This window comes from Pelobates fuscus, chromosome 4 (genome assembly GCF_036172605.1).
Source record: "Pelobates fuscus isolate aPelFus1 chromosome 4, aPelFus1.pri, whole genome shotgun sequence".
Lineage (NCBI taxonomy): Eukaryota > Metazoa > Chordata > Amphibia > Anura > Pelobatidae > Pelobates > Pelobates fuscus.
This window is the reverse complement of record NC_086320.1, coordinates 352,336,438-352,408,526: the sequence shown is the minus strand read 5'-3', so window position 1 is coordinate 352,408,526 and position 72,089 is coordinate 352,336,438. Positions and strand designations below refer to the sequence as shown.

The 72,089-nt window shown below is 43.2% G+C and overlaps 1 pseudogene; it reads left to right on the top strand.

Moving 5' to 3' along the window:
• The first annotated feature begins 22,435 nt into the window (after positions 1-22,435).
• On the top strand, positions 22,436-50,986 carry LOC134609486 (patched domain-containing protein 3-like; annotated as a pseudogene).
• The last annotated feature ends 21,103 nt before the right edge of the window (positions 50,987-72,089 follow it).

Below are 72,089 nucleotides of genomic sequence, written 5' to 3'. Positions count from 1 at the left end.
CAGTGAAGGTGACTTTTTTTTGCATTTTTCACACACAAACAGCACTTTTACTGATGATATAATTGTTGTGATATGTTTTCCTGTTTTGAAACACTAATATTTGTGTTCAGGAAAGTCTCCCAAGTATAACAGTACCCCCATGTACAGATTTTATCGCGTTTTTGAAAGTTACAGGGTCAAATATATGGGTCAAATATTTTTACATTGAAAATGGCCAGGTTGGTTACGTTGCCTTTGAGAGCGTATGGTAGCCCAGGAATGAGAATTACCCCCATGATGGCATACCATTTGCAAAAGAAGACAACCCAAGGTATTGCAAATGGGGTATGTCCAGTCTTTTTAGTAGCCACTTAGTCACAAACACTGGCCAAAATTAGCGTTCAATTTAGTTTTTTACTTTTTTCACACAGAAAACAAATCAGCACGCTAATTTTGGCCAGTGTTTGCGACTAGGTGGCTACTAAAAAAAGACTGGACATACCCTATATTGAATACCCTGGGTTGTCTACTTTAAAAAAAATATGTACATGTGGGGTGTTATTCAGAGACTTTTGACAGATAATAGTGTTACAATGTCACTATTGATAAATTTGAAAAAATGTATGTTTTGAAACCGCAATATCCTACTTGTACCTATAACCCTATAACTTGCAAAAAAGCATGTAAACACTGGGTATTTTAAAACTCAGGACAAAATTTTGAATCTATTTAGCAATTTTTTTTATTCCCTTTTGTAGATGAGTAAAATATTTTTCAAGTAAAAGTAAAAAAAACATGTATTTTTTAAAAATTGTCATCATATTTGTTTGTTTTTTAAAATTAAATTACATGAGATTATATAAATAATGGTATGTAAAGAAAGCCCTTATTGTCCTGAAAAAAGCAATATATAATTTGTATAGGAACAGTAAATGAGAGAGCGGAAAATTACAGCTAAACACAAACATCACAAAAGTGTAAAAAGAGGCCTGGTCGCAAATGTACAACATCGCAAAAACAGTCCAGTCCTTAAGGGGTTAAGATATACACCCAATGAATACATGCATGACAAATTAATGCATGTAATTCATTGGTGGCATATCTACTAAACAGTGATTTTTATGGGGAGGGGTTTGCCCATTTGGGCAGAGTGTTTCTATAAATAATTATTGTTACTGAAGTGTTTCAGTATATTTGACTTTTTATTGGTGTGAAAGGAAACACATTTATTGAATTTAATTTTTAATACACATTGTTTTATTGGTAGGAAGGGAGTGGGATGGTGTAGGGGGGAGAGGGGATCTGTACAGGGGAGGGAGGGTGACTGTAAGGGTGCATGGGAGGCAGGGGGAGAAGGGATCTGTGCAGGGGAGAGGGGATATGTGCAGGGGAGGGAGGGGAAGAGGGGATCTGTACAGGGGAGGGAGGGTGACTGTAAGGGTGCATGGGAGGCAGGGGGAGAAGGGATCTGTGCAGAGGAGAGGGGATCTGTGCAGGGGAGGGAGGGGGAGATGGGATCTGTGCAGGGGAGAGAAGGGGACTGTCAGGGAGGCAGGGGGAGAGGGGATATGTACAGGGGAGTGAGGGGGACTGTCAGGGTACAGGGGAGGCAAGGAGAGTGTTGATCTGTGCAGGGGGAGAGGGGATCTGTACAGGGGTGGGAGGGTGACTGTCAGGGTGCAGGGGAGGCAGGGGGAGAGGGGATATGTGCAAGAGAGGGAGGGAGAGAAGGGATCTGCAGGGGAGAGGGGATATGTGCAGGGGAGGGAGGGGAAGAGGGGAGCTGTACAGGGGAGGGAGGGTGACTGTAAGGGTGCATGGGAGGCGGGGGAGAAGGGATCTGTGCAGGGGAGAGGGGATCTGTGCAGGGGAGGGAGGGGGAGATGGGATCTGTGCAGGGGAGAGAAGGGGACTGTCAGGGAGGCTGGGGGAGAGGGGATATGTACAGGGGAGTGAGGGGGACTGTCAGGGTACAGGGGAGGCAAGGAGAGTGTTGATCTGTGCAGGGGGATAGGGGATCTGTACAGGGGTGGGAGGGTGACTGTCAGGGTGCAGGGGAGGAAGGGGGAGAGGGGATCTGTGCAAGAGAGGAAGGGAGAGAAGGGATCTATGCAGGGGAGGGAGGGGGGAATCTGCGCTGGGGAGAGAAGAGTCTGTGCAGGGGAGAGATGGGATCGGTGCAGGGGAGGGAGGGAAAGAGGGGATCTATGCAGGGAAGGGTGAGAGGGGATCTATGCGGGGGAGGGGGAGAGGGTTCTGTGCAGGGGAGAGAGGTATGTGGGCAAAGGAGGCAGGGGGAGAGGGGATCTGTGCAGGGGAGGGAGGGGTGAGAAGGGTCTGTGCAGGGAAGGGGACTAGGGATATGTACAGGGGAGTGAGGGGGGCTGTCAGGGAGGCAGGGGGAGAGGTGATGTGTGCAGGAAGGGGGGCTGTCATGGAGAGGGGGGCTGTGAGTGTGCAGGGAGACAGGGGGCTGTGCAGGGAAGAACTTAACTGATGTCTCTGCCAGGCTGCTCTTTCTCTTCACTCCAGGACAGGAGAGCACAGGAAGTGACCTCCCTTCCCATCCTGCCCCGACTCTTCCCCTCTCTCTCTGCACCAGAGGGTGGGAGCAGGGACCGCCCCCCACCTACCCCCACTGCAGGTCGAGTCAATTGCCATCTTTGCACTATTTTGCTATAATGTGTGGATGTGTAATTATTTCTATATAAAACAAATATAAAAAATTCTATTCAATAAAAAAAAATAGTTGATTGCGCATATGGTTAGTTCTACATTCAAACTATGTAATGTTTACAGATTGACTAGTAATATTGTAGCAATGCTTAGCTTTATTAACTAGCAACAAAGGAGTTAATGTCACTCTTGTACCTTGGTTTGGAATGTGGAATGCGCGTGGGTAAGGAATGGGCTCCCGCTAGCGACCTCCAGCACCCGACGCTCAACATGAATGGCCTCCTTATTTTGGTTTAAGAGGCATCTCTTTTTTACCTTGTTTACAGCCATTTTTTGTTTGCGTTTGTGGCAAGTAGAACCTGGAAAATACATAAATAAGAGGTGGGTCATTACTCAGGGATTCGTTAGAGCCAAACTGTTAGCATGGTCCATGAAAAAGAATAGCGGCCTAATGGAGGCAAGCCATTTCCTCTATTAGGAATGTTGGGGTTCTATTATTATTATTATTATTATTATTATTATTGCCATTTATATAGCGCCAACAGATTCCGTAGCGCTTTACAATATTTTGAGAGGCGGGATGTAACAATAAATAAGACAATTACAAGAAAACTTACAGGAACAATAGGTTGAAGAGGACCCTGCTCGAATGAGCTTACAGTCTATAGGAGGTGGGGTATTAGAAACATTAGGATAGGAAATATCAAGTAGGAGTGAAGCAGAGCTGGAGGAGAGAGCAAAGCACTATCCCATAGGAGAGAGCAAGAGACAGGTATATAAGGGAGAGATTACTCTGGGAGGCCATACGCTTTCCTGAAGAGATGGGTTTTAAGGCCCTTCTTAAATGATTGAAGACTAGGGGAGAGTCTGATGGCAGTAGGCAAGTTATTCCAAAGGAGAGGAGCCACCCGTGAGAGGTCCTGCAAGCGCGAGTTGGCCGTACGGGTGCGAGCAGCGGTCAGGAGGTGGTCGCGGGCAGAGCGGAGGGTACGAGGAGGGGCATACCTCTGGATCAGTGAAGAGATATAAGAGGGGCTGGAATTGTTCAGTGCTTTAAATGTATGGGTTAGCACTTTGAATTGACTCCTATAGGATACAGGGAGCCAATGTAAGGACTGGCAGAGGGGCGAGGTGTGAGAGGACCGACTGGATAGGAAAATCAGTCTAGCTGCAGCATTCATTACAGACTGTAGCGGGGCAGTACGGCTTTTGGGGAGACCAATCAGGAGAGGGTTACAGTAATCCATGCGGGAAATTACTAGAGCATGGACAAGCTCCTTGGTAGCATCTTGCGTAAGAAAGGGGCGGATGCGGGCTATGTTTTTGAGTTGGAACCTACAGGACTTGGCAACAAACTGGAAGTGAGACCAGAGTTAAGTATGACGCCAAGACAGCGCGCTTGTAGGGATGGACTTATGTGGATATCACTGACTTGAAGGGAGAGTGAGAGAGGAGGATCAGTATTAGGAGGAGGAAAGACAAGGAGTTCAGTTTTAGAGAGATTGAGTTTGAGAAAGCGTGACGACATCCAGTCAGAGATGGAAGAGAGGCAAGCAGTGACACGTTGCCGGACGTCCGGGGAGAGGTCCAGTGAGGAGAGGTATATCTGAGTGTCATCAGCGTACAGGTGGTAGTTGAATCCAAAAGAGGCAATACGTTTTCCAAGAGAGGCAGTATAAAGAGAAAATAGAAGGGGACCAAGGACAGAGCCTTGGGGAACTCCAACCGAGACAGGGCGAGGGGAGGAGGTATCCTTGGAAAAGGAGACACTAAATGAGCGTTGGGAGAGATAGGAGGAAAACCAAGAGAGGACAGAGTCACAGAGACCGAGTGATTGAAGAGTTTGAAGGAGGAGAGCATGATCAACTGTGTCAAAGGCAGCAGAGAGGTCAAGGAGAATGAATATGGAGTAGTGACCTTTGGATTTACTGGAGATTAGGTCATTAGTCACTTTGATAAGAGCGGTCTCAGTAGAGTGGAGAGGGCGGAAGCCAGACTGAAGAGGGTCAAGGAGAGAGTTGGAATTAAGGAAGCGAGACACACGGGTAAAGACAAGTCTTTCCAAAAGCTTTGATGAGTAAGGGAGCAGGGATAAGGGACAATAGTTAGAGGGGGAGGACGGGTCAAGAGATGTTTTTTTCAGGATAGGTATTACAGTGGCATGTTTAAGGTCAGTAGGAACAGTGCCAGAAGAGAGAGAGCAGTTAAAGATGTGTGTTAGGATAGGCACAAGACAAGGGGAGAGAGATCTGATGAGGTGAGATGGGACAGGATCAAGTGGGCAAGTGGTGGGGCGAGAGGAATGGAGAAGTGCAGCCACCTCTTGTTCAGTAGCTGGGGAGAAAGTCTGAAGGGTAGGGAAAGCATGATTTATGTGTGGTTGAGAAAGAGAACGGCAAGGAGGGGAGAATTGTTTCCTTAGCTATTCAATCTTGTCAGTAAAGTAATATGCAAAGCTATCAGCTGTAAAGTTAGTTTGGGGGGTGGCCACAGCAGGGCGGAGAAGGGAATTAAAAGTGTCAAAGAGACGTCTGGGATTGCGGGAGCATGAACTAATGAGAGAGGAAAAGTAGATTTATTATGCCAAGGATCTATGTGGATCTGTATGTAAAAAATGGAAAGAAAAAAAATCAAGTAACAAGGGGCCTACAGCTTTCAAATCATTTTTAGTAGCCACTTAGTCACAAACACTGGCCAAATCTTTGTTTTTTGCTTTTTTCACACAAAAACAAATATGAATGCTAAATTTGGCCAGTGTTTGTGACTAAGTGGCTACTACAAAAGACTGGACATACCCCACTTGCAATACCTTGGGTAGTCTACTTTTGCAAATGGTATGCCATCATGGGGGTAAATCTTATTCCTGGGCTACCACACGGTCTCAAAGGTAACATTACTAATCTGGCAAATTTTCTTTTTTTTTTTAAATTCTTTTATTTTTGTCGTGCTGGTGGTTACAAAGCATAAACATACGCCACAACAGCGTGCTTGAGTAGTGAAACATAGGATTAACAGTGGCATGAGAAGTTTGCACATTTTTGTTTTGTTTTAACATGAAAATAACTGACTTTTTAACATTAGCAGGTTAAACACGCTAGGCTAGACAAGCTTATGAATGGTTTAGTCGCATTTCAGATTATGTTAAATGTTATGTCGCATCTATGGTATGGTATTTCTTTTTTTTTATTTCTTTTTTAAATTCTTTATCTATTCCAGTACAAGACATCACAAGCAATGCATGTGTAATAAGACAGGGTGCGCATTCAACAAATGGATATGGTAAACAGATTATATGCGATGACAGCGCAAGGATTGATCTGGGGAGTGCTCCCATAGCTTGCGATCAGGCACTATCATTGACATTTTAATCCTCAGTTTTCCCCGTACATCATCTCCCTGAGCGCCTTGACGTCTTAATCTGGCAAATTTTAATGTGAAAAAAATGAAAAATTGAATGCGCTATATTTGACCCTTTAACTTTCCTAAACACCGTAACAACTGTTAATGGGGGCTACTGTTGTACTCGTGAGACTTTGCTGAACCCTAAATATGTGCTTTTTTTGCAGTAAAAGCTAACAGTATTATGACATTTACAGCTAAAATGTGAGGCAGAACTACAATTTTCTTTTACAAATTACGTTTCTCACAGTTTTTTTTATTTTATTCATAATAAATTATGTTTCATATATAAATATTTGATATGAAATTAAATCCCTGTTTCTCATGAACAAACTGATATATAATAAGTGTGGGTGCATATGATATGAAAGAGGTTGAACAGACCTATAGCGCAAATTCCAGTTTTTGTTTACATTTTGTTTTGATCAGAACGTGTACTATTGACTCCGTCCTGAAGGGGTTAACCCCTTCCTGACCGGTGACGGAAATTTTCCGTCAACCTTGTCCTTCACTTAAGGACCGTTGACGGAAAATTTCCGCCATTTACTAAAGTTAACCCCAGAGCGCCGCAGTCGCGCCGATCGCGGGGTTAACGGTGCTCCGGTCTGTCTCTGCATTAGAGGCAGACCGGGAGCACCGGATCGGGCTGTCCCAGCTCATGTGCCCGCTCTGACAGCATGTCAGAGCGGGCACATGTGCTGTGTATACTCACCTTCCGCCTCCCTGCACTTCCGGGTTCACTGTGAAGTGCAGGGAGACGGATCTTCACTGATCCTGTCCCCTGTGTAAAGAAAATAAAGTTAAATCCCACCCCCCCTTTACCCGCTTAAATAAAATTAACCCCTTCCCTGCCAATTGATCACCGACTATAGTGATCAATTGGCAGGGAATACATTTTAATGTAATCTGATTTTTTTTTTAACCCCTGAGGGATCATTAGTTTTTTTTTAACCCTCAGGGGTTAAATTTATTTTATTGTTTAATTTAAATATTTAAAAATTATATATTTAGCTAGCTGGGATGGGTGGAATTTAGTGGGGAATTGGGGGATTTGGTGTTAGGCTAACTAGGGGTTAACGTTAAAAAAACTTTTAAAATAAGCTTTAAAAAGGTTAAAAAAAATTTTAAAAATGTTTTAGTAACATTTAAGTAAAAAAAAAAATACCACCCCACCTTTACCCAGTCTAAATAAAAATTAACCCCTTCCCTGCCAGTCGATCACTGCCTACAGTGATCAAAATACAGATTCCAGTATTATAATGTGATCTAATTTTTTTTAACCCCTGAGGATTAACTTTTATTTATTTTTTTAACCCTCAGGGGTTCAATTTATTTAATTAATTAATTTAAATATTTTATAATTATATATTTTGCTAGCTGGGGTGGGTGGGAGTTATGGGAAAATGGGAATTTATGGTTAGTGCTGCTTACTGCTAGTTAGGGGTTAACGGTAAAAGAAAAGCTTAGAAAAAAATTTAAAAGTGTAAAAAAAGTTAAGATCGTGTAAAATATTTAATAAGAAAAAAAAAGTTTAAAAACGGGTTTTACAAAGTAAAAAAAGTTTTACAAAGTAAAAAAAATACATTTAAAAATGCTCATTACCACTACACTTGGAACAAGCTAGCGGAAAAATGATCCCACGCTAAGGTTCAAAATATGCCTTTTGAATTACCCTGGGATGTCTTCTTTAAGAAATGGTATGCCTTTATGGTGTAATTGGATTATATAGCCTTGTAAAATACTCTAAAATGGGACATGAACACAGCGTAAAAATTCTAAGTAAAAAAAAAAAGAAAAAAATGGAATGGCTGTGTCTCAAATGTGCCCCTTCAATGTCCACATATACCTGGCAAAGGTACATACGGGGGTATTGCTGTACTCAGCCGACATAGCTGAGCAACATATGAAGTAGTATACAGTAGTAGTACACATAAGGTTTGCAAAATATACTGCGCAAACTCCTTTTGTGTGTCAAAAAGGCAGAAAAAATGCTTATTACCACTACACTTGGTACAAGCTAGCGGAAAAATGATCCCACGCTAAGGTTCAAAATATGCCTTTTGAAATACCCTGGGATGTGTTCTTTAGGAAATGGTATGCCTTTATGGTGTAGTTGTAATATGTAGCCTGCTCAAGTGCTCCAAAGTGGGACACGGACGCATCAAAACCCTCCATGAAAATTCACACTTAAAAACCTTAACTTGTTACGTCTCTTTTACAGCAGTGTAACTTCACAAAATAGTGTCTAGGTCATACATTGGGCATATTGTTTTACTCAGAAGATTTAGCTGAGCATAATTTGGGGGGTTTGAACTTAGTGGCACATATGAAATGTACAAAATGCCCAGCAAAAATGTAATCCGTATGTAAAAAATGCCCCAAATTATTTTTTTACCACATACTTTGGCATATATTGGTAAAAAAAAAAGGGGGGGGAATGTTAAGGCACAATATGCACCATATGAGACACCCTGGAGTGTCTACTTTTACAAATGGTAGGCCTTTGTGGGGTTTTTATGAACAGTCAAACTGCTATAATACCCCAAATTGAAGCATAGGCCCATTAAATCCGCCTATCAAAATTCGACTGTAAATGTTGAAACGGACAGGTCTCCAATATGGCACTGTAGCTTCACGAAATAGTGCCAAAGAAATACAATAAGGGTATCGTTGTACTCAGCAGAAGTAACTGAACACAAAATAAAACTTTGTACAGGAATAACACACATCAACTTTACAAAATACACATGAGAAGTTCTTTGTTATAAGTTTGTGTGCCAAAAACCCCAAAAAACGAAATTTTACTCCAATATTTAGCACAGATTGGCAGTGAAATGGCTACTTAGAAAGTGTCAAGACAACGTTAGGACAATAGCCTGTGATGTCTACTTTATATAAATATATACTTTTGTGTGGCAATGTTATTTTCTTTTATGGCTATTAAGCTTACAAGACAAACATACCAAATTCTAAAATCGCCCCACATTAAAAGTTTATTTTACTCCTTGTGCTTTGTGACCTGTAACTACCAAAATAAACTTAAAATCCCAGACACATTATATATTCTGTAAATCAGAACAACTAAATAAATTTATTTTAAATTACTTTCTTTAACCTGCACTAACTAGGCACACATTATTTTTGCAAAAACTGTACAAAAAAACACATTTCTCTTTTTTTTTGCATTTTTCTGTATTTTTTTTTAATAATAAATAAGCATTTTTATATATATATATATATATATATATATATATATATATATATATATGTTACATCAAATTAAAGCCCTTTATGTCCTTTAAAAAACAGTATATAATATGTGTCGGTGCAATAAACGAGAGAGATGCAAATTGCAGTTGAACGCATACAGCAAGAAAATGCAAAAATTGCTTGTGTCATTAAGCGTAAGACAAGCTTCTGAAGCGGTGTCCTTAAGGGGTTAACAGAGTGCATGGGCGTCCGCAGGAGGGGGGGGCAAGAGGGGGCACTTCCCCCCCCCCTGGATTTTTCAGCTTGTGCTGCTATTTTTGGTTTGTGTGAGAATACACTGCAATACCGGCGCCGGCCAGTAGGTGGCGCTGTGAATGTTGAAAGGAAGGAAGCTACAGCTTATCCCTGCCTCTCCCCCATGACTGAAAACGCAGGGGAGCAGCACAGAGGCAGCCTACAGAGCAGGTAAGTGAGGGATGGGGGCACTATTACCCCCCTCACCATTACCCCCCCTCACCACCCTCAGCATTACCCCCTCACTATTACCCCCCTTCACTATCACCCCCCCTCACACCCTCAGCATTACCCCCTCACTATTACCCCCTCACACCCTCACTATTACCCCCTCACTATTACCCCCCGCACACCCTAAGCATTACCCCCTCATTATTACCCCCTCACACCCTCAGCATTACCCCCTCACTATCACCCGCCCTCACACCCTCAGCATTACCCCCTCACTGTTACCCCCTCACCATCATCCCCCCTCACCACCCTCAGCATTACCCCCTCACTATCACCCCCCTCACACCCTCAGCATTACCCCCTCACTATTACCCCCTTCACTATAACCCCCTCACACCCTCAGTATTACCCCCTCACTATTACCCCCCGCACACCCTCAGCATTACCCCCTCACTATTACCCCCTTCACTATTACCCCCTCACACCCTCAGCATTACCCCCTCACTATCACCCCCCCTCACACCCTCAGCATTACCCCCTCACTATTACCCCCTCACACCCTCAGCATTACCCCCTCACTATTACCCCCCCTCACACCCTCAGCATTACCCCTTCACTATTACCCCCCTCACACCCTCAGCATTACCCCCTCACTATTACCCCCCCACACACAGCTATCAGGAACGATGCACTCTCTCTTTCTTTTACATGGAGATTTTCTAGGGGTAGGAGTGGTGAGTGGCAAAGACGTCTGAAAAGAAAAGTCACTGAGAAGCCACTGGTCTCCAGAAAGCATGGGTTGTGATGCAGAGTCTCCCGGTGATTTTATATGTTCACTGAATTTCTTTGCGCCGTTCGTCTGAAGATCCAAGCAAAACTGAAAACCAAAAAATGTAAAAAACAAGTTTAGAAGGTACTGTACAAAACAATACGCACATAGACAAGGGTGGATTCTATAGGTGCAGCTCTGTTTCACTATGTGAATACCTGATTTTATGCAATTAGACACATGGGAGCGATCGGATGCTGATCATTCCTGCTCTTACTTCACCAACGTATGTCTGTGTTTCTTGGAACGTGTGCCTGTATGGGATGTGTGTGTTTATGTGTGAGGTCGTATATATGTCAACTTGCATGGTTATTCAATACAGCTAGAATTCAAAGTACATTTCACATTTAAGGACAAAGTAGCTGAATTGGAATCACAGCTGACTTTTGACCTGAAATTTGAACTTCACTATGAATTCACTTTAAATTCTCTCTTTAGTGACCTGTAAGACTTACGGGGTTATTCTCTGACGTGAGAATTTAAGGTGGATTGAACTACAAAGTTAAAGTCAAAGTAGCCGGACTGGAAATAATTTTCTAAATCAGCAATGGGTTCCATTCAGTTACTCTGGCCTAAATGTTATACTCACTTTAAATTCACCTTACGTTCTCACTTTAGTAAATATCCCTGATAGTCTATTAAACGATCCTGTCCCACGTTATGCTGTTTAGGAAGGTATCCTGAATTTGTTGGCCCTTTCTACCATTCTGATATATCGTAGCTATGTATATACTCACGTCTTGTAGTTCAGGTGGGGGGGTGGCTCTCCGGGCCTGAACTTCATTCCAGTCAATTGAGCTTAAGAAAGGATGTGACTCAATTTTAGAGGCCACTCCAAGTCTGAAATACGGATCTTTACACAAGAGCTAAAAAAAAGAAATAATAGCAAGTGTTTAGTAAATATAAGATTTATATTTTTGGGGGAAATAAACTGAAAAATATAATTTGCTAAAAATACAGTTGAAAACAGAAGGCAGCAAGGTGCGATATTCATCACTGAAATAATTCATAATGATTTCACGTTTCTGTGGATTAGCTATAATGTATTTTACTCCACTGTGTTTGTGTGTCCCTGCAGAGCCTAGGGTTACTTGGAGTTCTAATATGAGCTCCACACTTTTTACTCTATATACCCTCCAACAGATATATAAATTGCTTATTTTTATCATTTTATAGTTCATATGACATTAATATAGATACAAATTATAAATATATATAAATTGTAAAGAATAAAGCCTATTAATTCGTACCAGATATATTTTTTAATACTTTATACATGGATTCCTTGAAGTATGTGTCTGCTGTATACAACAGCTTCGAAACACAACTCAGGAAGAGGAGCAAAGCCAGTGAACCACTCATGGACAGCTGTTTCATTGTTAATGCAACTCATCAGCACGAGGTTGGTTACCGGCTTGCTATGGAGGCTTGGCATTACTAGTGAAGTACATCCACACTTTTTTCCCCACCACAACTCTTTTGGTATGTACATATACATACAAACAAAGTTATATATTGAACAACTAAAAAGTAACGGTTAAGAAAGCTTTATATTTTTTAAAAAGTTCAATGCTCATATATATGAATCCGGTTATAATTTGTATATAGTGATGTTTGGTTGGATGTGGTGTAGATGATACTTATAAGCCAAAACAGCCTTAGCCTATGGGTATTTGGTGTTCTAAAATGAGCTCCACACAATGTACTCTATACCCTCCAACAGATATATAAAGTACTGGTCTGTTTATTTATCAGGCTGCATACTATCATGCTAAACCACAGTTGAGCGTATGATATCAGACACCGGGCTGCAGTAGTGTCTTGTTGTGCAACACTGACATTAATAAAACAAAGTTCAAATGTTGTTCTAATAGAGTAATAAGAGAACATGTACTAACAGCATGACTGGTGTACATAACAAGAGTTGGGTCATAGTATTCTAGATTGTAAGTGCATTTGAGTAGGGCACTCTTCAGTTTTTGTTTCAGATGACATTATGGTTTTTATTATTTACTTGCTGCCCCTGTCCTTGGACATTCTACGGTGGTGCCCAATATGGTGTTAGTTTGCCAACAACCTCTGTACTTCCAGAAATTGCATATTTTTATCATATTTTTATATAGTACATATGTCCTTGATATAGATACAAATAATTTCTTACATGGAATTTGTAAAGAATAAATCCTGTTTATTTACCACTTCTGTACCAGATATATTTTCTAATATATCTTCATGTACAAAGGGCAAAGGCTCTAGTAATCTTACCTGGAAAGGCCCTCAGATAACATCAACTCCTATACCTTCTATTGTTTCTTTCTCTTTGTTACTATATTTTGTTCATCTTATGATATCACCTTGAAGCCTGTATGTGCAGTGTTTCAGTTTGAAATGCTGCACATACAGAGTTAAAGTCCTTTGCTACCAGACTTGTAACTCCACCATTGGCAGCATCATTTACCAGCCCAGAATAATAGTCAATCAATAAAGCATGACCCCCGCTCCAGACCACCCATGTTCTCCCCTCCCCAAGTTCTCCCTTTGCCTGTCCTCATGGATATCCCTCCCCATGCAGGTAGTAGGATTGGGCTGCAGGTAGAAATCGAACTCAGTGCCGGATCACAGGTAAGTTTATTTTGCTTCCCTTTTTCTTTTCCTTTTCTTATCGTTTTTTTTTTTTTTTTTTTGAGGGGGGGAACATGCCACAAAAAGTTACTTTTTCATTAAAAAAACAACTTTTATGAAAACACTGTTAATTGGATGAATAAACATTTAACTGTATAATGCCCGCTCATACCCACCTTTTGTAAGATATCCTTTTCTTCTGCAGTAAGCCATTCTGGATATTTTGGCGTGCCATATACCACTGATCTTACAATTTTACGTTCATCTGTGACTCCATCATCAAATGGTGAATTGCCTGTTAACATTTCATACAGAACCACACCAAAAGCAAACCAGTCAACAGAGGCGCTAAGATTCCTGCCTAAGAATGCCTGCCAAGAAAACAGTAGGAGAAATTAAAGTGTCATACTGTCCATAAAGAAACATGATAGTATCAGAGACTACGAGAGTAATGACAAATAGACATTAACTCTACTGTTTGTATCTCACCTCTGGCGCAACATATCCCATGGTTCCACCTACGCTACTCTTTGTGCTCTCACCAAACACATTTGTCCATGCTAACCCAAAGTCAGCAATTTTTACATGGCCCTCTCCGTCTAACATAATGTTTTCCGGCTTGATATCCCTGCAAAGAGAATCATATGATGTTCATTATAGTTTGATTTCAATACAGAAGACTTAACATCAGTGTAGACAGTTTTTAATAATATTAATAATATAAATTAAAAATAGAGAAATTAAATGAAAGCTATGTCTTTCCCCATTCTACCCAACATATCCCGTAGATGTACCACAGCAAGATGTTAAAAACGAGGACTGAAAATGCTCATTCAAACGAAAACCATAGGCATGCAGGGCTTTGTCTGACAGAGGAGCAGGGATATGTGGTGAAAATTGTGACAGACCTCCCATAGTCCAACCGAGTGCCTCAGCCAAGTCCACTTCCTCACTGCCATAGGGGACTCTGGAACACTTCAGACCCAGCCGCCAAAGCTTGACTGGGCTCTCTCAGGAACTCTTTCACCCGATCAGGCTGCAGCTTTTTCCTTCCAGGCAGATATCATCGTCTCTGCCTTTGCCATTCGTCTCTTTTCCTCGGCAGGTATCTACAACTCTGCTTGTACTATGACCAGCTACTGCCATTGCAAAGGCACTTGTGGCTCTTTGGCCTAGTTCTTTTTAACTTGTCCAGGGATTCAGGGACCAAGCACCCAGCCAACAGGTCCGAAAACTCTGTTACTGAGATCCCTGAGTAAACCAACCAGGTCACACAGTTCTAAAAGGAACTAACTCACAGCTTAATTTTTACTCTGGGCTAGCCCATATGTGCATAACATTATATTTGCTGTGACAAACTCAATGTAATACAAATAACAAATCACATGGAAAAAACATACAGGAACTCACAACACATAAACATATTTTTAAGAGGCTATGGAAGGCAATAACTAACAAGAAATATCTCCTCTGCCTACAGAATTCATAATATACAAATCTACCAGAATATGCAAATGAACAAGCCTTGCTATTCAGCATATCGCAGTTTTAGGATACTTACAACCAACAGATGGCGATGTACAGGCTTCCCAGCCAAATCCACCTAACTGGTTGAGAGAATCAGCAGAACAGGAGAGCGCTCAAAAAATTCAATAATTAACAATTTACATCGTGCACACCCTGCACCTATAATGGGCACATGATAAACATAAGAGTAATCTGGGGATCTACATAAAGTGTCCATCTTCGTCCACTAGTGATGGTGACTACTGTCACAGTGATATTCCTATTTCTCTAATTCACGGTAATGCATGCTGAAACAGTAATGATGAGGCCCCTGCCAATAGGTACCTATCCTGGCATCTGTTGTAGTGTTCCCCAAATGCTGTTCTACAACAGAGTGAATAGAGAGATACAATGCATATTGCTTATATTCATCTCCTGAGGGCCTCTGGACATACCAGCGGTGCAGGCCATGCAGACAAGCCGTATATATGGGGTTCCAGCTATACCACTCTAATGGCGCACTGATTACTAATATAGATATGCTAAAAATGGAGACAGATTGTGAGAAACTGAGTGCTGGACATCTACGTTGTATGAGAACTCCACTTTTAATAAGAGGTCCATCTTTGTCCATGGAGAGGATAAAGTTGGATTTATAGGTCATAAATAAACAATAGGGACAGAAAACAAGCATCAGCAATAAGAGTGTTCAGAAAACGTGAATTAAGGAAAGGAATTTAAGTGTTTACCGGTGGAGGATGCCTTTGCTGTGGAGAAACTTCAGCCCACAAACTATTTCTGCAGCTATGAACCTAAAGAATGAGAAATTGGGAGAAAATGGTGACAAATAAATATATTTTTGAACATGAGGTCTTGATCTCTCATTCTACCTCTCATACCAATTATATATTCCAGTTTTAACATCTTACCTTGTGGCGCTCCTTATAAGTGGACTATATTCAGATATTAAATTCCATAGATTTCCTCCACTTAAATACTCCAAGACGTATATAAGATAGTCCTGTTTGAGGAAAAAAGTACAGTTTACAATATGGGCACAGTTGATTTTTACTGTCATGTTATTTTCCTAGGTGATTGGGTTAGAAATGTGATTAGGAATACTTAGTAAAAAGCTGTGATCAATGGGGCAGTATCGAAGCCCTTTAATGCACATATTCCTTGTGTCAATTAATGCAGCCCTTTCAGGTAGCAAGGAGAGATAATTGTGAAATGATAACAGGCAAGGATTGGTAAGGATTAGATTAGACAGTTTAGCACACTGATGGAGATAGGATATTCTTCTAGCTATGTGTGGAGATTGAAAGAGTGATTATTTACTTTCATTGTAAAATGTATTTAATGCAGAATGATATGTTAAACTTAATAAAGCCTCAGTCGGTTACAAAATAATAATCGGCAATGCTGCTTAGCTATTGTATTAAAGAATACACGTATGTGATAGAGTTATAATCCAAATATGAATAGACTCATCAATATATATTTTTTTGATTTTTTGTATTATTAAGTTATCATATTTAAATGTGCTGGGAAGTTTGATTTTAATAGTCTTCATTGATATCATTAAGATAGGGACTTCTCTCTAAGGATGTGCAAGTCTAATCTGGTCAGGTTAGTACTTTATATGACATGTAAAATAAAGTCAGGTTGAGCCAAGTGTCATTTTTGCACTATTGTGCTATTGTGCTATTGTGTGTGCAGATGCTGTTCTGTTTGTACAAAATACATATAAAAATATATAAAATATTAAAAAAGAAATAGTTGATTGCACATGTGGTTAGTTCTACATTCAAATTATGTAATGTTTACAGATTGACTAGTAATATTATAGCATGCCTAGCTTTATTAACTAGCAACAAAGAGGATAATTTGGATGATAAGTCACTCTAGTACCTTGGTTTGGAATGTGGAAAACGCATGGGTAAGGAATGGACTCCCACTAGCGACCTCCAGCACCCGACGCTCAACATGAATAGCCTCCTTATCTTGTTTTAAGAGGCATCTCTTTTTTACCATTTTTACAGCCATCTTTTGTTTGCTGATGACATCTGTGGCCAGTAGGACCTGGAAAAGACATAAATAAGAGGTGAGTCATGGCAAGCAGAGTGTTAGCAGTATACTAGATTAAGCCTGCTTTATAAGGGTGTTTTTATAAAATAAACATGTTTGAATGAGCTACATAGAATAGTAAATGCAAATACATATCTGGAAACCACTATAAATCTTACATACGCAACTATCCATGAAACCCCTATTTGTATTTCCCATTTCTATAATAAATAATTATGCTTGATAATAGAACCTAATTCAGGAATGCCATATATACCTGTCCAAAGCTTCCTCTTCCAAGTTCACAATGAAAGGAAAACCTGTCCAGAGATGTCGGGGCTGTCACCCTCGAGTGTTTGGAGCAGTTAACTTTGGTCATTTTTCTCTTTGAACATGGATGAGCGTTCTCGGTGCTGTCGACCTCATCGAAAGATCTCTTCGCTTTTTTGGGGAGCATTCCCCTTTGTTGCTCTTTAGATGGAGAGCTCCTTTTTATTCTTTTTTTAGGACATTCATAACGTTCAGAGATAGGTCTCTTCTTGCCCCTTCTTCCTATTTCACCAATATAGTTAAATCCTGTTTTTATTCTTCCAACAACAGTTTGACAGAACAATTGCAGTCTGCATAGGAAGTCAATGGGTGGCATCAGTGGACTTTTTTTGTCTGCTACCTGATGTTGTCTTGATGTCTCCATTGGATTCTCCCGCGAAGTTGCTGAACTGCTAATTATTTGTCTTTTCCTTAAACATTCATTATTTTCAGGCATAGATCTCTTTTTGCCTTTTCTTCCATTCTTTTTGTAGACTTTACGTCCCATTTTAGATGCTATATGACAAAGCAATGTATCTCAAACTACTCAAAGCTTTCTCCTTGCTTGGCAGCTGAGAAGAAATGAGCCCAGGTGTCTCTAACATTCATTAATGCATCATTAACCCTGCTGTGATGTCATTGACCCTGCTGTGATGTCATTAACTCTGCTATGTATGCCACATTCATCATGACATCATTAACCCTGCTATGTATGCCACATTCATCATGACATCATTGACGCTTCTATGTCATAGTCAGCTACTTAGGGCCTTATATATAGGCTACATATTTAACACTGTTGATTTAGTTTAATGCTTTACTAACTAGCAGTATTTTGTAATTAATCTGATATCTATGTTACTTTATGTTAGATTTGGTGTTACTCCCTCAATTAAACATTGTCTGCACAATACAAGCACACGAGACAACAGCATCTGAGAAACCAGTCAATGGTGTCTCCATGTCTTTATTTTCCAATAAACCAATTTTATTTTTATTAATTGTTCAACTTTTACTCTTAATCATCAAATGTATTGAATTCTTTTGGAATCTGTGAATAATTCACATTTTTATTCAAAATATTTTTCTATATTTAACAACAAATTCAATCACTATAGCAAAAGGTGATGTGAAAAGAAAAATAAAAGTTTTAAGGAAAGGGGAGCTAGTGTAAGAAATGAGGATGAGGTTGTGTCGTGTTGAAAAGGAGAGATGGTAATATTTATTATTTCTCTTCTCTCCCCGTCTTTCTCAGTTGTTTGTTTTTCTATATATAGGCCAATAGTATATTTATGGAAAGAAACGCAACTTATCATCATATCTGAATTTTTTATAGTAATGTATATTTCCTTTGCCCTTTATTTATTTTCTGTGGGGGCTAAAATTAACCAAATTAAAATTGGGTAATTTAAAGCAAAGTTTAAGGCGTGTGAAATATCAGATTTAGCCAAATCCATCATTATTATTGTTATTGGTATTTATATAGCACCAACTAATTCTGCAGCTCTATATAATATTATGAAAGGCAGGAAATGTAACAATAAATGTGACATAGTTACATAATTACATAGATGAAAAGAGACTTGTGCCTATCAAGTTCGGCCTTCCTCACATTTTTTTTGCTTTTGATTCAAAAGAAGGCAAAAATCCCAGTCTGAAGTGCTTTCAATTTTGCAACAAAGAGGAAAAACTTCCTTCTTGACCCCAAAATGGCAGTCAGATATCTCCTTGGGTCAAGCAGCTATTACCCCACTAATTAGAAATGATATCCCTGTATGTTTTGTTTTTGGACGTATTCATCCAATTGCTGTTTAAACATCTGTATGCACTCTGCTAAAACCACTTCTTCATGCAGAGAATTATAGTTCTTACTGTAAAAAAAAACACTTTTCTTTGCCTTAGATGAAATCTCCTTTCTTCCAGCCTTAATGCGTGACATTGTGTCCTATGTATAGTCCTGTTTGTGAAGAGATTTTCAGATAATGGTTTGTACTGGCCCCGAATATATTTGTATGATGCTACAAACAAGGTTGGAGGCGCATCTTCCTTGAGGTGCATCTTTGGAGCGGGGCTGCAGCATCCAGGGCGGAGGTAAGGGTAGCATTATATGAGGAGATAGCCAAAGAGGGACAGGATGAAAGTGGGGATAAAGGAGAGTTTGGAATGGAGATCAGTTGAGAGTTGCTGGAGGTCAAGAGAATGCAGGTCCCTTTTTCAGGCCAAGGGAGGAGGTAATAAAAGGAGTTTGGAAGCTAGGTTGATGGGAATGTTGAAACCCCCAAGACTTAGGGAGGGATATTACTTAAGAGAAAGTAGGGAAGCCAAACAGAGAAATGGTCAAGGAACAGACTAGGGGAACCAGGGGGGCAATAGGTAACAGCTATGTTAGCAGACATGGGTTTGAACAGACGAATTGAGTGAATTTCAAAGCTTGTGAAAGAAAGGGAAGGGGGGTGGGCAGGGTATTAAAGGCGCAGTGGGGTGAAAGCAGAAATCCTACACCACCACCTTTACTCTCAGCTTCTCTTGGGTTGTAGGTAAAGTGAAGCCATACCATACCATATATTATTCTTTTTGTGATTTGCACTGTTATTTATCTGATTTGTGTGGGTTTTGATCATACATTTGTTTTATATCCACTTATAAAAGTTCTGTTATTCACACTTCTACCAGCAAGATGCAACCTGTTTTCTTTGTCTATACCAGCACAAACACCTCATACCAACTGTCAAGTTTTGATGGTTTGGGTTTGTTTTGCAGCCACATGACTTGGGAAAATTTCAATTATTGAGTAGACCATGAACTCCTTTGTATACCAAAGTATTCTAGAGTCAAATGTAAGGCCATCTCTTGCGCAACAAAAAGAAAGATGTTATCTTTTTTCCTGCACAATTTTTGTAAAGGCAGTTTAGATCATTTATACAATGTTGGTGGGTTTTATTACTTTATTTCATTATACTCATTAACATGGTGACATGGTTAAAGCCTCAATGGATGCGCGAACAGAGTGCAACGAACCCTGCCTATCGAGCCATACCATATTCGGGTTTGTCCTGCCTGACCCCTCAAGCTCCATCACCGACCGTATCCTCGGATACATGCCATTTAATTATTCTTGTCAAGTGAGCAGCTTGGTAGTAACTAAGTAGGCTAGGTAATCCTAGCTCCACACACTTTAGGAAAAAACAGCTAAGACATTTTAACCCAAGGTTTCTAGGCTTTCCAGAGAAATGCAATTATAGCAGGTGTCAGTGCAGCAAAGCAGGCCCTCAGAATCTTTATAGGTATTGTTTGAAACAAGTATAATGCACGTGGTAGAGTCATCTAAACTGCACTGCACCTCCCAAAGACAATATATGTAGTATAGACCGTGCATTAAGATCCACCTGCAGCCGATTCAATAAGGGGGCAAAGTTCAATTGGTACAACAAAGTAAGGTCAGCAGGTACCCGAATGCCTAAGTATTTAATCTGTTTAGAATACCAATGAAACAAATAATTCCCTCGCAACTGGGAAGCTATAGTTTCTTCCTCTAAGCTTTTGTCCATTCTCATAGTTCTCATATTCTTTGTTTTTGTTGCACGAACTTGGATCTCACATAGTTAAAAGGGTAATCCAGACATGGTTCCCGTGCTCACTTCCTACAGGCTATACATGGCTGACGAGGTCCAAAGAATGCAGAATCTATTGTCCAGGGTTTCTGTATCTCTCACGCAGAGAGATTTTGCTGGCATTTTCATTCTGGACTGCCCTATGGGTGGGTTCAGTCTAATATGCTGTGAAACTGGTTAATAACAATAATAACAATTGCCTTACAAAAATATCTAAATCTCAAGAATCTGAATACATGTGGCCAAAGCAATGGGTTAAAAGCCTTGTGTGCTTCAAGGCTTACCAGCAATGATGGTCTCTGCTTGGATGAGTCCTGAGATGATACAAATGTCGATATGCCATTCTGATCCCACGAGTTGAGTATATAATGAATGATGTTAGAGTTTGCAATCTGTTTGCTATGATATTTGTTGGTATTTTAATATCTAGATTCATTAGAGTTATTGTCCTCTACAATTCTATTAGGTCGGTATAATTGCCAGGTTAGGGATCAGGATGGTTCTAGACTCCCCAATCTATTTTAACCCCTTAAGGACACATGACATGTGTGACATGTCATGATTCCCTTTTATTCCAGAAGTTTGGTCTTTAAGGGGTTAATGGGTGAATGTTAAGATACATTTCATTTAACAGGGAGGTTAACAGATGAAGTATGTGTTAAACTAATTTGAACCTGATTAGGTGGGAAAAGTAAACTCTATTTTTTTTGTCTTATAGTACATTAATTAAACATGTTAAGCCTACTCTTTTTAGAAGGTCAGTTTTCAGTATATCTTCATCTGGGATGGCAGAGTACAATGATAATGCATTGTGGATGAAATTTGAAAGATTATTTTATGTGAGATATCCTATATTTCTTATTGGACATTTTGGCTATTTTTGCAAGTACTCAGTCTGAATCTAAAGGGAGATTTAGCCTTTCTGCTAAAACAGAGTCTAAAAGGCTTTTTGTTTCCACATAAGTTTGTTATAATGTCTCTGGTGGAAACAACATAGCCCTGATAAGCTAAGGTCAAGGGAAGGTTCTGGAAAACAAATTCTGGATTTCCAGTCTTTAGCAACAAAAGATATGTTTGGGCCAGTGGCGGATCCAGAGCTTGATCTCGGGAGGGGCACTTGTAGATTATTTAAAGAAATAATCCAGGCACAATAACCACTACAGCTTAGTGTAGTAGTTATGGCGCCCGTAGTGCCAGGATCCCATCCCAGAGTAAGTAGTCAAACCATTTAAGAACAGTTTGACAACTTACCTGGGATCTGCAAGAGGCACCACCTAACTCCCCTTTCTTTTACTTCTTTCTAAATTTTTACATAATTAACCTTACCATTAAGCATAAAACGCCAAAAAAGAGCACAACACTTAATTATCATGTGTTTTTCCATATGCAACCTTTTTGTAAGAGTGGGGTACTTTTCTACTAATTGACTTGTGTTCTCTACAGTATTATTTAATACTTGGGGTAGCAACAACAAATATTTCTGACGTAAATGGCTTCATATTTTTATTTAGTCATCTCAGCTAATAGTAAAGGTTAATCAAAGTTTTTCTGGCCACTGCCATGATGACATATTATTTATTTTGGTTAGTTTCTTTGACGATAAACTACTTTATAAGTCTGTTTATCTTTATTTCATGTCATAAATTCATATGCCGCCAATCAGTCAACTTTATGTCGCTTGAGTTGCTTGTTTAATTCAAGACACATAATCTAAAATAAAACAGTCTACTTGTATAACGAAGCTGGTAATGTGGAATGGAGAATGGCTGGCTGTCACACAGACTGTATTGAGAGACCACTCTCTCATGGGTTCTACCAACTTGGGAAGCTCATTGCTAGATACCCCTGGTGGTTTCTGTTGATTCCTTTTGTTATGTCTGCTGGGCTAGGAGCTTTTTTTTTTATTCTTTATTTTGGTTGTGCACAGAATGAACAAAGCAGCCGGCGTGTGCCACAACAGCGACGTCCGGTAGAATAGGTGAACATTGGTATAGCATGTTATGGCATTTGATATACAGGCACATTTTTATAATAGTTATATGATCTCTAGAACAGTAGTTTAGGTTCACGTTTGGGTTTGAGTACAGTAGCATTCGTGGTTGGTGTGGAATACATAGACATGAATGAGTATGTGAGTGCTTGACATAAAACATGCTGGTGTAACTTGTGCGTGTACATTTAACAATTAACAAACAAGTAGGTTGAGCGACTATTTAGTAGCAATCTAACTGAGTTGCTGCCTAGTGGGTGCTGTACATGCTAGTTACTAAGATACAAGAAGAAACTGTATAGACATGCTAGCACATTTTGCTTAGTAATAAAGAGTGAACTGGTACATCTAACAATAGGAAAAGACAATGCACATTTGTATGTCGTAACGTTATGTGTAAGCTTACACATGAGAGCAATGCAAAGGGGATACTTTTCTATGTTCCTCTCTTTAGTGCCAGGGGAATCAGCAGTAGCCGGTGTAATCTGCAAAGAAAATGACTAGGAGAAGCACAGAGTCCTTTTAGTGAGAGTCTGCGTGAGGTAATGATCTCTGCGTCTCGAACAGGGTCGTAGGCCGTGGGCCTCTGTGTGGATCAGTCCGTTGATTTTCACCCGATGCCTTGTCTAGTGGCTTTGCTCGCGTAGTGGGGTATGTGCCCCATCGAGGTTCTCTTACCTGTAGGGCTGTAGCGGGTTCTCTTTTGCAAGCTTGTCCCGTGCCGGGGGGTCGGCCGCCTTCCCCAGGCCTCAGGCTTCGCTCTGATTTAGGCCGCATGACCGGTAGAGGTTTCTCAGCGTCGCACTGGTGCCGGACAGGTACCGGTTTGTTTAGCTTGGTGCTCCTTGTTTGTTCCCGGTCACCCTGTGCTGCTAACATGTTCCTGTCTCTCGGTTTCGATTCACTTATGCTAGTTATAGCAGGAGCTCTTAGGATGTGCGACTGGCCATATTGGCTGTCAGGCCCCGCCCCCGTTTTTTTATTTTTTACCACAAAGAGAAACTAGCAATATAGAAGATCAGTTTACACCCATCAGGGCTCCTGCTAAATCAGAGCAAGATTTTATAAAAAGGCATTTTCCAGTCAATGACACTGGCCAATTTTCAGCTCAGCGGCTTTATACAGAGGGATCTTTTGTCTCCTTGATTGCAGTCACCTTATCTAATAATATCATGAATGCAAACACATTTGTGGAGCTCCTGATGTTGGATGAGAAGGTGAGAACTTTGGCTATTACAATGCCAGAGGCAGGACATGATATTAACTTCAAATTTCACCAGCTGTGTGCAGAGGTCTGGCGATCAATGTCTCCCATCTAACCCGCTGTTAGCTGCAGTACAAGGTAACCCCAACAAGATAGAGACCATCAACGTGACCTATCCAATGTTCCAGAATACGACATTTCTGGGGACGTATCTTGGAGGAGTAACACTGAGCCCAGAACACATTGTACAGAGAGCCATTGCAATGAGATTAGTTTATTAGCTGAGAGAGGACAGTGATCAAGACAGAGATAACAGCTTGCTATGGATTGACCACTTCATCACATCCATTCCTAATGAACTAAAAGCATTAAATCTAAAAGATGTGCAGGTAAGGTTATTTTTGGAAATAAGAATTTAGAAACACCATTATCTTAAGGAACAACTGTCACATAAATACTGTTTTTCATAAAATAATCCTTGAGGTTTTTAAAGGAAATAGATTTATTTTTTTCAATGAAGTATATGTAAAAAAAATTATAAAAAATGTATTCTTATCTTTGGTATATCACAGGATCATTTAGCCATATACATGAACCTTGGGTGAGACTGTATTTGAAAACCGACAGTCTCTATAGTCTTCCCTGCTTCACCTTCTGCACAGATATATGCTAGACAGAGGTAGGAATTAGGTTTTTTTTTTTTGTTCTACATATACTTCTTTTAGAAAAAATCTATTTCTTTTCAGAAGTTGGTGGAATGATTTTTATATTAAAACATAGTTTTGAGGTAACAGTTGTCCTTAAAAAAAATAAATAAATATGGTACACACATGCACGGAATATTTTTTTTATTATCTGTATATTTGTGATGCATACAATTATATTATCTGAAATTTATATTACATATTTGCACAACTTTGCTAGAGTAAATATTTAAAATTTTACAATGATCATTGATGATGTACTTCTGTAATGTCAAATTAACAAATAGTAATGTCAAATTAATAGAGGCGCATAATGAATTGTAAATGTTTGTTGACAATTTTTTTTAAAATGACATTTAAGTAGAAGTAACCGACAAAAATCACCATCGCCGAAAAATATGCAACAAAAGTGATCAAATACAAACTGATTTAGTAAGCTGTCTTCTAGTGAGAAGATAGTTTGCTTACTATTAAATTAGTATGGATTTATAAAACTAAATTAATAGTGTTTTATGCTGTGTTCCTGGTTACCTCATTCTTTTAGTTTGCCTAAAAATGCATTTAGTTCCAAAAAAAGGATTAGATTTTTTTGAGGACTTCATACATTTTTGTATCACTTTAGAAACATTTGTTGCATTTTTTATTTTACATTTTATGTTCATATTTCCGGCTAATCCGTGGCAGCATAACATTAGGGTTAGCTCCCCCAACTTGACTATTTAGGACAGGAAATAAATTATAAATAGGACATACCCTCTCTAAGTCTCTAGTCTTTTTTCCTGTCCTCTTGGTTGTGGAGAAGGCATCAGTTCAAAACATTACCTATATACATTTTTATTTTAGTTTAACTCGGCTAATTTTTATTTAGCAAAACCCAGGAGAGTTAAGCTTTTCTCTCTTGTAAGCCCCCAGTATGTAGCCCGTTTAAGAAACAGCTCCTGAGGGAAAGAATATCCTTAGTTACAGAAACCCCGTAAAATCCAGTGCATTAAGTAGTACACATTCAGCATTGGAAATTAAATATTTGCTGTGATCTTATGGGTAGCATTGTTTTAAGTGATACCTAAGCAATTTGGGAACATAATTCTGCTATGATCCTTTGGGTAGCGATATAAAATGTGGAGCATTTTGGAGTGTATTTATAAGATATTTAGAAGAATATTTTTTTTTCTTAAATTTAGCTTGGTTCATGTTAAAAACGATGTAGAAATGTACTCTTTTTAATTCTAGATACATTCCAATATTTAATTTATATGGGGGACCTTATTTTATCATTATTACATTCTAGTTAATTACCTCTTTCCTGCTTCCAGCTTTATGTTCTGCCGCATTTCACACCAATTCGCCATCCTGTTTGGCGAACTTTTATGATTTCTACTTCCGTTTGGCAGAATTCACCTTGCTCCTTTGTGCATTCGGTTTCCAAAGGCAAATTCGATTCTCTGAATTCAAAGATGCAAATGTAATAGGCATGAATAATTCAAATACAGTGAATATTGGGGTCCGAATGAATGTGCATTCGATAGCTATTCGTGTTTCCTAAAGCTCAAATTTTAATGCAATTATTTAATTTAGATTCTGGTGTCCTTTATTCCCTCCTGAGCATGTGCATTAGCACAAATCTGTTGTGTAAGTTTCTAGAGGGCCTAAATTTGCAGATAAGCCTATTTATACAAAGTGGGCAGAGCCTACAGTGGAATACACTATGAAAATGGAAACAAAAAGCCTCCCACCTTCCGGACAACCTTTTGGAACTACGCGCAGTTACTTTTCAAAAAGTTCTGAGGGGGAAACGGGTGAAGATTAGAATAGACAAACGGACTGCCTGTAACATATTCTTCCTCACCTTGCGATCAGCGGCCGTGCGTCTGCATGACTAACACTTGCGACATGTTAATGGACGTCGGCCGTTGCGGATCCACGGCCAATTATACCCCCACGTCCGCTCACGTGAATGACAACGTTGGCGGGCACATGACGTCACACACGCACCGCGCGCGCACGTTTTGGGGTCAAAGAGCGATCCCGGCCAATCGGAAAGATAAAGCAGGTATAAAAACCTAGAATTACCTTTCCTCATTGCCCTGTCGTGGTTTCCCTAGTGGTTATCCGAGAGCGCATTCCTGATTCAAGTTTCTTCTGTTTTTTTTTACTTTGATTTTGACTTCCCTGTATTTCTGGTATCCCTGACCTCTGGCTTTCCTTTATTGATGTGTCCCTATCTGTGTCCCCTAACCTCAGCTAGCACCCTGACTATTCTTTGGTACATTAGTCCGGCCATTCTAAGGCCCGGTAATATGTTACCTATTAGTCATCTGTGTAACACAATTCTACGTGCTGGGTCATATAGTAATCATGACTGCCCTATATAAACAAACAAAGAGGTATCTGAAGCAAAGCCATCCTTCTGGAGCTAGAACCCATTATGTTATGGGCCCAGAAGATGATATTGGGGCTGGTAGCTGTGTATGTTCCAACCGAAGAAAATTTGAGGGCAGTTTCCTCAGTCGTCATTATGTAGATCCCAACGAAATGGCAATTGAATCCTCAGATCTTCCTCCAAACGATATATAATGTTAGAGCACTCCAGAGGTGGATCCAATGATAACTACATCAAATTCTCAACTTCCAACTTTCTTCTCCTGAACCTTCCATTCCAAGTCTTTGGTCACAGATGCCCTGTCCAACAGGTGGTCTTTCAGTCTAGCTTATGTCTTTCCTCCATTTCCTCTCATCTGGAAAACCTCAAAGAAAATCAAGCTGAAACGTCTTCAGGTTATAGCGATAATCCCATTCTGGCCTCACAGACCTTGGTTTCCACTACTCAAGTCCCTGGCAATCGCTCCACCCATAGAAACTTCCAAAGATCCAGAACCTTCTAATTCAATGGCCAACAGTACGCATATCTCCAAACAACCTTCATTTGACGGAGTGGAAACTAAATGGAGGAGCCTGGCTATTAAGGATTTCTTCCTGTCAGTAATTAACACCTTGTTGAAAATCTACCTCTTCTACATATTTTCACATCTGGACTGTATTTTTGGAATGGCTAAATAGTACAAGATTCTTGTTTTTCTCCTATAGTCTCCAATATTCTGAACTTCTTTAAAACAGATTTGGATAAATGTCTCATCTAAGTTCCTTACATTTACAGATTTCAGCCTTATCTGCCCTTACTGGAACTAGGTGGGCATTGCATAGCATGGTAACCCGTTTTCTTACAGCCATCAAGAAAGTGAAGCCTCCTATTAGATTCATTTCTCCACCTTGGGATCTACCTTTGGTTTTAAAGACTTTGACTCTTCCACCATTTGAAATTTTACAAGAAACTACGAATCAACCGCTTACCCTTAAATGCCTCATTATTTTTGCAGTCCCTTTAGGCAGAAGGGTTTCTGAAATTCAAGCCTTTTCTCCGGAAGAGCACTATACTGTGTCTTATCTGGATAGAGTGGTCCTGCATACAGTCCCAGATTTTCTGCTACAGGCGATGTCAAACTTCCAAAGTGATAGAACAATAGTATACACACTAAGAACAAAATAATTAATCTGCTAAATTGAAGGGGTCCCAGGTGTACCTCACTAACACCCAAAATAGTAAACAGTGAAACAGAAAAGTGGGAACCACATCCAATAAGCATACAAAATTGAGCTACAACCTGGAGAATAAAAAAACAGAGCTGAAGTATTCTATATAAGAATAATAGTGAATCTAGAATAATAAAAATACAAATCATAGCGTAACACAGTATAATAATAGTGAGAAATGTGGTGCTAGTTGCAAACTCACAAACAAAAACAGAAATCAGGCCTCTCACCCCCCTGGGGTATATGTGATAATGTAAACTTGATAGTAGATTCAAGTAATATGGATGTCTTCAAAGGAATGGATAAAAAGAACCATACATGGTGAAGTATGTAAGAAAAATACAAAATATATTTGTTTGATTGCACTTACAAACAGAAGGATGTAAACAGGCATATCTCCACTCCAAGTGGAACTAAACCGCAGCGTGGTGGAAACTGGCACCTGGGAAAAATTCCAACTTTGGCCGCAGGAAAAAAGAAGTACATAAAAAATAAATATAACAAAGAGGCCAATATCCAATGCGTTTCGTCCAAATAATATCGGGGACTTCTTCAGGGATATATGTTGTATCTTTTGATAGAAGAGCTTCTTATACCCGTAATAATTCCTCTTAAAGTCGTTCACCGGCGGCGTGCGTTCCAGGCTGGTGTGCGGCCCCCAAAAGAAATGCCACCCTTACTGACGCACTGCCAAAGCGGTCATGCTGGAGAATGTTGCAGGCAGCAGAACGTTCTCAACGGTGTCTCCATACTCTGTCACATCTGTCACATGTGCTCAGTGTGAACCTGCTTTCATCTGTGAAGAGCACAGGGCGCCAGTGGCGAATTTGCCAATCTTGGTGTTCTCTGGCAAATGCCAAACGTCCTGCACGGTGTTGGGCTGTAAGCACAAGCCCCACCTGTGGACATCAGGCCCTCATACCACCCTCATGGAGTCTGTTTCTGACCGTTTGAGCAGACACATGCACATTTGTGGCCTGCTGGAGGTCATTTTGCATGGCTCTGGCAGTGCTACTCCTATTCCTCCTTGCACAAAGGCGGAGGTAGCGGTCCTGCTGCTGGGTTATTGCCCTCCTATGGCCTCCTCCACATCTCCTGATGTACTGGCCGGTCTCCTGGTAGCGCCTCCATGCTCTGGACACTACGCTGACAGACACAGCAAACCTTCTTGCCACAACTCGCATTGATGTGCCATCCTGGATGAGCTGCACTACCTGAGCCACTTGTGTGGGTTGTAGACTCCGTCTCATGCTACCACTAGAATGAAAGCACCGCCAGCATTCAAAAGTGACCAAAACATCGGCCAGGAACCTAGGAACTGAGAAGTGGTCTGTGGTCACCACCTGCAGAATCACTCCTCTATTGGGGGTGTCTTGCTAATTGCCTATAATTTCCACCTGTTGTCTATCCCATTTGCACAACAGCATGTGAAATTGATTGTCACTCAGTGTTGCTTCCTAAGTGGACAGTTTGATTTCACAGAAGTGTGATTGACTTGGAGTTACATTGTGTTGTTTAAGTGAGCAGTGTATATAAGTGAGCAGTGTATATACATATAATTTACTTGTATGATTATTGTTGATACTATGTAAATGAATGCATTACATCTATATTGATTTTTTTTTCATTTATGGATTATACTATTACTGGTGTATATAGATTGACATAATTTTTTAGATACATTGATCATGTAAAGATAATTTTTTATATATATTGATAACAGGAGTGCGGGTATTCAGCATATAACTGTGACGAATACCACTTATAGTGGGTTAGATACCTTTAGCACCCTTTCTTTATATACATGCTGTACAAAAATTCGTTACCCCTACATGCATGGACTGTAAAATAAAGACTCGTCAGAGCCGATCCTGGGTGGATGCGGACTGTCCAGGTGCCCTATAGATAGGCTCCACCCACCCAGGTATAGCCAACTGATCTCATTTGGCCATGCCCCCAACCCCACTGGGGGGTGGGGTCTAACAAGAGAGGTGGGATCTACCTGAGGGGTTGGAGCTGAGCCCTGCACGCCCTGCCTATCTGCAGAGCACCTGTTCCACAACCTCCCCAGGAACAGCTCTTGGACAAGTAAAATTTCTGTATAATCTATGCCTTTGCTATCAATTTCATATTTTGGATAAGATTTTCAAATCATTTAATATTCTTTGGATAAACTATCAAAATTATTTTTTCAAAATATTAAAATATAAAAAAATATATATAAATAAAATGTCAAAATATTATAAAAATAATTTTTCAAAATATAAAATCATTTTTAAAAGTGAAATTGTGAGCTGAAAAATTAAATCAAAGGCTATATAAATATTTGAACGTATATGCTGCAGTGTATAATGGAAAAATAGGCAAATAACCCTTTATATATATTTGTTTATTTTTTTTAAACCAGGTTTCCTATTTCACCTTAGTGTCCAGGCAGCAAGAATTTGAAGGCTCCACAACATCCGTGATCTCTTTATATTCCATCACATATTTTGTCACTATAACGTTTTCGATTATATCATGCCTCAGGTAACTATAGTTTTCTGAAAGCATATTCCATTAATAAGCTTTAGAGAGTGCAAATTGTTGTCTTGTGAGACTGTGTTTTTTGTTATTTTTTATTTCACTGATTATGTGTAACTACAGAAGAAACAAATGAGTTTAGTTATTTCTCCAGCTTGCAGTTTCTTGGGTTTTAAAAATTACTATATGGCCAAAATAGGAACATGCAAAATTCAATGTATCAAACTGAAATTTTAACAGATTTTTTTTTTTTATTGGGTCTCTGGGGCCTTGCTCCCTTTTGCAGATCACTAGTCACATGAGACAAGTATTTTGTGACTTTTAACTTTTTGTTTTATATGTAGGGGGCACAGCAAAAAAGTTAAAACAAAAAGGGATAAATATAACCTTAACGGAAAACTAAAGAGTATTCAGGTCTCCCCCTACTCCTCCCCCCGATAGACAGTAAAAGTGTTTTTTTTTTTTTTTTTTTTTAAAGAAAGCTTTACTTACTTTTCTCTAGTTCTAGGGCTCTCTCTTTGCTGCTTACCTCTCCTCCTCCCATGGTGTGGTCCAATACAATGCTCTTTATAGAAGAGCACTGGGTACCTCATATACATCCTAACATCTGTGCACCATACCAAAAAATACAATTTTTTTTACTTGTCCTCCAGCCCAAATTTACTAGCCCTCTCATGCTGAATGACCCCCCATACCCGTACTTACTATTTTATATTGAGACTTACCTACAATGTCAATTAAGAAATGGGTAAATCCTCTTGCCAGCCTTGGGAGCAACAAAGACCAGAGTCGTACCAAGGTTATTTGACACCCGAGAAGGGATTTTTGTGTGTATCAGTCTACTCCTGTTGTGTTTCTCTGCACCATCCATATCATCTTGTGTGTATCTCCTGACTCCTCTTGTGTGTGTCTTCTATCCCCCTCTTAACACTTTGTACATCTCTTAACCCACTCTTATACATAGTGTGTCTTAACTCCCCCATATCCTTTGTTACTCCTAATTCCCTTCTTACCCCCTGCATGTTTTTAACCCTCTTTTCCCTTGATTGTCTCTCAACCACCTCCTTAATTATTTTATGTGTCACTGACATGGAAAGCAGTTTAGGAGCTAGAACCCAAAAGCAGCAAACAATACACCCTTACAAGCACTACTTTAGGGAAAGCTGGAAGTAAGGGTAGGATCCTAGGAGATCTGTGGTGGCATTGCGGCTTTATCAAGTAAACAAAATCTAAGAGAGGTGTTCAAGAGGAGCAGAAAAAAATTGTGATATGGTCCAATGTCAGGGTAGGCAGAAAAAAAGTAAATAATGGGTAAACCAAGCCAAGTTCAAGTAGCCAGAAGATCCATTAATGCTGGGAGCAGGGTAGGACCAGGTATGCATTGCAGGAACAAGTGCACGATCTGGTTCTGGGTCAGGAACAGGAGCTGTGGACCAGTTAACCTTAGTCAAAGGCTCAGAAAAACCAGACAGTGGACTGAGCCTGCTCAGAGGGTCTTCCTGTTCATGAGGACAGCATATTCCTGGAGGTGGAGTTCCTGATCGGACAGGGAGTTCTGAGTAGCACACAGAAAGTGGCCAGAGTGGCTGTATATAAGGCTCAGTTCCCACCTCCTCCACTCCAGTTCCCTGTCTGATCAAACAGAGGAATATAAAGATCTTCAAGCAGTGAACTTCAGGGCATTGAGAAAATTAGATTTCATTAATAGCCTGCCTTAAGTGAGTTCATCTAAGAGACTGTCTGTCAGCCTTGCATGCATGCTCACCAGGCCGGCATAACTCCCCTATCCTTATAGGCCTGTCCCATTTCAGGGCAGCTGAGCGCTTCATCAACATCCCTCTTGTGGCACCGCCACCACCAGTTCTGCATCCACACTTACCAATGTTGGGATGTATGAAGAAGGTAAACAGACTCCTTGCCCTCCGTTTGTATTTTCTTGTAAGAAATGTATGCCTTTTGTCCTCAACTGAATGGTTTAAAAACACCTTTAACACACTGTATATTGTTTGATGTCTCCTTTTTATAGACTTGACTGTGTAAGAAGCAAAGTATGTGTTGCTGCATTTGGAGTAATTTCATCAGGGTTAGCCGTTCTGAGCAGTTTTGGCTTGCTCTTACTGTGTGGTGTCCCCAATGCCCCATTCCTTATTCTAGGTAAGTGCATGACATCATGATTAAGAAATGTATAGAGAGCACCATTAAGGAGATGCTGCCCCTTTAAATCTGTTTATTCTTAATATTTGTGACTGTGAAAGCCAAAATGCATCTCAGATTGCATGTGCCATTATACAAAAGAAACATGTTTATACAATTATAATTATTCCTAATCACAATAATACCATATTGCTTTAGGTATGGGAGATGGAAGTTGAGTCAGCTCATATTACCAGCCAATAAGAAAAATTCACAGGCACTCTAAATGTGAAAGCCGCAGGCAGATTTATTGCAACAAAATACACAGCAACATGTCGACCTAACAAGAGGTCTTTGTCAAGCTTGTTAGGTCGAAACGTTGCTGTGCATTTTGTTGCAAAAAATCTGCCTACGGCTTTCACATTTGGAGTGCCTGTGAATTTTTCTTATTGCCTTATCGTGTTGGGATTGCTGGTCCTGTTCCAGAGCACCCGTGGCCGTTGGGAGTGAGTGCGGTTCCTGCAACCAACCTTTGCCATATTACCAGCCAGGCATAAGTTCTTCGTCTTCTTGGGGGTTCATTTGCCCTAATATGCCTCATAAATCTGCAACTGAAGTGTAAAGTTATACCTTTACCATATGTATCATATTTTTAAAAATGTATTTTTTTTTGTCTAGGGGTTGGAGTGGATGATATGTTCATAATGATTTCCAGTTGGATTCAAACAAACGTTAAGAGTACACTTGAAGAAAGAATGGGCAACACATATGCAGAAGCAGCAGTCTCCATAACTATAACTACTTTAACTGATGTTCTTGCTTTCTACATAGGAATTATGACAACCTTTGGATCGGTCCAGTCTTTTTGTATTTATACTGGAACTGCCATATTATTTTGCTTCATCTATAATATCACATGTTTTGGGGCATTTTTGGCTCTCAATGGCAGGCGAGAAGAGAGCAATAGACATTGGTTAGCTTGCACAAAGGTAGAAAAAAGTGTGAACAATGAAAGTTCTGTTCTATACAGAGCATGCTGTGTTGGGGGAGCATATGACCAAACCACGGGTAAAGAGAGAGAACACCCTGCTACCAGCTTCTTTTATAGATATTATGGACCATTCCTTACAAACATTTGGACCAAAGGTATTGTGGTGATACTCTATGGTGGATATCTAGCCATTAGCAATTATAGATGTTTTCAAGTAAAGGAAGGAATTAACCTGAGTAATTTAGCCCCTGACAATTCTTATGTAGCTCCATTTTATGAAAAAGAGAGAATACTTTTCAGAATATGGTCCGAGAGTTATGGTTGCGGTCACTGAAGACAAACAATTCCTATGTTAGCAAAACATTTTCTGAGTCATGGCTTAATGTATACGTTACTATTGCAGATCAATTAAGATTTAACATTGATCATCGTGTTTCTTTTATGAGTAATCTGCACATATTATTTCGATCTTCCCCAGATTTTTAACAAGATATTCAGATTCAGTCAGATGTCGTTCAGGCATCACGTTTTTTCATCCAAACTGTTAATGTAACCACTGCAGTTGATGAAAAAAATATGTTAAACCAGCTCCGAGACATTGCGAAGGACTGCAATATTCCATTATTGGTATATCACTCAGCATTTATATACTTTGACCAGTACACTGTCATTATGCAAAACACTATTCAAAATATCCTTGTGGCTGCCGCCGTTATGTTTGTTATATTGTTACTTTTAATTCCAAATCCACTCTGTGCACTGTGGGTGACTTTTGCAATTGCTTCTTTCATAGTTGGTGTCACTGGTTTTATGACTTTCTGGGGAATAAATTTAGATTGCATATCAATGATCAACCTTGTTATTTGTATCGGGTTCTCAGTTGACTTCTCAGCTCATATTTCATACGCTTATGTTTCCAACAAGAAACCAAATGCAAATGACCGAATTATCGATGCTTTGCAGTCCCTTGGTTATCCCATTTTGCAGGGAGGTCTATCTTGGGAGTGATTGTACTTTCAACATCTGAGAGTTACATCTTTAGAACATTTTTTTTTTTTTCATATAACTTTTTATTGTTTTGCAAGTTACGGGGTACAGAAAAGAGAGGGGGGGTACGAGGTTACATATCTCAGCAAGTTATACAATATGCGAACGTGTTATACAAAAATAAGATACAAATTATGCATTGCTATACAATTTGGGATGACACAGTGGGGTGGTAGTAGGGAAGCGAAGGCCTACAAGGCAAAGAGGGGTAGAGGGATAGGTAGGGTTAAACAGTGGTGGGTCGGTGTCTATACATCTCATGGTATGGCCATGTACATTGGTATTAACCTGATAAGTTATCTGTCGGATTTGTCACCCCCAACCACCTGGGTAGCCCTCTGTTCAAACGTGTGTTGGGGACATCCCAGACGACCGTTGGGGTCCGTCGGTATTGTTATCAATCGTACCTCTGAGCATTCGTTATGGGTTTGGTTTGTTCAATACTCTAGCATACATTGTCCGCCATGGTTGCCATGCGGTTTCGAACCGTTGTGTGTCTGCACTTTGGTGCGCTGTTATGCTCTCATAGATCTGATACTGTTGGATCTTGTCCCATAACTGAGACTTGGATGGGCAGGCTTGTGATTTCCAGTTAGTTGCTATAAGATTCCTAGCAGCCAATAGTATGAGAGCACTTATTTGCTTGTGTTCCCTAGGAATCCTGGTCGGGAATATAAGCAGGAGGTACATTTGGGGATTCGGAGTTAGGCTCCCTACGCCCAGCGACTCCAGCAAACTCCGGACTTCTGTCCAGAGGGGCTGAATCACTGGGCACGACCACCATATATGGAAAAATGTTCCAATCTCCTTGGAGCACCTCCAACACGTTGGCAGCACAGTAGGGTAAATTTTGTGTAGTCTCAGTGGCGTCATATACCATCTGTAGAGCAGTTTTCTTTTTTTTTTTTTTTTGTAAATATGTTTTTATTGAAAGCATATCATCATTTTAGGTATTTTCCACAATGAACAATGTGAGACTCGCAGGTCTCTCGAATCACCTGAAATTGCATGGACGCGCAGGTCCAGCTGTCGGTTTACATATAAGCAGATAAACAATTGAAACCAGCCGTATGGCTTTGAACAAAAGTCTAATTCGGCATATTTATATCCCCATCGTAATTACTAAGAGAGAGTGAATGAATCGAGGGTTAAACATACAGGTTCTAGGTCTACGCAGTGCGCTCTGGATTGTAGGCCTAGTGCCGTTCCGTTTGTATATGGAACGAAGGCTTAAATACCTGGGAGGCAGGATCACGGATACTATTGTTTAATACTAGACTAAAGTATTTGTATTTGTATGAATGGATTTTCGGGGGAAGGGGCAGCATAATCATCCATTAGTCTGGATACCGAGTGGGGAGCCGAATGAGTGGATAAACAAACCCCCAATACAACGAAACAAGAACCGTTCAGAACTTCTACTGGCCTGTACCCTGTCTGAGTCACAGGCACTTGTTTTCGGCCACAGTACCTAAATATGGTGCATTCTATATATGTTCTGATAGAGCAAACAAGTTGCAGAAAGTACGAGCAACTAGCATTTAGCATTCTAAGATATCATTTATAGCTAGTTCAAAAGTACACGGATACTGGCGCACTTCCACCCCCTACCCCCGTGAGGCCGTAGGCTGTTTTGGGTACCGCATAAAGCCGCACCCCATCGGGCGTCGTAGCCCCACTTACGCCCCCGTGGGGCTGGTCCCCGCCCAGCTCCCCGGGCCCCCGATCCCTCGCTCCGCCTGGACCGGACATGGGGTGGGGTGGGTGGGATAGGGTGTGGGAAGGAAGTACTGAGTTTTGAGCCGAGTGTGGATTATCCCGTTAGTCTCCTAGTGTCTCCTCCTGGGGATCGTCAGTTCCTCCCCCCATTTGTAAATGCACAGTCCGAAATGCCTCTGTACCCACCCGTGTCAACCAGGGTGCCCATGTGTCTAAGTATGTCTGCATTCGGTCTTGGGCTGAATACCAGCTTTCCTCTGTCACTCGTAACTCCTCCATTCTAGTAAACCACAGGGAGAGCGGTGGGGTTGTGTCTTTTTTCCAGTGTAAAGGAATTAGGTGCTTTGCGACATTAAGAATTCGGATGGTCAGGGAGCGTTTGTATCGTGGCGTGGGGGTTGTCGTGTGGTGTAGGAGATACGGGGCGGGCTGGAAGGGTGGGGCGTTGTCCGTGAACAGGGCCACTATGGCAGCTATTTTCTCCCAGAACGGTACTATGAGTGAGCATTCCCACCATATGTGGAGGAAGGATCCAACCCCTCTCCTGCACCTCCAACATAGGCCGTCCGTGTCTAAGTGCATTCTCTGTAAACGTTCTGGTGTCAGGTACCATTGTGTGAGGACCTTGTAGGCCGTTTCCTGTGTTTTGCTAGCTATTGCGCAGTGGTGTACTAGGTCACAGATCTTGTGCCACTGGGTCTCGGTGAGTATTTCTGCTATGGCGGTCTCCCATTTGGACATGAAAGGGGGTGGGGGGTGTCCCTGTTGTCGTTGTAGCATAGAGTAAAGGAAGGATACGCTATGGGGCAAGGGCTCCGGGTCCTGGCACAACTGTTCGAATGGTGTAAGGTCCCTGTATACGTCGGGGTGTTGTGGTATGGCGGTGATGTAGTTCTTAATTTGGGTGTATCTGAATGTCGTCATGAAGGGGTGGGTAGGTGTGCCCGTTAGCGTCTGTAGGGGCAAGATTTTCCCATTGGCCGTCATGTCTCGGAGTCTGGGTAAGTTTTGTGGGAGGACGCAGCGGAGGTTTCCTGGTCTTGCCCCCGGTTCAAAGTCCGGGTTGTATACCAAAGGTAGCAGTGGGGATGGGAAGGAGGAGAGGCGTATTTTCCTCGCTTGTGAGTGCCATAAGGTTAGAGTGGCGGCGATGAAGGGTTGTTGGTGCACTGACCGCCTACCAATCGAGGGGTCCAACCACAGAAGGGCCGCGAGGGGCCTGCCTGCGTGATGTGTTTCGATGGCCTTCCAGGGTTTGCTGATTCCCTCCTTTGCCCATTCCAGGGCCCGTTGCATGTGGCATGCTTGGTAATACAGTTTGAGGTCAGGAACTGCCAGGCCACCTGCCGTTTTGGGGAGTGTGAGTTGTGTGTACTTGAGTCTGGGTTTAGTGCCTTTCCAGATAAATTTAATGAGGAGGGTTCGGAGTGCTGAGAAGAAGGTGGTAGGAAGTGAGATTGGTATTGTCTGAAATAGGTACAGTACCCGTGGGAGAATGTTCATTTTGGCGATGGCAACCCTGCCAAGCCAGGAAAAGTGAGGTGTGGCCCATTCTGTCAGATTCTTCCGTATGGTTCCCAGCAGTGGGGTGAAGTTAGTATGGTAAAGTTTGGAGAGGTCGGCCGTGAGCCTCACGCCCAGGTATTTAATCGCGGTGTCTTGCCATTGGAAGGGGAAGTTTCGTCGGATTTGGTCTGCCCTCCCCCTGGGGGAGCCAATGTTGAGGATAGAGGATTTAGCATAATTAATCTTGAGGTTGGCGATTTGGCCGTATGTCTTAAACTCAGCCATGAGGTTTGGGAGGGAGATTTCTGGGTTAGTGATGAAGAAAAGCATATCATCCGCGTATGCTGCGATTTTGTGGTGGTCTGCCCCCACCGTCACCCCCGAGATATCTGGGTTGTCCCTTACTGCTTGTAGGAACGGCTCCAGGGCCAGGATGCATAAGAGTGGCGATAGGGGGCAGCCCTGCCTAGTTCCGTTCCTAACCGGGAATGCATCTGTATAGACCCCGTTTATGCACACCCTGGCCGTGGGGGAAGAGTAAAGAGATTCTATCCACTGGCGCATATGGGTCCCCAGGCCGACGTGTTTCAGTACCGAGAATAGGTAGTCCCACGCCACCCTGTCGAAGGCCTTCTCCGCATCCGTAGAGAGGAGGAGAAGGCTCTCCGGAGTGCGCTGCGCGTGGTGGATCAGAGAAAGGGCCCGGACCGTATTATCCCTGGCTTCCCTGTGGGGGACGAATCCTACTTGGTCGGGAGAGATTAAGTCTGGTATGTGTGGGGTCAACCTCCTAGCTAGTATTTTAGCGAACAGGCGTAGGTCGCAGTTAAGTAGCGATATCGGTCGGTAGCCCGTACACCGTTCGGAATCCCCCCCCTCCTTTGGCAATAGGACAATGTTGGCCGCCAGTGTTTGCTGGGGGATGGCATTTCCCTCTGTTATGGAGTTGAAGGCCGAGACATATTGGGGGGACAGTGTGTCCAGGAAGGTTTTATAGTATTTGAGGGGGAGGCCATCTGGGCCCGGGCTTTTTCCTATCTTTGAGGTTTTGATGGCCATGGCCAGTTCCCCCTCCGTCAGGGGCGCCTCCAGGGCCTCCGCTGCGTCTGGGGAGAGTTTTGTCTTAGTGTATTTAGTGAGGTATGCGTTCATGCGGGTCTTTCCCAGTTTCGGGTCTGCTCGAGGGGCGTGGGGAGGGATCGCGTAAAGGTCCGTGTAGAAACGGGTTACAGCTGTCGCGATTTGGTCTGGCATGTGGTGCAATTGGCCTGTGGCGTCGCGCATTCGTGCAATATATGTCATGGACCGTTTTTTATTCATCATTCTGGCTAGCAACCTGCCGCACTTGTCTCCTTCCATGTGGAAAAGAGATTTAGTGCGTTGGAGGGCCCTAGTGTACGATTGCCGCAGGACCCGTGCTAGTTCTTCACGGGCTGTTGTGAGTTCCTGGAGAAGCGTGTTGTCTAGTGTCCGTTTATGGGCTTGTGTTAGGGTCCCTATCTTGGCGGTTAGTTCTCGGATCGTATGTTCCCGTGCCTTTTTCAGGGCAGAGGAGTGTGAGATAAGGATCCCTCTAATCACACACTTGTGGGCCTCCCATGTCAAGAGGGGGGACGTGTCTTGTGGTAGGTTCTCGGCGAAGTAATTCGTCAGGGCTTGTTGTACGTCTTGGGCCACCTGCGGGTTGGATAGAAGATTTTCGTGGAGCCGCCATGTCGTGGTTTTGGGTTTGTGTAGTGGCGATGTGAGTTGAATCGTGAGTGGTGCGTGGTCGGACCACATTGTCCCCCCTATGGCGGAGTCCCGCAATCTGGGTAGATAGTAATATGGAAGGAAGAAGTAGTCGATGCGTGTGTAACAGTCATTCGGGGTCGAGTAGAAAGTGTAGTCCCTAGCCGTCGGGTGGGTCGCCCTCCAGCAATCTGTAAGTCTGTAATGGTGGAGAAGTGTACGAATTTTGAGCAGTGTGTGGGGGGGTGTCGATGAGTGGCCCCTGGATGCGTCCATCGTCGGGTGTAAGGCGATGTTGAAGTCCCCTCCCAGGACCAGACAGCCTGTCGCGAAGTCGTGGAGGGCCCGGAGTGTGACCCGAAGGAATTTGTCCTGTCGCGTGTTTGGGGCATAGATGTTGGCAAACGTATAGGTTTCGTCCAGGATTTTACCCCTAACAAATACGTATCTGCCCGAGTTATCCGTCATGGTCGCGTCGGTTATGAAGGGTATGGATTTGTGTAGGAGTATTGCTGTGCCCTTAGATTTCCCGTCTGGGTTATTGCTGTAGAAGCCTTGGGTGTATATGTGGTTACAGAGTTTCGGAGCAGAGTCAGTTTTAAAGTGGGTTTCTTGGAAATAGACCACATGGGCTCTGGTTTTTTGGCAGAGGCGTAGTGCGTGTGACCTTTTTTCGGGGGAGTTTAGGCCCTTTGCATTCAGGGATAGGAAGTTAAGTGGGGCCGGTGCGTATTTGGGTGCGGGTGTAGCCATATTGTCAAGTCCCACGAGTGTCTGATACGCCCCGGTCTGTGGGGGCAGGTGAGGGCCCAGGTAGGTAGAGCTCGGTCTGGGGCAGGCAGAGCGGAGCAGGGTGGTGGGTACCCCTGTATGGTGGGGCACAGAGGGGGCCGCCCTAATAATGGAGCAGAGGCACCGGTGTCAGGGGGGTAGAAATCCCTGGCCCGGGGACCGGAGCGGGGGACAGCCTCCCTATACAGATGACACCGACCTCACGGGGCGTGGAAGGCGCCTTATCGACCAGCCAACAGAGGTGGCTGCGGATCGCAGCAAACACTAACAACTGTAACCCAAACCTGGGAACACTTCTGTCGTGTCCCCGGTGTGAGTCCCCCAGAGTATGGTCAGGTTCCAGCCGGAACTGTGACCTCTCGTTGGTACTTTTGTGTGTCTGCGGGAACTCACCCCCGGGTCCCGACCTTGTCTAGGCTGAAGGGAAGGTGTACGAGCCGACCCAGGGCCGGACCCCCCTTCGACAGCTCATACGCCTAGGATGTTGACAACCCCCCCCCCCTCCCCCCAACCCGCCCCCCCATGTGCACCAGTGTAGCCCCGTGGCACCATCCCTCCATCCCCAGAAGCGGTATGGAAAGCCAGTGTCCCCCCTGAGGGTAGCCCGGTCACTGTGTCCCCTTCTGGGTTCCCCCATCTTTTTGGAAGTGGGTTGTATCGTCCTGGGGTCAGCGTGTGCAGGTGTTAATACAATGGTAAATATACAGCTGTACCCTAGAGTAGTATATTCTGACACCTGTGTTGCAAACTAGCCAATAGACATTTTGGACTTGCGTACGTGCCTAATCTGTGGTGTAGATAGTGGACAAGTTTAGTATGTGCAGGGGCATAGACCATGTTATACACAGTACCGTGGACAATTGTAACATGCACAGAAGTGTATGTAGGGTGATTTACGGACCAGGGGGTACTGGTAGCATGTGTAGGCACATATACCCAGTGGTCCGTGCAACGTAGTAAGCCATTCTAGCATAAGCAGGCGTATGCACCGAATGATATAGAAGTAAAGCAATTAGAGATAGTACAGAAGCGAGTCAAAAGAAACCCTATAAATAGGGGGACCAGCTCTTAGCTCCTAAACAAGATATACCATGCAATTGACAATGTTAGCGTGCGCGGGCGTGTGTGCAGGGTTATACACCCACCTAGGAGCGTCTGGAGCGTGCGCAGGCGTGTATATAGCGGCCGGTACAATGCAGTAGACAGTTTTGGTATGTGTGGGCGCCTATGCCATGTTACGTGCCCTGCAGTGGGCGGTTGTAGTGTGTGCGGGCGTATGTGCAGTGGTTTGCAGCGTAGAGGGTGATTGTAACCTGTGCGTGCGGGTATATGTGGGATGTACCATGCCGCCAATAACTATAGCATGCGCTAGCACATGTGGGGGTAAATACAATGCAGCGGACAGTTTCAGCATGTACATGCGTGGGTGCCATACGAGACACAGCGCAGTAGGCGCTCCCAGTGGGCCAGTGCCAGCCTTTGTGAGCACTTCCAGGTACCACAGTCCCTTGGGTCACGTCCCCCAACCCACCCCTTCCCAACGGGGTAGCCGGGGCCCTCATGTCCATGGTGACACTTTTGTAAGTGAGGGCTGTAGGTGGAATGTGGCCCAGCCTCTGTTCATGCAGCCCGGCAGGGGGTGCTGCGCTGAGGGGTGTAGGGGCAGAGTGCCATTATGGAGTGTCCAATCCGTGGGTTGGCCAAGTTTGTAATTGGGGATAGTGTCCAAGTCCTGTAGCGGGGCTATTTGTGCCTTATAGAGGGCCAAACCGGTGCAAGGCGGCCTGGCGGGTGCAGCGTGGGGGGAAAGGGGGAAAAGTCATGCCCTCTAACGGGCGGTACCTGTAGGCCTAGTGGCCTCCTGGCGTCCCCCTCGAGTGCGTTGCGGCAGCGCCGGTCTCGGATAGGGGTTTCTTGCTGTGGTATAGATGTCCAATGGGTCAGGCCATCTCATGTTGATGGCGGGCAGTTGGAGCTCCGTGCCCAGTGCTATGTAGTCGCTGTGTGTGCGGACCAGGAATGGGCCTCTTGGCGTGTGGACAAGTAGTCCTGTGGGCATCTGCCATCTGTACCGGATCTGTTGTGCCACCAATACTCTCGTGAGTGGTTTCAGAGCGCGTCGGTAGGTCAGAGTAGCCGGCGATAAATCTGGAAAGAGTTGCAGGTCTTGATTCCGGTAGGTGAGCGTTTGCTGGCCTCGTGCGTGTTTAAGGATAGTCTCCTTTAAGGCAAAATTCGCCAGGCAGCAAATTACATCCCTGGGTGGGCTATCCGGCGGGCCCTTAGGGCGGAGGGCTCTATGAGCTCTTACAAATTCTATAGGTGCCTGGTGGTCACGGCCTAGGATCTCATTAAATATTTCCAGGAGCCAGTCCTGCAACTGCTGGGGGGAGTCCTCAGTCTCAGGGAGGCCGCGCAGCCTTAGGTTATTGCGGCGCCCCCTGTTGTCCAAGTCCTCAATATGCAGGGCCATGCCACGTACCTGTTCAGATGAGGTTTCTGCAGCCTCAGCTAGTGTGGTCTGAGCCTCTCTCAGGCTGTCACAGGCTGCCTCCACGTGGCTCACACGGTCTTGCAGGCCTTGTATGTCAGCCCTCAGTGCCTGGATGTCTTGCCTTATGTTAGTTCCCAGCTCCGAGGTGGCCAAGCGGAGGTCTTCTTTGGTGGGCAGAGCTCTTAGGAGGTCCAACCATGGGGGTTTTTCCTGACCTCCCGTGTGCAGGTCGGATGCCGGCGATGAGGGCGCGGAATCTTCCGACGCCATTGAGCTGTCGGCGCCATGCGGCTGCGTCGCGAGGTCCGCGGGGGTCACCAGGAACTGGCGCAGGGACGAGGTGAGCTGCCCCTTCTTCGGCTCTGGGGTCTTCCCGGTCTGTGGGGCCCTGTTAGATCTCCCCATGTCGGCAGCGTAGCGGGTAATCGTGCTGGTAAGTCGGGACCCGGGCGGAGAGAGAAAGTTTAAGCGGCCATGTTCGTCGGCTGCCAAGCCACGCCCCAAAATAACACTCCGTAGAGCAGTTTTCTATGTGCTTCAATGTGTGTGTAGCATTTAGTGAGTTTAGAGAGACCATTGAGGGCCTGAACCCAATCCTCAGTGGATAAATTGAGGGAGCAATCTTCCTCCCATTGCTTTTTACACTGGGGAGTTTGACGGGGGACCACTTCTTCCCACATTTTATAGCAGAGGGAGATAGACTTGGGTTTGCCTGGTACGGCCCAGCATCTTTCTATAATTCCCTCTGTTGAAGGGATTTTCTCACGGGTATCGTCGTGTTTTTGTACATGAGTCAGTATGGTACCTTTAAGTCTGAGGAATGTGAATAGTTCCTCCGGTGGTAGGTGCCATTTCGCTTGTATGTCAGCGAACTGTATAACCTCCCTGTCCTCCAGCAAGTGTTGTATGTTGGTGATACCAGCTTTAACCCACCTAGTTAGAGGTAGGTGCGGTGAAGTGGCTTTTAAAGCCGATAGTGGTGCCCTGACGTGATACAAGGTTTTACATCCTAGCGAGGACATGAACGTGTCCCAGATGCTGAGTGTGAGAGTGGTGGTTGGGTACAGGGCTAGTCCGGGGGTTCTCAGGTGTTTGGGTGTCCACAGGGTGTCAACCATGTTCCCTCCCTGAACCTGTTTGTTCTCCATATCTACCCAGCTCAACTCTCCTTTAGGGGAGTGTAGTAGGATCCCGGCTGTTAGCGCCGACGCTTTGTAGTATTGGGCTATATTCGGTAACCCCACACCCCCTTGTTTGACTTGTGTGTACAGGAGTTTGGCAGGGATCCTAGGTCTTTTATTGTCCCATATAAAGGCATTACATGTTTTTTGTAGGGTCTTGAGTATGGGTTGTGCTATCTTTAGGGGAAGCATGCGAAAGATGTATAGGACCTTGGGCAATATGGTCATTTTGAAGGCGTTAATCCTTCCCAACCAAGAGATATGTGTATGTTTCCATTTCAGTGTCTCCGTTTTGCACATGTTGGGGAGAGTTGAAAAATTTAAGCGGGCAGTTTTGTCAACCGAAGGCGCAATTTTAACCCCCAAATATGTAAGAGAGGATGACCTCCAATCAAATTGGTGCTTGTCTTTTAGAGCTGTTATGCGGCCTGAAGGCAGGTTAACTGGTAATGCCTGGGTCTTGTCCTGATTTAATTTATAGTGGGAAACCAGGCCAAAGTCTCTAAGGGTATGTACCAGGTGGGGCAGTGAATGTTCCGGGTCTGTTAACGTCACTAGGACATCATCGGCGAATAGAGCCAATTTGTGTTCCTGGCCTAGTACATGTATTCCTTTGATGTTTTGATGACTGCGGATCTTTTGGGCCAAAGGTTCTAGTGACAGGATATATAGGAGGGGGGATAGAGGGCAGCCCTGGCGTGTCCCATTGGTGATATGGAATTTGTCCGAGATGAAGCCTCCACTAGAAACCTTGGCAGCTGGCGTGCTATACAGTGCATTGATACTTGTGATCATTTCTGGTGGGAACCCATATTCTTCTAAGACTCTAGACATGTATGTCCAATTAAGGCGATCGAAGGCCTTCTCCGCGTCCAGCGCAAGGAGAAGGCCCTCTGTGTTGCTCCTATCCATACATGCCAACGTGTTTAGAATGCGTCGGGTGTTATCCGAGCCTTGCCGGCCGCGGACGAACCCTGATTGGTCGTTATGCACTAGTTGCGTGAGGAAGGGGGCTATTCTATTGCTAAGTATTTTGGCGTATATTTTGGCGTCTCCATTCAGCAATGATATGGGTCTGAAATTTTTGCACTGTGTAGGTGGCTTCCCGGGTTTAGGGAGTGTGGAGATGTGGGCCAGGAGAGTTTCTTCTGGTAAGGCACCTTTGTTGCTACTCTGCCTATATAATTTTAGCAGATGAGGTGAGAGGACAGCTGCAAACAGCTTATAGTACGTATTTGTGAGTCCGTCAGGTCCTGGTGACTTGCCTGTGGGCAACGCCTTGATCACTGCCGAGATTTCGTCCAGTGATATAGGCTTCTGCAAGGCCTCTATTGCGGTTGGGGTCAGTGAGGGTAGGTGTAGGTCCGATAGGAAGCTGTCTATGTCTGTTTTTGTCGGGACTATAGTTGTTCCTTCGTGTTGAAGGTTATATAGTTGACCATAGTACTTTGCAAAGGCATTTACTATCCCCTGTGGGTCAATGATTTTGTGGTTGTTGCTATCTTGTAGGTAGGCAATTCTGGAGGCGACAGTTTTTTGTTTTATTTGTGCTGCTAATTTGGCTCCCGCCCTGTTCCCTGCTGCGAAGAATTTGTGTTTTGATTTTTGTAAGAGGTAGGTAGTTTTAGCCAATTCAATATCCCTCAACTGGGATTGGAGTGCCAATAGTTTTCTCTGTAGTGTGTTATTGGGTGATTGTTTGTTCTCGTGTGTGAGAGTTTTAATCTCATTGACTATAGTCAAGTATTGCGCTTGGCGTACTTTTTTGGTGTGGCTAGCGTGCTTGATAAAGCTTCCTCTAATGACCGCTTTATGAGCTAGCCAGACGTAGTCTGAGTTAATGTCCTGTTGATCGTTGTCTGTAAAATAGTTCTTGAGGTCTGTTGTTATTTGTTTGACTATGTGTGGCTGTGTTAGCAATTTGTTGTCTAGCCTCCAAGATGTTTGGCCGGTATTAGGGAATCTCTCTTTGAGTGTTAATGTGATAGGAGCGTGGTCTGACCACGTGATGTCTCCAATTTCTGTGTCCAGTATTTTTGTGAGGGAGGTGGTCTTTATTAAGAACCTGTCTATCCTGGAGTAGCTGTTATGTACCGCAGTGTAGCAGGTGTAATCTGTTTCAGTGGGGTGTGTGATTCGCCAAGGGTCTACAAAGTCATGTGTTGCTTCTTGAATGTTACGTGACTGTGTGAGCCGCCTCTTGGAGGTGGTCGTTGCCACTGTTTTCGAGGCTGATGAGTCTCTAAAGCTATCTAGAAGAAAATTGGTGTCGCCTCCAAGTATTACCTCCCCAAATTTATACAGATTCAATAATGCAAACATTCTTGACATAAACTCCTCTTGGTTATCGTTAGGCCCATATATGTTCATTAAGGTGAAGGGGTTGTTGTTGAGATGGCATTGTATTATCAGGTATCTACCTTTTTTATCAGTGATTTTTCGGATCAGTTCAAAAGTGGTTTGTTTGCTAATTAAAATGGACACTCCCCTCTTTTTTGTGGAATAGCAGGAGTGATGGTCTATAGGAAACCAGGGTGAATTGAATCTGGGGCGAGATCCCCATTTAAAGTGGGTTTCTTGAAAGAAAGCGACATGCGCCTTCTGATTTTTGGCCTCTAGCAGTGCCAATCTCCTCTTATTGGGTGTATTTAGCCCTTTTACATTAAGAGAAAGTACCTTGAGGGACATGTCACCAGTGGTAACTCTAGGCTCGTTGTCTACCTGAGCTTTTTGACAGCGTCGTCGGAGTGTGTGGGCGACACTGGTGGGGGGGGGGGGGGGGGAGGGTTAGGTAGCACTATATGACAGAAAAACGTGAACTATATACAAGCCCGATAGCCAGGTGGCTAGTGCAGAAATCTGCTGACGGGTAATAAAGTGGCTTAGTACTTAAGCCTTGTGGGGTACCGTGGGCGCTGTCGTTGCGTTACTAATGGGGTGTGCACACGTGGGGAAAAGCTAAAATAAAGATAACTCAAATTAGTGGGTGTGCTCCACTGGTAACACTCTGTATCAGAAATCTCAATTCTTAAAGAAAGCGAAATATTCAATATTATAACAATATATAACTAATAGTTGTAACAATCATATATGATCAGCCGCCTCGTGTGGACTCTCGGCTGTACGACACCATGAAAGTGAAGACAGGTATGAGGGTGCACAGGGGGTATTTGCGTGTGTAGCCTCTGTTAACCTATACATATCTGTGGTTTATCAACGATGGGCAGGAACGGTGCGCCCCAAGTTGTCGTCTTGTCGCTGGTATATTTCTGGAATGTTCATGTTGTGCCAAGGGAGCGAGTTGTGGCCTTTTGTCTGCTTTCGGGGTGGCGATGTCGTCGGGGATCTGGAGATGCCCGGTGGTGGTGGTACAGGAATGTCCCATTCTTTGAGTAGTCTCGCGCCGTCACGTGGCGTGGAGATTATCTTGTCGGTTCCATTCCTTTTAAGTAGCAATTTCGTAGGGAATCCCCATTTGTAAGGGATGTTAGCCGATCGTAAAGCAAGGGTTATTGGTGCAAATGCTCTTCTCTTGAACATAGTCGCTGCTGATAGATCAATGAACAACTTGATGTCTGCAAACTGTTGAGGCAGCGGAGGGTGCTTCCTGGAGGCCTGCATGAGTTGGTCTTTCACTGTAAAGTAGTGGACTCTGGTGATTACGTCCCTTGGTGTGGAGGAAGGCAGGTGTTTAGGCTTAGGCAGTCTGTGCGTGCGGTCTAGCCGGAGGTCTGAGGCCTCTAACTCTGGGATGAGTGCCTTAAACATGTCCTGTACAAATTTAGGCAGGTCTTGTGGGCCTACTTCTTCAGGCACCCCCCTCAGTCTTATGTTGTTTCTTCTGTCTCTGTCCTCATTGTCTGCTATTTTCCCTTCTAAGTATTGTACCTTTTGCTGCAGTGCAGTGTGTGCTTCTGCTAAGTCGTTGTGGGCTTCCCTTAGCCCTTCTGTCGCCTCCTCTAAATGCGCCGTCCTGTCCCCTAGGGCCTGGATGTCTGCCCTGACGTCCGCCGCCATTTTAGAGAAATCGGAGCGGAGATTGGACTGCAGGGACTGCAGCATGTGGCTCACGGAGGCATCCGTGGCCGGTTGGGTACAGGGGGGGTCCGTTGGGTCTTGACTCTCACCCGGTTCGCAGTCTATAGCTGTGGGGCTGCGGTCGTCGGCGCCATCTTGGCTGTCACTGCGACCCGTTGTGAGGTGCGAGTGGAGGGTTCTCTGCTTCATTTTTTTCGTTGATTTAGTCGACATGACTTCCCCTGAGCTCTCCTCGGCTTTTCAGTCGTGTTGTTGGTGGTGTAATGCTGTGTTACACGCTGTGTTAGTCCACGGAATGGCGGAGCACTCAGATTATGCGACTGCTTCCATGCAGAGTCAGGCCACGCCCCCCTTTAGAACATTTTTTAAGATCATATTTCTTGTTATTGGGTTTGGAATGCTCCACGGCTTGATTTTTCTGCCAGTTTTTTTTAACTTTCTTTGGGAATGTTGACGATAAATGCTGTGACAGAAAAATGGCAAAGAAATCTAGTCATCAAACAAGTCCTGGCACCATAAAGAATGCAAACTGTATACATTTTTCTGAGAACTATCAGAGGAAAATGTACAATAATATGAATAGTGACTTACAAAATCGGTTCTATTCAGATCCTGATTGCCCATAGTTTCATACCTTTTTGTGTAATACCTTTAACTATAACATAGCATAGTATTGAATAAGAAGGTCACTTTTTTGCATATTTACGCAATTGCCTTGTTACCTAAAATGTAAAGTTAGCAATATTAAATGATCTTGTATATATTTGAGGAAATATTTTGATAGCTAGGCCCTGGGAATCAACATGTTTTAAGGAGCATCTGAGATTTGACTCACTTTTAAAATGTTGACTTTTTAATAATGTCCTATCAAAATAGGGTAAAAGTAAACATTTTAATCGTATCATGTGATTGCGCAAAATCATTAATGATCATTTTAAGTAAAGTTTAGGCCAGTAAAGGGCTTGTTTTACAGGGATTTACTCGGACTATGTTCTTTATTCAGTTCTTTTAGTCTGTTATCTGTATGGTAAATGGAAATGGTTTTAAAAAAAAAATGTTAAGATTCACAATGTAAAGGAGAATTAACTCTGCATAAGATGTAAACTACTTAATAAAACAAACAAACAAAAAACAGACAGCTGTGTTATTATGTATATCCCAGGAGCTGTGATGGATGGTGTTCAACTTATTCACAATTTCCATATTCCATACGCTTTGTAATTTTTAACAAGAAACTAAACCAGAACTTACAATAAAAGGACAGTAAATACTGTTATATAAATTGTTAATGTTTTTTTTTTAATTAACCTTTTATGATTTTTTTTTGGTTTACTATATTTTATTATCCTTCCTCTCACTAGGTCATAAGAATGTAACATTTCCCAACGTATATCTAACTCCCAGTTACTAATAACGTAATTATTTCTTTTTTATACTGGTTTTGTGATTGGTGCAGAGAAAATTAGCGATGGTAAGAGAACGATTCAACATAATTAAAAGCTCATTGGCAGCCATTAACATGTTGATAAATATCACCTGACATATTGCAATTTGTCATTTATTTTACAACAAATTGTTTATTTTATAAATGTAAAAGTTTATTTTTTACTAAGAATGAATTACTTGCTATATACACTTGGACAGAAAAGAAAAATTTCAAGTTGTTCACTTAAAACATCTAAAAGTTTTTTTGTTTGTTTTTCATACATATAACAGTGGGTTTGACAAAGGCTGCAGTTCAGCCCAAAAAAGGGTTATTCCAACATCAATGAATGCCTCTGCTTTTTAGGAATCTGGATGAGCAGTATTTCTGCTTTAACCCCTTAAGGACCAAACTTCTGGAATAAAAGGGAATCATGACATGTCACACATGTCATGTGTCCTTAACGCCTTAAAGGACCACTCTAGTGCCAGGAAAGCATACTCGTTTTCCTGGCACTAGAGTGCCCTGAGGGTGCCCTCACCCTCAGGGATCCACTCCCGCCCGGCTCTGGAAAGGGGAAAGGGGTAAAAACGTACCTTTTTCCAGCGCTGGGCGGGGAGCTCTCCTCCTTCTCTCCGCCTCTGTTCCTCCCCGACGGCTGAATGCGCACGCGCGGCAAGAGCTGCGCGCGCATTCAGCCGGTCACATAGGAAAGCATTCATAATGCTTTCCTATGGACGCTTGCGTGCTCTCACTGTGATTTTCACAGTGAGAATCACGCAAGCGCCTCTAGCGGCTGTCAGTGAGACAGCCACTAGAGGATTAGGGGGAAGGCTTAACTAATTGATAAACATAGCAGTTTCTCTGAAACTGCTATGTTTATAAAACAATTAGTTAACCCTAGCTGGACCTGGCACCCAGACCACTTCATTAAGCTGAAGTGGTCTGGGTGCCTAGAGTGGTCCTTTAAGGACACATGACATGTGTGACATGTCATGATTCCCTTTTATTCCAGAAGTTTGGTTTAGGGGTTAAACACTGCACATACAGAGTTATTTGCACTTTTCTGCAGGGAGCTAATTACACACTCCTCACAAGTGACTTTGGCAGTTGTGAACTCTGATCCAGACTCCCAAAAGTCAATTATGTGCTTATTTATGTCTATTGTCAGCATGAACTGCACACTGATAAACATTTTCTGTATCTCCCTTTTAGGAAGAGCCTGAATGTGTCTATTGTAGCTATATGATGGAGTAACACGCTGCACATTACTGGGGGCTCTGTAATATCCCAGTACACACTGCACATTACTTTGGGGCTCTGTAATATCCCAGCACACACTGCACATTACTGGGGGCTCTGTAATATCCCAGTACACGCTGCACATTACTGAGGGCTCTGTAATATCCCAGTACACACTGCACATTACTGAGGGCTCTGTAATATGCCAATACACACTGCACATTACTGGGGGGCTCTGTAATATCCCAGTACACACTGCACATTACTGGGGGCTCTGTAATATCTCGGTACACACAGCACATTACTGGGGGCTCTGTAATATCCCAGTACACGAGGCACATTACTGGGGGCTCTGTAATATCCCAGTACACATTGCACATTACTGGGGGGCTCTGTAATATCCCAGTACACGCTGCACATTACTGGGGGCTGTGTAATATCCCAGTACACACTGCACATTACTGGGGGCTGTGTAATATCCCAGTACACACTGCACATTACTGGGGGCTGTGTAATATCCCAGTACACACTGCACATTACTGGGGGCTCTGTAATATCCCAGTACACACTGCACATTACTGGGGGCTGTGTAATATCCCAGTACACACTGCACATTACTGGGGGCTCTGTAATATCCCAGTACACGAGGCACATTACTGGGGCTCTGTATTATCCCAGCACACACTGCACATTACTGGGGGCTCTCTAATATCCCAATACACACTGCACATTACTGGGGGCTCTGTAATATCCCAGTACACACTGCACATTACTGGGGGCTCTGTAATATCCCAGTACACACTGCACATTACTGGGGGCTCTGTAATATCCCAGTACACACTGCACATTACTGGGGGCTCTGTAATATCCCAGTACACACTGCACATTACTGGGGGCTCTGTAATATCCCAGTACACACTGCACATTACTGGGGGCTCTGTAATATCCCAGTACACACTGCACATTACTGGGGGCTCTGTAATATGCCAGTACACACTGCACATTACTGGGGGCTCTGTAATATCCCAGTACACATTGCACATTACTGGGGGGCTCTGTAATATCCCAGTACACACTGCACATTACTGGGGGCTCTGTAATATCCCAGTACACGAGGCACATTACTGGGGGCTCTGTAATATCCCAGTACACACTGCACATTACTGGGGGCTCTGTAATATCCCAGTACACACTGCACATTACTGGGAGCTCTGTAATATCCCAGTACACGCTGTACATTACTGGGGGCTCTGTAATATCCCAGTACACGCTGTACATTACTGGGGGCTCTGTAGTCCTACACTCTTAATTCCATATATTTACATAACTTGTCATTCCCATCATATTTTAATTTAAGGTAACTCTTCATCCGGTGCATCTCATTTGGCTTGCAACTCTCATTAATCTCAGCCAGATTCAGGCTCATCATGATGACAGTGTAGATAACAGCAGGTGAGCGAGCCTTATAATGTAAAGAATATGTAGTAGTAATTATTTCTCTAACGTACCATGTGACAGCTGTATGTCTCTCCCCCCCTGCAGTTTCCAGCAGCATGCCCATACAAGCCTCATTCCTACAAGCGCTCTGATTGGCTGCTCTGCAGCTTACTCTTAGCTCAGTCAGCAGGAGAGGGAGGAGCCAGCTACAAGACTGACAGGCTAGTCAGTAGTGTGGCCCTATCACAGCTGGATGGGCCTTGAGCTCCACCCACTCACATGTGCCCAATGGGGAATCATTGGATTGTCTGATATTGTCAAGATGGATGCTCTCAGCAAATGAGGTGGGGCGGCCATGTCGTGACTGACGTGCTGAGGGCTAAAAAGTGATTTAAAACAAAAGTTTGCAGGGGCAGATATCCAAACGCTACAGAGCTTCTTTAAATATAGTTTTTGACGGATAGTGATCTATGTGGGTAGTCTGTGCTATTTATAAGGGGAGATTTATAGGGATATTTATCACTAGGGTTCCTGGTAGCCACTAGATGTATATGTTGAAATACTAGACAAGCCTCAGATAGCCCTGAGATGCTGAGTGTCTGGTAGCTATCAAGACAAAATAGGAAATTTGTGGTGAGGGCACACTCAATAAATATATGTATGTAGGTTAAATAAACCTATTTTACCATATCAAGCCTATGGTGATATATTGCATGTGTGTGTAAAACATACGCACGCAACAAGTTGTTGATTGGATTCTGAATTGGCAAAATCTAGGTTCAAATTGCTAATTTGGAAAAAAATTATGCAGGGACATTGCAGAGCTTAGTGAATAACTCTTACATAATTGTCAGTTTGGACGAGGAATGAGGACACCCAGCATGTGTGTGATTTACATTATGATTAATTATATGTTTGGTTTTAGGAAAATAATTGCTCCTGCTTCTAATCATTTACTGGCCATTAAACATGGAGTATGTTTAAATAATACATTTTAAATAATAAATGCTGAACAGACATGTTGTAAAAGAGCTCCTTGCCAACCTATCTGTATTGCTATTTTCCGCTTTGTTTAGCACTCTTACAGAGATTGGAGTGGTTCTACCTAATAGTTGACAACTGATTGACGAAGCTATTCACTGTATACAGTGATGCACAGTGCGTGGCGTGAACGAGAGAGGCGGCCGATCTCACATCCTGGTGCAAACTGAGCTCCTGTGACGACATTTTAGTGCCCTATTCATCCACCCCTTTGGATCTGTGGGGGTAATTCTGGTCCCCACATGGAGTGGTTTAAGAGATTACCTGAGTTTACTAGAGTGCCTATAGCCTAATCTGAAAGAACCTACCAAAGATGGCCACCGGCAGTGGGAACATGGCAGTGCAGAACCTTCAACAATGCGATGCTGGTTCTCTGCAGCAGGAAGTGAGTAACTCTGAACAGATGAAAGCTACCCAACAAGGATTCCACAACTTTTGTTTCACGTTGTCCCACAAAGAAAGTCCTACGGTTGAAATAGTTCCTGCTATCGAGGAGGTTCCGCGTTAGTAGTTATACCCCCAATGAAACATACATTGCATACATTTAATTTTGCATTTTTTTTTCATTTGTAATATTTCTAAAATCAGCTTGCGAGAACTACAGATCTCTTGTCTGCAGCATTTGCAAACCTTTGCTTTCTAAACCCGCCCAGACTTTCTGTGGCTGTCCAATCACATACTTCCAATGCAGCACAATGTAAAGTCTTTCCAAGGCAGGGGATCTGTGCAATTGCCTGCCTCTTGAATTTAGCTCCAATGAGCTAACCAAACCAGGAAGTAACAGAACTGGTTTTCTGCAGTTCTCATTGAAAAATGCACTTTTTGTAAAATGAAAAAAAGAGGACATACTATTCGCACATAAAGCACTTCAACAAGCTGACGTGCTTTATGGGTCTGGAGTTGTAATTTCCATTACCTTTGCACTTGGGGAGGACTGCAGGTTACCATCCTTTCCACTGACTGTGGCCTTGGCCTGGAATGGGCCTTATTCCTTCGCGCCCACGTGGTTTAGGATCCGATGCTGGCTCCACTCGTGGTGTTCGGCATGTCCCACGCTGGAATCACACCCATTTTCCTGACGCGGCACATACAACCCTGTGTCAATAATACCGGCCCAGAACGTATTGGGGGCGTGGTCTTAAAGCAAAAGATGCTCTGTTATAAAAGGGGCGCCTTTTTTTTTTTTTTTTAAATTTAGTATTTTATTTGTGCATAACGATAATGACAAACATGCTCAAGGAGCCCCAATAGCAGACCTCAAGCTCATTTTCAAGCTTAACAATTGGAGCATTCAGAAAGACAGCACATTTTTGTTTTATATAGTTGCATTTAACATGTTAAAGACAGAATAGAAGCATATTAATAGCCTCAGACAAGTGAGCAGAGTATTTTGCATGTTCTCGTTGCCCTGGGTGATGGCTGGGTTAGTGTCAAATGATAGAAACATAGAGGTTAGAAAAAAAAAGAAGTTAGCAATAAACTATAAGCAGGGGAGAACACATTGGAGGCATGATATAAAGCATATTGGAGACCTTATACAGGCACATTGGAGACATTTTAAATGCACATTGGGGACATTATAAGAAGGCATGTCCCTGGTTAATGACTGATGCAGAGGGTTTTTTTTTTTTTTATTCAGCTGCTGTGCTCTTGTGATATAGGGCTTGTGTGACAGTCCCCCCTCTGAGTTAACCAACTCCCATCCTTAGCCAGACGGCGGTATCATCCGTCGGGCAAATTTCGCCTGCACAGGGACTTCTCCAGCCCCAAGCCTGTTCGAGGGCCGGCATCCTTTTTCCACAGACCTGGGTGCTGCAACAGGCCCAGTCTAGTCCCCGCAGAGAGTAGTCGGCAGGTCGAGGTGTCGTACGTCGCGTGTTGCGGGGGGTCTTCTGACCTCGTGGATGATGCGGGGTGCGTATGCCCCTAGTGGCTCTCCGCTTGGGAAGGCGAGCGGTAGATCTCGTGGGTGTCGTCGCTGGAGTGCTGCCTTGGGTAGGTCCCTTCACAGGCTGTCGTTGGGGTCTCCTAGCTTCTGTGCGCCTGCTTGCCTCGGTGGCTTGGACGCGGTGCTGCAATTTGAGCCAGAACCTTTGAAATATAGCGTCCAGCCTCCTTATTGAATCTGCCATGTGGTCGTGGGTGGTCACCTGCTTTGGACTCCCTGCCGTTGCTTGCGAGGGAGCTGCATCCGCCATCTTGCCACGGCTAGGTTCTTGCTCAGCGATCTTGCCTGAGTGGTTGATGCGAGGCCTGTCGTTCTGGTCAGCGTGAAGTGGACCGGGATGACCCCCACCAGTCCGGGGGGGGGGATAGGAGCGCTGCGGGCTCAGGTCCCGGGTCGCAGCGCGGGTGGATCGGCCGCATCCCCCACAGCTTTGTCCCAGGTAGGCCGCAGCAGAGCTCCCGGGCTTTTCGGGTGCTTGAGTGCTGTCTTCAGTCAGAACGTCGTTTGCCCGGGGTCTCCTGACCATCAGTGTGTTGGATTCTGTACGTGGAAGCCTCATAATCGGGCAAAATACCCCAAAATCAGGCTAAGTTTCAGGAGCTCAGGCTTTCCACGTCTACTCTGCTCAGAGGTCAGGCTCCGCCCCCCAAAAGGGGCGCCTTTTGCTTTGTTCCTTGCCCTATTGTGGTTCCTTGAGTTCCCCTTAGTGCTATTTAGTTCTCTGTGTGTTTATATTGTATTTTCTGTGTACTGATTCAGTTTGGCTTTTGACTTTCCTGTTTTCTGGTTCCCTGACTCTGCTTGTATTTTGACTTCCTGATTTCTGGTATCCTGACTTCTGGCTATTCTTTGACAGCTCTTTCTTACCTACGTTAAACCCGACCATTCTAAGGTTCGGTAATACGTGTTTGGGTTTTCTGTGGGTTTACATACTGCATGTTGGGTTATCACACGTTCGTGATAGGAAGGCATGTACAGGGGGGTTTCGAGCTGCTTTCTCCCCTGCTTTGGGTTTGCCACTGTTGTTGTAAAGGGATTTTTTATTTTCAGACTTGTGATGACTTTCCCTTGCTTTCTGATGGTGAAACTGGAAAATGCATTGATTTGTATAATTACAATATGAAAATTAGGAAATTAAAAATACAGTTGCACCTGTATATCGCTGTTTTTTTTCATAGTTTGGAAAGTTGTAAATGTGTTCTATATTTGAGGCATTATTATGTTTCTTGCTCTTTAAGGTATACATTTTTGTTTATATTTATATATTTCACCACATTTTTTAGGACAAGTCACTAAGGCTAAATAAAGTAGTGTGTGTTAGTTCCATTGGGGACTGTGTGTTCTCTTTGGTTTCTTCAAGAATTCCAGTAACAGTGTTTTCTGACCTCTTGGCTGGTCCCCAGTTAAGCTTTGAAGACTGGGTCTAAAGTGCTCCAGAATCCCCTGGTGGCAGTGAGGAAGCTGACTTGGTAAAGGTACTCGGTCAGAATATAGGAGCTCCGCTACAGGAGTGTCTCTTTAACCCCTTAGGGACTGATGGCGGTTCAGGACCGTCATCGGAAACATTCCCTTGAGGACCGGTGACGGTCCTTGTAATAACTGCCTGTGTGTTTATTTAGTTTAGTAAGTCTTTTATATATATATATATATATATATATATATATATATATATATATATATATATATATATATATATATATATATATATATATATATAGTCTTGGGCCAAATGCTCGCCACAATAATATATGTCTATATTATTGAAAAGTATTAATACGCAATCTGACGTTCTTTATATAAAAATAAGTATTTATTCTACTTCAATAGCAAATCATAATATACTTAACAGATGGTATGTCTTAATGGAGTTACAGAGTCGTCTTTGTATCAGCAATTCAGGACATCGGATCGTAGCAGGAAAGGCAAGAGAGCGTGGTCCTTTGTCCTCTGCCCTTTATAGCCCAAATTACGTCATAACATGTAGTTTAGAATAGCCATATAAGGAAATTCTCCATATAAAGACCACCCCAAATCTCTTATACAGCAAATTCCAGAGACCTCATGGTACAGAATAGGAAACACCATCTGTTCTGTTTAACCCATTATACAGCCACACCTTAATATGTATTTGAATAGGAATATACAGAATATGCAATATTCTACAGTCCTGAACCGTCATAACGGTATTAGGTACTTACCTGATCACTGCTGTTCCCCCGGCGGTGATCTGTGTTTCTCCCGGTCCGGGGAGGTCTGCCTGTCTGCCCAGACAGTCTCCCCACGGCAAATTAGGATCCCGCAGCCGCAATAGGTGCCTGTGTATCTGCCTGCAGGGGTCTGTCTGTGCTGAAGGGGACTGACATGTGTCAAATAAAATAAAAAAGCAATCTGTGTAAAAAAAAATCATTATATAAGATATATACATATATATATAGATACAATACATGTATATATATTATTATAAAATATAAATAAGTAAATAAAAAAATGTAAAAATTATTTCTAATTTAAAAAAATTGATATATATATATATATATATATATATATATGTGTAATTTTATTCTAACAGTATTTTAATATTAATATATATTATTATATCAAAATATACTTAAAATGAAATGATATATATGTATATATAACTAAATAAAAATAATACGAAATATACATATGTCCATATACATAATCACATAAATAATTTCATAAATATACACGTGGACTTCAAATATATAAATATGTATATATATTTAAATTATATGTGCATATTTATGTAATATTTTTACATAATTATGTCATTTTATTGATTGCAAAAGTCCAGAGAATTGAATTTGCTAGCACTGTGTTTAACCCTGTAACTTTCTATGACACCCTAAAACCTGTGCATGGGGGGTGCTGTTTTTCTCGGGAGACTTCGCTGAGCACAAATATTAGTGTTTCAAAACAGTAAAACAAATCACAACGATGATATTGTCAGTGAAAGTGAAGTTTTTTTCATTTTTCACACACAAACGGCACTTTCACTGATGATATTATTGCTGTGATAGGTTTTACTGTTCTGAAACACTAATATTTGTGTTCAGCAAAGTCTCCCGAGTATAACAGTATCCCACATGTAGAGGTTTTATAGTGTTTTTGAAAGTTACAGGGTCAAATATAAGGCTTGATTTTACTTTTGGTTTTTTTTCATTGAAATTTGCAGATATTGGTTATGTTGCCTTTGAGAGCTTATGGTAGCCCAGGAATGAGAATTACCCCCATGATGGCATACCATTTGCAAAAGAAGATTACCCAAGGTATTGTAAATGGGGTATGTACAGCCTTTTTTTAGCAGCCACTTAGTCACAAACACTGGCTAAAGTTAGCGTTCATAATTGTTTTTTGCATTTTTAACACACAAACAAATATGAATGCTAACTGTGGCCAGTGTTTGTGACTAAGTGGCTACTTAAAAAGACTGGACAGACAGATTTGCTTGGCTCCAGGAGAGTTGCACAGGTTCTTAGGCCTTGAGAGATGAAAGGGCAAATTACAGAGATATGTGGGGGCAAAGACGGGATGTTGAAATCTCCGCATTCCTTGAATGGATTTATTCTCAGACTGAATTAGCAAATCCTTGGAGACTCAGAGGGAATAGGCAGACTGACTGAATGGGAAGATTCCTAGGGTGAGTGGACAGATGTACAGTGTCCCCAGGTAAATGGCCAGACAGACACGATGTGTGAAGGTTTATTAAGAGTACAACAGATTGTAATAAATTTCAAAACCAATGATCACAACAAAACACACTTTTGTTAATGTTTTCTCGTTTATTAATAAATAAAATAATTATTCTATCTTTTATATCTCAACAATTTATTTTTCTTTTGTAGGGAAACTTAATATAGCTATCAGGAACAACGCCCTCTCTCTTTCTTTTACATTGAGAATTAGTACAGCTATCAGGAACGATGCACTCTCTGTTTCTTTTGCAGGGAGGCTTAGTACAGCTATCAGGAACAATGCACTCTCTTTAGTACAGCTATCAGGAACGATGCACTCTCTGTTTATTTTGCAGGGAGGCTTAGTACAGCTATCAGGAACAATGCACTCTCTGTTTCTTTTGCAGGGAGACTTAGTATAGCTATCAGGAACAATGCACTCTGTTTCTTTTACATGGAGGCATAGTATAGCAATCAGGAACAATGCACTCTCTCTCTCTCTCTCTTTTTTTTTTTTTTTAATTCTTTATTTTTATTGTGCGGGTGGGTACAAAATTTCAACAATTTGCCACAACAGCATATACAAATGACAATACGTACACGTTAGTATGAGTGATCGCACATTTTAGTTATTACAGTTTTGACAAGCAGCTAAGCTCCAGCCCTTAGTAGCAAAAGTTAAATAGCCTAGGAGAGATGCCTGGCTGGTGTGCCTGAGTGTCTATGTGGATAGTAACCGTGGATATCTTGCAGGATTGTTCCAGCGTGTGTGGGCCTGACCCATATGTGTGAGGGGAGTATCCCCTATGATGGGGCTCATCTACGTCATTGCTCTGATGTGTGTTCGGGAGCCCTCGCTATGAGGCCAATAGACCCATTATAATTGAGTGGGCATCGTGAGGGTTGGTAATATGTATGGCCGCTTAAAGAGCGGTCGCGCGCATGGTCGCACGTTAGAGACTATATGTTAGAAAAGTATGCTTGTGCCCTATCCGGTATTCTAGTCTAGACTATGCAATTCCGTGCGTGAGTGGGCACCTAGCACTGGTGAAGTGGTACGCCTCTGGTGATTCCCTTGGGTGCTGTAGTGGATTGTCCGCGGGCTAATTCCACCTGTCAGGAGGATTAAGTAAAAAATAAAACGTACATTAAAGTATTGTGGGATCCTAATGCCCAAACGGAAACAACATAAAAATGAACATAGGTATTTAGCCAGGTAGTATGGCGCTAAACACCATTGAGTCGGCTGCCTTTGAAGGTGTAAACTTGTGTGGTGGCAACAGTCTGATGCCCATTAGGCTGGTTCCATGCTGCATGTGGGGGCTGCTGAAATGTCTCTTGTCTTGATTGCAGTTGCCTGCTTGGTCCGAGTCAGGTTCCGCGGGTGCTGCGTCGCGGAGCCCCCCCTCGCTGCGGGTGGTGTGAGAGAGTCTCTTGGGAGTCCTAGGGTGTCCAGTAGGTCAACTGCTTGTTGCAGGGTTTGCACCTGGTAAGTAATGCACCCCTTTGTATTTGGAGTATTCGCGGTGATCTCCAACGGTAGTTAATGTCCAGGGCTCTAAGTTGGCTTGTGAGGGGTTGCAAGGACTTTCTCCACATCATGGTGTCCCCGGTGAGGTCTGCATAAAACTAGAGTGTCAAGTTTACAAAGAGATAGGGTGAGGCGCCTTTCAGTGACGTAAGTAGCAGCATTTTGTCTCTGAGGGAGTGGAAGCGAACCACTACGTCCCTAGACGCTAATGCTGGGGCTCCTCTCGGCTTCGGTATGCGAAAAAAAACCTCAACGGTTATGGTTTTCGCTTGCTTGGGCTGTAAGAGGGATTCCACCAACCTTCTCATAAGGTGCCGGAGCTTTTCGTTAGGAATGTCCTCGGGAATTCCGCGCACCTTAACGTTTGTGCGGCGCCTGGCATCTTCTGTGGCTACTAAAAAAGACTGGACAGACAGATTTGCTTGGCTCCAGGAGAGTTGCACAGGTTCTTAGGCCTTGAGAGATGAAAGCGCAAATTACAGAGATATGTGGGGGCAAAGACGGGATGTTGAAATCTCAGCATTCCTTGAATGGATTTATTCTCAGACTGAATTAGCAAATCCTTGGAGACTCAGAGGGAATAGGCAGACTGACTGAATGGGAAGATTCCTAGGGTGAGTGGACAGATGTAAAGTGTCCCCAGGTAAATGGCCAGACAGACACGATGCGTGAAGGTTTATTAAGAGTACAACAGATTGTAATAGCATTTCAAACCAATGATCACAACAAAACACACTTTTGTTAATGTTTTCTCGTTTATTAATAAATAAAGTAATTATTCTATCTTTTATATCTCAACAATTTATTTTTCTTTTGCAGGGAAACTTAATATAGCTATCAGGAACAACGCCCTCTCTCTTTCTTTTACATTGAGACTTAGTACAGCTATCAGGAACGATGCACTCTCTGTTTCTTTTGCAGGGAGACTTAGTACAGTTATCAGGAACGATGCACTCTCTTTTTCTTTTACATGGAGACTTAGTACAGCTTTCAGGAACGATGCACTCTCTTTTTCTTTTACATGCAGACTTAGTACAGCTATCAGGAACGATGCACTCTCTGTTTCTTTTGCAGGGAGGCTTAGTACAGCTATCAGGATCGATGCACTCTCTGTTTCTTTTGCAGGGAGGCTTAGTACAGCTATCAGGAACAATGCACTCTCTGTTTATTTTGCAGGGAGACTTAGTATAGCTATCAGGAACGATGCACTCTCTTTTTCTTTTACATGGAGACTTAATATAGCTATCAGGAACAATGCACTCTGTTTCTTTTAAATGGAGGCATAGTATAGCAATCAGGAACGATGCACTCTCTCTCTCTCTCTTTCTTTTTTTTTTTTTTAATTCTTTATTTTTATTGTGCGGGTGGGTACAAAATTTCAACAATTTGCCACAACAGCATATACAAATGACAATACGTACACGTTAGTATGAGTGATCGCACATTTTAGTTATTGCAGTTTTGACAAGCAGCTAAGCTCCAGCCCTTAGTAGCAAAAGTTAAATAGCCTAGGAGAGATGTCTGGCTGGTGTGCCTGAGTGTCTATGTGGATAGTAACCGGGGATATCTTGCAGGATTGTTCCAGCGTGTGTGGGCCTGACCCATATGTGTGAGGGGAGAATCCCCTATGATGGGGCTCATCTACGTCAATGCTCTGATGTGTGTTCGGGAGCCCTCGCTATGAGGCCAATATACCCATTATAATTGAGTGGGCGTCGTGAGGGTTGGTAATATGTATGGCCGCTTAAAGAGCGGTCGCGCGTAAGAGACTATATGTTAGAAAAGGATGCTCGTGCCCTATCCGGTATTCTAGTCTAGGCTATGCAATTCCGTGCGTGAGTGGGCACCTAGCACTGGTGAAGTGGTACGCCTCTGGTGATTCCCTTGGGTGCTGTAGTGGTACAGAGGCGGGGGTTAGGGGCCGGATTGTCCGCGGGCTAATTCCACCTGTCAGGAGGATTAAGTAAAAAACAAAACGTACATTAAAGTATTGTGGGATCCTAATGCCCAAACGGAAACAACATAAAAATGAACATAGGTATTTAGCCAGGTAGTATGGCGCTAAACACCATTGAGTCGGCTGCCTTTGAAGGTGTAAACTTGTGTGGTGGCAACAGTCTGATGCCCATTAGGCTGGTTCCATGCTGCATGTGGGGGCTGCTGAAATGTCTCTTGTCTTGATTGCAGTTGCCTGCTTGGTCCGAGTCAGGTTCCGCGGGTGCTGCGTCGCGGAGCCCCCCCTCGCTGCGGGTGGTGTGAGAGAGTCTCTTGGGAGTCCTAGGGTGTCCAGTAGGTCAACTGCTTGTTGCAGGGTTTGCACCTGGTAAGTAATGCACCCCTTTGTATTTGGAGTATTTGCGGTGATCTCCAACGGTAGTTAATGTCCAGGGCTCTAAGTTGGCTTGTGAGGGGTTGCAAGGACTTTCTCCACATCATGGTGTCCCCGGTGAGGTCTGCATAAAACGAGAGTGTCAAGTTTTCTAAGACATAGGGTGAGGCGCCTTTCAGTGACGTAAGTAGCAGCATTTTGTCTCTGAGGGAGTGGAAGCGAACCACTACGTCCCTAGACGCTAATGCTGGGGCTCCTCTCGGCTTCGGTATGCGAAAAAAACCCTCAAAGGTTATGGTTTTCGCTTGCTTGGGCTGTAAGAGGGATTCCACCAACCTTCTCATAAGGTGCAGGAGCTCTCCGTTAGGAATGTCCTCAGGAATTCCGCGCACCTTAACGTTTGTGCGGCGCCTGGCATCTTCTGTGGCTACTAAAAAAGACTGGACAGACAGATTTGCTTGGCTCCAGGAGAGTTGCACAGGTTCTTAGGCCTTGAGAGATGAAAGCGCAAATTACAGAGATATGTGGGGGCAAAGACGGGATGTTGAAATCTCAGCATTCCTTGAATGGATTTATTCTCAGACTGAATTAGCAAATCCTTGGAGACTCAGAGGGAATAGGCAGACTGACTGAATGGGAAGATTCCTAGGGTGAGTGGACAGATGTAAAGTGTCCCCAGGTAAATGGCCAGACAGACACGATGCGTGAAGGTTTATTAAGAGTACAACAGATTGTAATAGCATTTCAAACCAATGATCACAACAAAACACACTTTTGTTAATGTTTTCTCGTTTATTAATAAATAAAGTAATTATTCTATCTTTTATATCTCAACAATTTATTTTTCTTTTGCAGGGAAACTTAATATAGCTATCAGGAACAACGCCCTCTCTCTTTCTTTTACATTGAGACTTAGTACAGCTATCAGGAACGATGCACTCTCTGTTTCTTTTGCAGGGAGACTTAGTACAGCTTTCAGGAACGATGCACTCTCTTTTTCTTTTACATGCAGACTTTGTACAGCTATCAGGAACGATGCACTCTCTGTTTCTTTTGCAGGGAGGCTTAGTACAGCTATCAGGAACAATGCACTCTCTGTTTATTTTGCAGGGAGACTTAGTATAGCTATCAGGAACGATGCACTCTCTTTTTCTTTTACATGGAGACTTAATATAGCTATCAGGAACAATGCACTCTGTTTCTTTTAAATGGAGGCATAGTATAGCAATCAGGAATGATGCACTCTCTCTCTCTCTCTTTCTTTTTTTTTTTTTTTAATTCTTTATTTTTATTGTGCGGGTGGGTACAAAATTTCAACAATTTGCCACAACAGCATATACAAATGACAATACGTACACGTTAGTATGAGTGATCGCACATTTTAGTTATTGCAGTTTTGACAAGCAGCTAAGCTCCAGCCCTTAGTAGCAAAAGTTAAATAGCCTAGGAGAGATGTCTGGCTGGTGTGCCTGAGTGTCTATGTGGATAGTAACCGGGGATATCTCGCAGGATTGTTCCAGCGTGTGTGGGCCTGACCCATATGTGTGAGGGGAGTATCCCCTATGATGGGGCTCATCTACGTCAATGCTCTGATGTGTGTTCGGGAGCCCTCGCTATGAGGCCAATATACCCATTATAATTGAGTGGGCGTCGTGAGGGTTGGTAATATGTATGGCCGCTTAAAGAGCGGTCGCGCGTAAGAGACTATATGTTAGAAAAGGATGCTCGTGCCCTATCCGGTATTCTAGTCTAGGCTATGCAATTCCGTGCGTGAGTGGGCACCTAGCACTGGTGAAGTGGTACGCCTCTGGTGATTCCCTTGGGTGCTGTAGTGGTACAGAGGCGGGGGTTAGGGGCCGGATTGTCCGCGGGCTAATTCCACCTGTCAGGAGGATTAAGTAAAAAACAAAACGTACATTAAAGTATTGTGGGATCCTAATGCCCAAACGGAAACAACATAAAAATGAACATAGGTATTTAGCCAGGTAGTATGGCGCTAAACACCATTGAGTCGGCTGCCTTTGAAGGTGTAAACTTGTGTGGTGGCAACAGTCTGATGCCCATTAGGCTGGTTCCATGCTGCATGTGGGGGCTGCTGAAATGTCTCTTGTCTTGATTGCAGTTGCCTGCTTGGTCCGAGTCAGGTTCCGCGGGTGCTGCGTCGCGGAGCCCCCCCTCGCTGCGGGTGGTGTGAGAGAGTCTCTTGGGAGTCCTAGGGTGTCCAGTAGGTCAACTGCTTGTTGCATGGTTTGCACCTGGTAAGTAATGCACCCCTTTGTATTTGGAGTATTCGCGGTGATCTCCAACGGTAGTTAATGTCCAGGGCTCTAAGTTGGCTTGTGAGGGGTTGCAAGGACTTTCTCCACATCATGGTGTCCCCGGTGAGGTCTGCATAAAACGAGAGTGTCAAGTTTTCTAAGACATAGGGTGAGGCGCCTTTCAGTGACGTAAGTAGCAGCATTTTGTCTCTGAGGGAGTGGAAGCGAACCACTACGTCCCTAGACGCTAATGCTGGGGCTCCTCTCGGCTTCGGTATGCGAAAAAAAACCTCAAAGGTTATGGTTTTCGCTTGCTTGGGCTGTAAGAGGGATTCCACCAACCTTCTCATAAGGTGCAGGAGCTCTCCGTTAGGAATGTCCTCGGGAATTCCGCGCACCTTAACGTTTGTGCGGCGCCTGGCATCTTCTGTGGCTACTAAAAAATACTGGACAGACAGATTTGCTTGGCTCCAGGAGAGTTGCACAGGTTCTTAGGCCTTGAGAGATGAAAGCGCAAATTACAGAGATATGTGGGGGCAAAGACGGGATGTTGAAATCTCAGCATTCCTTGAATGGATTTATTCTCAGACTGAATTAGCAAATCCTTGGAGACTCAGAGGGAATAGGCAGACTGACTGAATGGGAAGATTCCTAGGGTGAGTGGACAGATGTAAAGTGTCCCCAGGTAAATGGCCAGACAGACACGATGCGTGAAGGTTTATTAAGAGTACAACAGATTGTAATAGCATTTCAAACCAATGATCACAACAAAACACACTTTTGTTAATGTTTTCTCGTTTATTAATAAATAAAGTAATTATTCTATCTTTTATATCTCAACAATTTATTTTTCTTTTGCAGGGAAACTTAATATAGCTATCAGGAACAACGCCCTCTCTCTTTCTTTTACATTGAGACTTAGTACAGCTATCAGGAACGATGCACTCTCTGTTTCTTTTGCAGGGAGACTTAGTACAGTTATCAGGAACGATGCACTCTCTTTTTCTTTTACATGGAGACTTAGTACAGCTTTCAGGAACGATGCACTCTCTTTTTCTTTTACATGCAGACTTAGTACAGCTATCAGGAACGATGCACTCTCTGTTTCTTTTGCAGGGAGGCTTAGTACAGCTATCAGGAACAATGCACTCTCTGTTTATTTTGCAGGGAGACTTAGTATAGCTATCAGGAACGATGCACTCTCTTTTTCTTTTACATGGAGACTTAATATAGCCATCAGGAACAATGCACTCTGTTTCTTTTAAATGGAGGCATAGTATAGCAATCAGGAACGATGCACTCTCTCTCTCTCTCTCTCTCTTTCTTTTTTTTTTTTCTTTTTTAATTCTTTATTTTTATTGTGCGGGTGGGTACAAAATTTCAACAATTTGCCACAACAGCATATACAAATGACAATACGTACACGTTAGTATGAGTGATCGCACATTTTAGTTATTGCAGTTTTGACAAGCAGCTAAGCTCCAGCCCTTAGTAGCAAAAGTTAAATAGCCTAGGAGAGATGTCTGGCTGGTGTGCCTGAGTGTCTATGTGGATAGTAACCGGGGATATCTCGCAGGATTGTTCCAGCGTGTGTGGGCCTGACCCATATGTGTGAGGGGAGTATCCCCTATGATGGGGCTCATCTACGTCAATGCTCTGATGTGTGTTCGGGAGCCCTCGCTATGAGGCCAATATACCCATTATAATTGAGTGGGCGTCGTGAGGGTTGGTAATATGTATGGCCGCTTAAAGAGCGGTCGCGCGTAAGAGACTATATGTTAGAAAAGGATGCTCGTGCCCTATCCGGTATTCTAGTCTAGGCTATGCAATTCCGTGCGTGAGTGGGCACCTAGCACTGGTGAAGTGGTACGCCTCTGGTGATTCCCTTGGGTGCTGTAGTGGTACAGAGGCGGGGGTTAGGGGCCGGATTGTCCGCGGGCTAATTCCACCTGTCAGGAGGATTAAGTAAAAAACAAAACGTACATTAAAGTATTGTGGGATCCTAATGCCCAAACGGAAACAACATAAAAATGAACATAGGTATTTAGCCAGGTAGTATGGCGCTAAACACCATTGAGTCGGCTGCCTTTGAAGGTGTAAACTTGTGTGGTGGCAACAGTCTGATGCCCATTAGGCTGGTTCCATGCTGCATGTGGGGGCTGCTGAAATGTCTCTTGTCTTGATTGCAGTTGCCTGCTTGGTCCGAGTCAGGTTCCGCGGGTGCTGCGTCGCGGAGCCCCCCCTCGCTGCGGGTGGTGTGAGAGAGTCTCTTGGGAGTCCTAGGGTGTCCAGTAGGTCAACTGCTTGTTGCAGGGTTTGCACCTGGTAAGTAATGCACCCCTTTGTATTTGGAGTATTCGCGGTGATCTCCAACGGTAGTTAATGTCCAGGGCTCTAAGTTGGCTTGTGAGGGGTTGCAAGGACTTTCTCCACATCATGGTGTCCCCGGTGAGGTCTGCATAAAACGAGAGTGTCAAGTTTTCTAAGACATAGGGTGAGGCGCCTTTCAGTGACGTAAGTAGCAGCATTTTGTCTCTGAGGGAGTGGAAGCGAACCACTACGTCCCTAGACGCTAATGCTGGGGCTCCTCTCGGCTTCGGTATGCGAAAAAAAACCTCAAAGGTTATGGTTTTCGCTTGCTTGGGCTGTAAGAGGGATTCCACCAACCTTCTCATAAGGTGCAGGAGCTCTCCGTTAGGAATGTCCTCGGGAATTCCGCGCACCTTAACGTTTGTGCGGCGCCTGGCATCTTCTGTGGCTACTAAAAAATACTGGACAGACAGATTTGCTTGGCTCCAGGAGAGTTGCACAGGTTCTTAGGCCTTGAGAGATGAAAGCGCAAATTACAGAGATATGTGGGGGCAAAGACGGGATGTTGAAATCTCAGCATTCCTTGAATGGATTTATTCTCAGACTGAATTAGCAAATCCTTGGAGACTCAGAGGGAATAGGCAGACTGACTGAATGGGAAGATTCCTAGGGTGAGTGGACAGATGTAAAGTGTCCCCAGGTAAATGGCCAGACAGACACGATGCGTGAAGGTTTATTAAGAGTACAACAGATTGTAATAGCATTTCAAACCAATGATCACAACAAAACACACTTTTGTTAATGTTTTCTCGTTTATTAATAAATAAAGTAATTATTCTATCTTTTATATCTCAACAATTTATTTTTCTTTTGCAGGGAAACTTAATATAGCTATCAGGAACAACGCCCTCTCTCTTTCTTTTACATTGAGACTTAGTACAGCTATCAGGAACGATGCACTCTCTGTTTCTTTTGCAGGGAGACTTAGTACAGTTATCAGGAACGATGCACTCTCTTTTTCTTTTACATGGAGACTTAGTACAGCTTTCAGGAACGATGCACTCTCTTTTTCTTTTACATGCAGACTTAGTACAGCTATCAGGAACGATGCACTCTCTGTTTCTTTTGCAGGGAGGCTTAGTACAGCTATCAGGAACAATGCACTCTCTGTTTATTTTGCAGGGAGACTTAGTATAGCTATCAGGAACGATGCACTCTCTTTTTCTTTTACATGGAGACTTAATATAGCCATCAGGAACAATGCACTCTGTTTCTTTTAAATGGAGGCATAGTATAGCAATCAGGAACGATGCACTCTCTCTCTCTCTCTCTCTTTCTTTTTTTTTTTTCTTTTTTAATTCTTTATTTTTATTGTGCGGGTGGGTACAAAATTTCAACAATTTGCCACAACAGCATATACAAATGACAATACGTACACGTTAGTATGAGTGATCGCACATTTTAGTTATTGCAGTTTTGACAAGCAGCTAAGCTCCAGCCCTTAGTAGCAAAAGTTAAATAGCCTAGGAGAGATGTCTGGCTGGTGTGCCTGAGTGTCTATGTGGATAGTAACCGGGGATATCTCGCAGGATTGTTCCAGCGTGTGTGGGCCTGACCCATATGTGTGAGGGGAGTATCCCCTATGATGGGGCTCATCTACGTCAATGCTCTGATGTGTGTTCGGGAGCCCTCGCTATGAGGCCAATATACCCATTATAATTGAGTGGGCGTCGTGAGGGTTGGTAATATGTATGGCCGCTTAAAGAGCGGTCGCGCGTAAGAGACTATATGTTAGAAAAGGATGCTCGTGCCCTATCCGGTATTCTAGTCTAGGCTATGCAATTCCGTGCGTGAGTGGGCACCTAGCACTGGTGAAGTGGTACGCCTCTGGTGATTCCCTTGGGTGCTGTAGTGGTACAGAGGCGGGGGTTAGGGGCCGGATTGTCCGCGGGCTAATTCCACCTGTCAGGAGGATTAAGTAAAAAACAAAACGTACATTAAAGTATTGTGGGATCCTAATGCCCAAACGGAAACAACATAAAAATGAACATAGGTATTTAGCCAGGTAGTATGGCGCTAAACACCATTGAGTCGGCTGCCTTTGAAGGTGTAAACTTGTGTGGTGGCAACAGTCTGATGCCCATTAGGCTGGTTCCATGCTGCATGTGGGGGCTGCTGAAATGTCTCTTGTCTTGATTGCAGTTGCCTGCTTGGTCCGAGTCAGGTTCCGCGGGTGCTGCGTCGCGGAGCCCCCCCTCGCTGCGGGTGGTGTGAGAGAGTCTCTTGGGAGTCCTAGGGTGTCCAGTAGGTCAACTGCTTGTTGCAGGGTTTGCACCTGGTAAGTAATGCACCCCTTTGTATTTGGAGTATTCGCGGTGATCTCCAACGGTAGTTAATGTCCAGGGCTCTAAGTTGGCTTGTGAGGGGTTGCAAGGACTTTCTCCACATCATGGTGTCCCCGGTGAGGTCTGCATAAAACGAGAGTGTCAAGTTTTCTAAGACATAGGGTGAGGCGCCTTTCAGTGACGTAAGTAGCAGCATTTTGTCTCTGAGGGAGTGGAAGCGAACCACTACGTCCCTAGACGCTAATGCTGGGGCTCCTCTCGGCTTCGGTATGCGAAAAAAAACCTCAAAGGTTATGGTTTTCGCTTGCTTGGGCTGTAAGAGGGATTCCACCAACCTTCTCATAAGGTGCAGGAGCTCTCCGTTAGGAATGTCCTCAGGAATTCCGCGCACCTTAACGTTTGTGCGGCGCCTGGCATCTTCTGTGGCTACTAAAAAAGACTGGACAGACAGATTTGCTTGGCTCCAGGAGAGTTGCACAGGTTCTTAGGCCTTGAGAGATGAAAGCGCAAATTACAGAGATATGTGGGGGCAAAGACGGGATGTTGAAATCTCAGCATTCCTTGAATGGATTTATTCTCAGACTGAATTAGCAAATCCTTGGAGACTCAGAGGGAATAGGCAGACTGACTGAATGGGAAGATTCCTAGGGTGAGTGGACAGATGTAAAGTGTCCCCAGGTAAATGGCCAGACAGACACGATGCGTGAAGGTTTATTAAGAGTACAACAGATTGTAATAGCATTTCAAACCAATGATCACAACAAAACACACTTTTGTTAATGTTTTCTCGTTTATTAATAAATAAAGTAATTATTCTATCTTTTATATCTCAACAATTTATTTTTCTTTTGCAGGGAAACTTAATATAGCTATCAGGAACAACGCCCTCTCTCTTTCTTTTACATTGAGACTTAGTACAGCTATCAGGAACGATGCACTCTCTGTTTCTTTTGCAGGGAGACTTAGTACAGCTTTCAGGAACGATGCACTCTCTTTTTCTTTTACATGCAGACTTAGTACAGCTATCAGGAACGATGCACTCTCTGTTTCTTTTGCAGGGAGGCTTAGTACAGCTATCAGGAACAATGCACTCTCTGTTTATTTTGCAGGGAGACTTAGTATAGCTATCAGGAACGATGCACTCTCTTTTTCTTTTACATGGAGACTTAATATAGCTATCAGGAACAATGCACTCTGTTTCTTTTAAATGGAGGCATAGTATAGCAATCAGGAATGATGCACTCTCTCTCTCTCTCTTTCTTTTTTTTTTTTTTTAATTCTTTATTTTTATTGTGCGGGTGGGTACAAAATTTCAACAATTTGCCACAACAGCATATACAAATGACAATACGTACACGTTAGTATGAGTGATCGCACATTTTAGTTATTGCAGTTTTGACAAGCAGCTAAGCTCCAGCCCTTAGTAGCAAAAGTTAAATAGCCTAGGAGAGATGTCTGGCTGGTGTGCCTGAGTGTCTATGTGGATAGTAACCGGGGATATCTCGCAGGATTGTTCCAGCGTGTGTGGGCCTGACCCATATGTGTGAGGGGAGTATCCCCTATGATGGGGCTCATCTACGTCAATGCTCTGATGTGTGTTCGGGAGCCCTCGCTATGAGGCCAATATACCCATTATAATTGAGTGGGCGTCGTGAGGGTTGGTAATATGTATGGCCGCTTAAAGAGCGGTCGCGCGTAAGAGACTATATGTTAGAAAAGGATGCTCGTGCCCTATCCGGTATTCTAGTCTAGGCTATGCAATTCCGTGCGTGAGTGGGCACCTAGCACTGGTGAAGTGGTACGCCTCTGGTGATTCCCTTGGGTGCTGTAGTGGTACAGAGGCGGGGGTTAGGGGCCGGATTGTCCGCGGGCTAATTCCACCTGTCAGGAGGATTAAGTAAAAAACAAAACGTACATTAAAGTATTGTGGGATCCTAATGCCCAAACGGAAACAACATAAAAATGAACATAGGTATTTAGCCAGGTAGTATGGCGCTAAACACCATTGAGTCGGCTGCCTTTGAAGGTGTAAACTTGTGTGGTGGCAACAGTCTGATGCCCATTAGGCTGGTTCCATGCTGCATGTGGGGGCTGCTGAAATGTCTCTTGTCTTGATTGCAGTTGCCTGCTTGGTCCGAGTCAGGTTCCGCGGGTGCTGCGTCGCGGAGCCCCCCCTCGCTGCGGGTGGTGTGAGAGAGTCTCTTGGGAGTCCTAGG